This window comes from Anas platyrhynchos, chromosome 28 (assembly GCF_047663525.1).
Source record: "Anas platyrhynchos isolate ZD024472 breed Pekin duck chromosome 28, IASCAAS_PekinDuck_T2T, whole genome shotgun sequence".
In the NCBI taxonomy this organism is placed as follows: Eukaryota; Metazoa; Chordata; class Aves; order Anseriformes; family Anatidae; genus Anas; species Anas platyrhynchos.
Window position 1 is genome coordinate 5,153,063 of NC_092614.1, and position 60,948 is coordinate 5,214,010.

Below are 60,948 nucleotides of genomic sequence, written 5' to 3' on the forward strand. Positions count from 1 at the left end.
ATGCATCTTTTGACATAAGCAGCAGTGTGCATGAGTGCTGTTCCCTCCGCCCGCTTTTGATATCATGAATGATATCGGTATGTGATCATGGGTCACCCTGGGAATTAACAGAAACAGTGATCCGTCAACAGCATCCCTCCAAGGCTGATATGTGGTGACTGTGCATCCAGAGGATCACAGGCTGCACCTCCAGCACGCACGTAGTCCAACCCTGTTTTCAGAGCGGGTCTCATCAGATCAGGTTGCTTAGGATCAAGTCCAGGCAAAGTCTGAACTTTTCAGAGGGTGGAGCTCCAATAGCATCTCTTTGGCAATCTGCTCTAGGACTTGATCGCCTTCAGGGTAAATATTTCTTCCATGTATATTTCATCCATATAACCAAGCCTACCCATTTCTGAAATTGCACGCATTAGCCCCAGACTAAGTATGCTTCATCTCCAAAGTTCAGCTCTGTTTCCTTTGAATCCCCCTGTGAAGTGGGAGTAGACAATACACGTCTGTTTGGCTTTCTGTGTTGCACCCACGGGGTCTTTCCCTCCTCCCACAGCACAGCAACACCAGGACCCATGTTCCTCTGGTTCAGTACCACTTCTGCCCAAGGTTTCAGGCCCTGCATGACTCAGCACCAGGCCCATGAGTCACAGATGTATGTGTGGCATTGGTTTCCCCATGGGGGACCTCTGTCCCACCCCACACACCACTGACACTGCACCGGCAGCAGATCCACGCAGGGCTGGGCCTGCACAAAGATGGCAGGATTTCTCAGCCTTTCTCCTTGTGCATAAAGCTAATGCCATCCTTTTGAACTCTCTAGCCATGGGGAGTGCAGCTGTGTCCTGGCCTGGAGAGGCAGGGAGGGGTGACTGCCACCATGCTCTTACACTCTGAATCCTGTGGTACAGAATTAAAGAAAGGATCCAAACTGTTGTGGGCCCATCCTTGTTTGGGACTGACATTAGCAATGAACTTCTTAGGGTCAGGAGAAAGAGGGCTTCAGATACAGAAGGCTGCATTTCAACATATGTGCTGTGGGCACTTCTGGGCTATTTTGTTCTATGATTGTTCAGCTGTTCTCAGGTTCCTTCTTGCTCTCTTCTTGCCCACTAAACATCCACCACACAGCTCTCTCACACCCCCTGCTGAAAGCAAGATGTTGGGAGAGAATGTGATTTAAGCTAAAGGACTTACAAGTGTAGACAGGGATAATATAATTAAATGAAAAAGGAAGAATAATTATGAAACTAAAGAACGAAGGGTGTTTGGAAACAAATTGAGAGAAAATTATACTCCACTTCCCATCAGCAAGTGATGTTCGTTGAAGTCTTTGGAAGCACTGACTTAGTATGCCCACCCCGTTTTTTCCTTCCCCTTTCACATCTTTCCTGCTGAGTGTGACATCATCCAGTACGGAATATCCCTTTGGTTGGTTTAGGTCAGGTGCCCTGGTGATGTCCCCTCCCAACCTCGTGCTCACGTGCATACCTGCTGGCTTTGTGGGGCTTGGAGAGAGTCTTGATGCTGTGTCAGCACTGCTCCACTATAGCCCCAACGTTGGTGTGATGGCAATGCTGTTCTAGCTCCAAGTGCAGAGCACAGCACTCTAGGGGCTGCTGTGGGGAATGCTGAGTCTGTCCCACATAGCCCCAATACAGGCAAGTGCCCACAAGGGAGGAACATGTGCATGAACGTGACACAGTGTACAGCAAAGATTCTGGACAGCATTTGAGCAAAGCACATGGTTTGACGTGGTAGAGAGGGGAGGTAAACTGGAGCCAGGAGCTCTGGGCGCTGGAGCCAGGGCTCTTGACAAGAGAATGTCAGCTTTCTTGGGCCTTGAACTTAAGGCCTGAGAATCCTATTTGTTAGCCTGAGTAGCAGTGGCAAGGAAAGTGCTGGAGTGCCCCGACTGATCACTGGTGGGTGTCATGACAGAAATAAGCTTGCGTCATGTAAGGAGTTGGTGTATGATTTTATTCATTTATTTTTGAAGCAAAAAATGAAAGGCATCAAGTTATGGGAGTGAAGAAGGAATTCTCTATGGACAGGATCTGCACTGTGTGTCTTGGGAAAATCCACCTGGCTCTGTCCGATGCTGGTAGAAGGCAGGATCACCTGCACATGAAAGCATTCCTTTCTGTGTACATTCATCTTCTTATTCCTTCTAACTAAAACAGCCACTGACCTGTTGGGCCTTTCTTTTGTGATCCAGAAAGGGCCCTGCACAACCTCTCCCCCTTTACAGACACCCCTGGGTCAGAGCAGGAGGAGGCAAAACAGGCCAGCAGGTTTTCCCTGAGGGCAGTGTCAGCAGGGTTAGGGTCACAGGCAGGAGCTGGGTCACCTGTAATCAAAAGGGCCCCAGAGAGTCCCTAGGGAGTCACCCTGACTGAAAACATTTGCCTTTACTGGACTCTTCCAGCACGTGAGCTGAGTCTTCTGCCCACACTGACATGTGTTGCCTGGAAATACTTGGGCCTCCCTACCTGCCACTCAGAAGTTGCCTTCTCTGGGGAAAGGACATAAAGCAGGAAATGAAAAGCAGCATCACAGGAAGGCAACACACATCCCGTATCATTAGGTGGGATGTTTTGCATTCAAGAGCAGCTTGTCAGAAAATAGTCCCTGCTTCAAGGGATGCCTCTGGACATGGGGCAGCTAAGGCCCACTATAAAAGCCAGCCCAGCTCCACGCTCTCTCATCCACTTCTCTGGCCTTCTTCTTGTTGGGAACCAGGTGAGTGTGAAGCCCCTTCTTGTCCCCCTCATTCTCCCACAGGAGGACTCAGTTCCTTGGACCTTTCAGCTACTCTCAGCTGTGTGCCCTGCCAAATCTTGGGACTGCTGATTGTGGGAGAGTCAAGAGGTAGAAGGTTTGTCATGGAGGAAGATTGGGCCTTTGGTGTGATGGCTCCTGTGCTGGAGCCTAGGGTGTATCCTGGCTGTGGTGGCTCTTTTTGGGCCCTGTCAGGATGCAGCCAAGAATGCCTCGCACATCCCTGCACAGCCTCCAGCTCACAGTACTGCCTGTGCCTTGGATCTGTTAGGGTCTGGTAGCAGGCTGCTCCTCATGCATTTCCATGTTAAACTTCCTATCTGCCCTCTCTCCCAGGTGCACCTCCTGCCCCCAGACATGTCCTGCTACGACCAGTGCCGGCCATGCCAGCCCTGTGGCCCGACCCCGCTGGCCAGCAGCTGCAACGAGCCCTGCGTCAGGCAGTGCCAGAACTCCACCATTGTCATCCAGCCCTCTCCCGTGGTGGTGACCCTGCCCGGCCCCATCCTCAGCTCCTTCCCGCAGAACACGGCTGTGGGATCCTCCACCTCTGCTGCCGTTGGCAGCATCCTCAGCTGTGACGGAGTCCCCATCAACTCTGGGTGCTGTGACCTCTCCTGCATTACCAGCCGCTACTGTGGCAGCAGGTGCCGCCCCTGCTAAAGATGCCAGACAGTGCCCCAGACCAGGACCCCAGGAACTCACAACATGCTGCTGGCCAAAATGGATGGAAGAAGAGACCTCATGTTGTTGTTCTAAGAGGACCTGACCATCTCTGGCTTTCCTGTAAAGACAGATAGGAAGGGGCCAGCCCGGAGTCTATGATAACATGACCAATGTCTTCCTATCCTGTTTTCTACACGCTCTTTTTCTTTCTTTGCTTTCTTGCCCTCTCCTTTGTGTGAGGCCCCCAGAAACCAGTCTGGAGAGACCTGGTAGACCCTCTCCCCATGTGGGCCAGGTAGATTGATGCCCTGTTGCAAGTCTGCCATTGGAAAAGCTGAACAGATTTTTGTCTGCTCCTGCTTGCTACGATCTTGGGGCCTCCTCTTGGAGTCACCTCCTTTCCCTCCTGAGCCTTGATAAACATTTGCAGCAACCCTGAGTGTGTCCCTGTGTGGTCTTTTCATCTAGATACTGATGGCCAAGGGAGAAAACCATTCCTTAGTGGGAATAGGCTGGGGGCACTGCCTCATTCCTCTAGGCACTGGAGGGTGGGGCATACTGCAGCAATTCCTCTTTCAGGCAGTGTCTCTTGAAGGTGAGGAAGACATCCCTAGTTCCATCACAGCCAATAGCCACCAGTCCGTGACTTGTGGCATCTCCGCCTAGACAAGCGCTGTTGACATTGTAGGCCCCGGCTCTTGGGGAAGAGTGTTTGTCTTGCTTTGGGTGGAGCTGTGCTGGGGGTGGAGGCTGAGACCAATATGATCCCAAAGGACTGCAGAAACTGGGAATGGGTAATTGTCTTGGTGATGGCCCTCTGTCCCTCATCGACTTTCACATTTCCTCCACCACCTAATCATTGGCATCATGTCTGGGCATGGAGAGCAGGAACAGCTTCCCTGTGCATCCCCATCACACTACAGCACAGCGTCTGGCATGGCCCAGCTGTTGCCAAGATGCATAGGGCTGAGGGGATCCACAGGTTCGTACTGGTACCAGTCCCATCAGGCCACACACTGGAGTCCCCAGGCCCTGTGAACTCAATTCCTTTTTCATGAAGGCAGGCCCAGGGCAGGGACCAATGCCCAAACACTCATGGCTGCTCGGTCTTGCTTTCTTTTCCCCAAGCATGGATCAGCTTTCATCAGGCCCTGGAACTCAGAGACCCCATAGGTGGCACAATTGCACCATGCTCCAGAAAAGACATTCCATGGGGGCAGGGATCCCAGAGTCTCTGCTGAGACATAGCAGTGAGAATGGGACCTGATTGTGCACTCAGCAAGATCTGTGTATGGGCCCTGAATGTCACAGGGTATGCACCAGCCCAACCACAGGGCACACGCTGGGGGATCTTCTCCCAGGCACCAAGCTCCTCTGTCATTCCCAGAGCCATGAGGATGAAGTGGCCCTTGTGCTCCATGTAGCCCCACTGCTCTCCACACCCAGGTGAGGGCCTTCCCACAGTAGCACACCTCGGGGCCCTGTGGTGTGGGGGTAATTTACTTTCACAAAGAGTCTTGCCCCTAGTCCAAAGACTCTGCTCATGCTCAGGCCTAGCATGGCATTGCCCCAGCTCTGCTGCCTGTGTGCCTGTGCCTGGGCTGGCCAAATCTTGTCAGCCTGGCCTAGCCAGCCTCTTAGGTGGTGCAGGGCCATCTCTGGATGGAGCCTTCATCCAGGCCTCTCTGGAGTCTGGCCTATCAGGTATTAGCCCCGGCCCAGCCCTCATGCTGGGACCGAGACTTTCTACGCATAACACATCCATTGCTTGGGTTAGAGCAATAATCAATAGGTGCTTCTGAGCCAGAATTATCTCCTGGCTAACACTGAAGTCTGAGATGGAGGAGCATATTCACAATTTGGAGATTCACAATTGTCTTGGAAATGACAGAATCCTTCTGGAGAACAAGTCCCCTCCACATCCAGAGTTGTTGCACAGCCAGGGCACCTTCCTGCACCAGGGTGTCACTCACAGCACAGAAGTACAAGGCGCTGTCAGAAAGCTCGACTTCCTTCAGCCGCAGAACACTGGATTTCCTCTCAGTGTTCAGCTCCGTGGTGAGACGGTCACTCTGCTTGGTGCCTGCTCCTGCTTGATAGGAAATCCGTTGAGGGGCTTGTCCCTTCTTCTGCTGGTACCAGAGCCAGGCATCAGGTGTGGAGCTCTGGTACGTGCAATGGGTCTGGAAGGTGTTTCCCTGCTCCACAGTGACTTGTCCTTCTTGCTGGATGACGGACAACTGCCCCATGGTTTCTGGAAGAAAGAGAAGTTCAGCAGTTCTGTGGGGAAATCTCCAGACAGCCAAACAGGAGTGAATTCAGACCTGTGGGAGATAAGGCCCCCTGTCCTTTACTGGGCTGAAAGGTCCCCAGGGCTGGGGCACAGCAAGGTGGTTTGGGGGCAGAGCTCAGAGCTCCCTGGCCAGAGCGGACCCTGAGGAGAGCTGTACTGTGTGCCTGCTCTTCCTGCCTCACACATCAGGCAGAAGACAGACTGGACACCCTGGTAATGTCCATGGGAGGAGAGCTTTCATGTCCCTGTATCCACTTGGACACAATCTGTCTGTTTCTATAGGAAAGGGAGAAATGAGGGACGGCAGAGACTGATGAAATCTTCTCTGGTTACAGTAGGCGGACCAGAAGAGAGACGCAGAAAAGGGATGGACTGAAAGGACGAGAGAAGCAGGAGAGGTCTCTTCTCCATCTCCTCATTCCAAATTTTGAAGAATAACAGCAATGTGAGATAACCAGTCCAAGAACCAGAAACAGGAGACAACATTTACCAACATTTTCCCTGTGATTCATAATCTCTTTTTCACATAAATGTGGTAAGGCTGACGAGGGCTTCCTGGGAAAAGAAGATTTATGTCTTGATTAAAAGCCAGCACTTACCCAGCAGTTGCCCCAGGAAGGCAGTGAGGATGAGATACCCACGGTGCATGCTGAGACTGTCCCTCTTGTTTGCTGTGGGAGAGAGAGTCAGAAAAGCACCTCCCAGCCCCAAGTTAACAGAGCTGCCGGAAATGACTCTGCTGGGGGAACAGGAGGAGATTCAGCAAAGATAAATTTTCTGTTCTGACTATGCCCCAAATGCTCCCTGGGGTTTCTCCCTCCTCCAGCAGGAGCAACCTCTGAGGATTGTCACAGTCAGGGATCCTGGGAACTCTGGGAGCCGCATCATGTGCAGGGGCTGCTCTTGTCTCCTCTCCCAGTGGGGTCCTCACTTCCCCAGCTACATCTGCCTTCTCTTCTCTCTTCTGCACAGGCACTGTTTGGCCATGGCTGATGTCAGGACAGTCTTCCCCACTGAGCTTGTTCTTTCTACCTTGGGGTCCTCTGCTCCATAGAAATGTTTCTGTTTCCTGTGTGAGGAGTAGATGCCTTTCACATCCCCAGAAAGAAGGGAGGAACCATGCTACGCAGCAGCCAGGGTTTCTGGCTGTGTCCTGTTCTGGTGGGATAACCTAGCATTTGCAAGAGGAACGGGGCTTCATTGGGGTGTTGGATGGCATGAGCCTAGAGGGGACAAGGACAACCTGTTCCATCGGGCAAGGGGTGAGGAGTCAGCAGGGAAAAGGATGTGGGTTCAGTGGGTCACATGCACTCACAATGATGGGCCACAAGGGGCACTCACCCAGGGCCACGTCCCCAGCAGTTTCTGCTTCCCTGATGCTTGGGCCCCCTCTATCACCACCCCTAACACCTTGTCTGGCTAGGCTGCGCCTGGCTAGTTGCCTTGTCAATGCCTCAGATGTGTACTTTTCAGACATCCAAAGGAATGACACTCCAAGCCCTGCAGCCCCCAACTGCTCCTTTCATAGCCCCCAGGCAGTGTGAACGTTCTCCCTCTCTCCAAAAATATTTACCGCATGAAGCAGTGAATCCTCTTCACTGCCTGTGGTGTCCCGAAACAGAAGGAGATTGTTCATGGAGAAGTTTGGGATCTGCATGGCAGCTGGCCTGAATAGGCACAGAGCTCTGCTGTGCTGTACAGAGCTGTGCTGTCCACATCCTTTGGCACGTGGTAGTGTGCATGTGGCAAGTCTGTAGGAGTGAAGCAACGTGTTGTTGTTCGATGAATAGAGCTCTCCATTTCAAAGAAGAATTACACAAAATCCCAGAAAATCTCCAAAGAAAACAATGCCAGTGAATCTCAACAGGAGCAGGATCTGCAGCATGTGCCTTGCCCTGACAAGTGGTCTGTCTTATGTTCCTTGGTGAGCTCCACCACAACCACTCTCTTACTCCCCCTCATCAGAAGAGGGTGAGAAGAAAAAAAATTAATATAAGGGAAAAGTAAGAGAGAGAAATAAGCAAGGGCTGCACAGAAGCACAGAGAGAAAAGAAAATTATTCTCTACTTCCCCTCAAAAAGTGAGGTTTGGCCATCTCCTGGCAAGCAGGGCCTCAATACTCATAGCGATTGTTTGGGAGGACAGATGTCTTCATAATGAGAGCTCCCCGCTTTCCTTCCCCTTTGCCGCCTTTTATTGCTGAGTGTGACATCACATGGAATGGAATATCCCTTTGGATGATATGGGTCAGCTGCCATGGTGATGTCCCCTCCCTCCTTTTGCCAACCCTCCACTTCCTGGCTTTGGAGGTGTTGGAGAAAGAATCTTGATGTTGTGCCAGCGCTGGTCCATAATTGCCCAAACATTGTTGCGATGGCAGTGGAGTTCTAGCTCTAAGTGCAGAGCACAGCACCCTAGGGGCTACTGTGGGGAATGTTAATTCTGTCCCAGACAGTCCCAGTACAGCTCCATAAATCAGGGACAACTCTTTGGGCCTGACTATTCAGCCAGTTTCTAACCCAATGAAGCATGCGCCAGTCCAAGCCATGAGCAGCCAGTTTCTTGAGGAGAATGCTGTGGGAAACGGTGTCAAAAGCCTTGCTGAAGTCAAGGTAGACCACATCCACAGCCTTTCCCTCATCCACCCAGAGCGTCACTGTGTCATAGAAGGAGATCAGGTTCGTCAAGCAGGACCTGCCTTTCATAAACTCATGCTGACTGGGCCTGATCGCCTTCCAGCCCACTCCTTCTCAATTTTCCACATTGCAGCTAACAGCCAGCTAACTCTCCTTCCTTCCTTTTCTCTTTCCTTACTGTACATGTATCTTTCCATTTATTAAATTCATTCCTAGAAGGATTTGGATTGTGGTGTATTGAGCTTAGCCATTGCTGCTTTGCATCTTGCCTTCCATTTCCAAGAAAACCCTTTCACAGTGGGGCCCATTTCTCAAGGGAACCATTCATTATTCTAACACAAGGCTCCTGCTGACTACACCCAGCTCTGTCTCCCAACACTACAGAGCACTGGCAGGTTCTCTACGGATCCTTGGCGGAATGAGGACCGGCCACTGGTTGTGGTTGTAACTAGAGATTTATTATTATATAATAAATTACTAGAAATACTAAAAATTACTACAAAATCCTAAAGCTTACTACAAATAAATTGCTGGTTTGATTACTAGCTTGATAACACCAATGCCCTTTCTCGCCACAATGGTGGGTATCTCAGCATGCTGGGGCCAGTGAGAGGGAGAGACAAGGAGGCAGGGGTGCACATTAACAGCCCCTTCCACATGATGGATATTTGCCTTGCTGTTGGTTATGCTAACCACACTGCCAGGCATCAGGAGCAGGGGCTGCCACTCACACCTGGCTCACCACAAGCCCCAGGTGTCCTTGCTGGGCAGGCTCAGCTCAGAGCGCTATGCAAACTGTGATGAGACGGAACTGCACCTCACAGCACCCACACCTTCCTGTATAAAGCTGCAAGCTGAGGGCACCAGTGTGGGCTCAGTGCACACAGGTAGACAGCGCTGTCCTGGAGCTTGGCATCTTGCACGTGGAGAAGCACCTGGGAGTTCTCCATGGAGAGCACAGAGGAGATCCTCTCAGAATGCACATGAGGCTTGAACTTGCTCACCTGCAGCAAGAACTGAGGGGACTGGGTCAGGCGCTGCTGGTACCAGAAGATGTAGGGAGCAGAGTAGCTGGTGGAGAAATTGCAGTGCAGAGTAGCGTTGTGTCCCACCTGGATGGCAGTTTCTTGTGCAAACTGCACCACAGAGTCCTTCTGTGCATGACCTGCAAAGCCAGAACAGCATCTCAGCACTGCTTGAAGATGTATCTGTTCTCCCCCTCTCTCTCCTGTGTCTATCAGCTCACCAACTTGTTCACTGTCCCCACTCTCCATCTCCCTTTTCATGGGTTATAAAATGCTGAGCTAGGTACACATGCACTCTTCTTTCTGCAGGTGCTATTCAATTCCCATAACCAAGTCTGTCAGCTTACGTACTTTTTAGGAGTATCTCACCAGGATTTGAGTCCTTATGTACCTGTGAACAATGCATGTATGAATGCTAGGCATCTGCAAAGGAAAAGTGTAGAAGCTTATTCATCCCTGTACACTCGTTGCTCCTGACATCTCCCAGACTGTCTCCCGTACTGGTCTGCAGCCCCTGCTCTCCCTACAGAAAACACTTCTAGTTCTTCCAGGAGGAAGGAGTCCAATTTCCCCCATCCAGAAATGATGGGATGCCATCTTGACCCTAGTTTGCCCTGCCTCAAAGTCACATCTCACCAAAGTCTGACAGTGCCAACAAGGCTGACAGGAAAAGCAGGACCATGTCACGCTCTCGCCTTCACAGGGTGCCCACGTAGTGCCTGGAAAGAGGGAGCTCAAGCTTGCAAGTTCACTTCCCCCTCTGCCAGCTCAAAGCAGCCTCTAAACCTCAGCACAGAGGGTGGAGCAAAGCTCTCCCCCTGCTGCTCCTTGGGGCTCACCTCTGCCCTAGCAAGGCTCAAGAGAGGGATGGACTAGTGGCTAAAGCAGTCAGAAAGGAATCCAATCAGTCTTTGCTGTGCTCCAGGACCCCTTGGCCAGCCAGTATTGTTCCAGCACTGGGGGAGCATCACACTTGTGCAGTTAGCTCACAACTGCAGGCCTGTGAAGCCTAGGACATTTCACTTGGTCAGCTGTAAGGTAAAAGGGCACCAACATGGCTGCTGTGTGCTTCCCTCTTTTTGCCCCTTCCAGCAGGTGGGCAGCCCCAGCAAGGGGCAAGAATCCCCAGTGGCCTCCCCCTCCCATCCAGAACCCAGCCCCAGACACAGAGTTCTTCACCCACCTCTGCTGTCAATGAAGATGGGATTGCTTCCCCCACCCCATCCCCACAACCCCCTTGGAAAAGCCACGTTCTCTCAAGTTGGCAGGGAAGGACGCCCCACCACAGCGCTCTGCTCAGCAGTCAGCAGCTCTGCACACACACACAGGAGTGAATCCTGCACCAAGGGCAGACCTTCAGCAGTGCTGGCTAGTGCAGCAAACTCCTCTACAACTCAGTCCTTTGGCAAGATCCAAGGTTCCAACACGTGTCATTAGAGTGAGTGACCAGCACAGATATTTGTTGTATTGCCAGGACATCATCTCAGCGCCAGAGGTCCTGGATTTGGGCTTAGGAAGAAACCTGTACAACAAGCTCTTGGAAAAAAGACCACTGCAGAAAACGGAGGAAACCCAATGTGGCTGTTCTGATGCTCCCTCGGGCCCATGCTGTTTAACTCCAGGCCCTGCAAGGGGACTTCCAAGCACCGGCAGCGACCCCACGCGGCCCGACTGTGGCTGTGCCCCCGCCTCGCCCACGCCCCACCTGCCCGGCCCCACGCCCTGCGGGGCACCCCCTGATGCCTCCAGCTGCACAGGCCGTTGGCTGCCTTTGCTGCAAGGGAGCGCTGCTGGCTCGTGTGTGGCTGGGTGCCTCCTGCACCCAAAAGCCTTTCCTGAGGGTTTGCTTCCCTGGCAGCCAGCCCCCATCCTGAATTACTCTGGGGGCTCTTCCTGCCCAAGAGGAAAATCCTTTTCTTTGCTCCTTTGCACCAAAATGAGGTTCTGGTCAGCCCCTTTCTCCAGCCAGCCTGTATTCTCCACAGCACATTTGTGACCTATGCAGTCACCACCTGTGTGCCCTGGCTGGGGACCATGCACAAACTGACCGAGGGTGCCCTCCTTCGGACTGCTTGTGGCCCTAATGAAAGCATTCAGCAGGACTGGGTGTCTGGCACTGCCAGCTGCTACTCAGGCAGAAGGTGGCCTCCACGCCAAAGCTGCAGGCTTGGTCCTCATGGAAAGGGCTCTCAGGAGCTATGAACACTGTGACAGACAGTCAGCCATACTGAAGACTTCAAATGCTGAGAATTCATTTGGCACAAGGGGGAGTGGGATGGGGACACACAAATTACACTTGCTATTGTGTGATCCCTTTGCTGTGATATTCTACACATGGAGGAGTGACAGCTGCTCCTTTACCCTCAGGCGAACCAGCCAGTCCAGGCAGAACCAGCCATGGGAATCTGTCCCCTCTACGATGCATTTCTGAGACAATGCTGGCAGGCCTTTCTAGACAAGTGAGAGGAGATGGGCCTGGCACTAGCATTGACTCCCAGATGAACCTGGCAGTGTCCAGGGTTGGAAATCTCTGACTGACAGGCACTCTCAGGAGCCTTACAGCAGTCTGCTTCTCCTGTACATCCCAAGGTCAACGATGGACAGCCACTCAGAGGCACTCCAAACGTTGCTATCCTGAATTAAACCAAGGATCCAAACTGTCCTGATACGGTCCTTGTTTGGGCCTGAAGATGGCAGGAACAGAGGGTGATTGTTGCAGCGGGACGAAAAGGAGGGCTCAGGAGAAAGGAGCTGTATTTTCCAGTGCCTCTTCCCTGCACACACCTCTGAGAGGCTGGTGCCATCTGCGTTCAGCTGCTCTCAGGTTCCTTCTGACAACGGGAACCCGCTCCCCTGCAGGACTCATGCACAGAGCACAGGAGAGTGCTACAACTGTGCACATTCCCTCATGATAAAGGGGAAACAAGGACACAGTCACGTGCTCATCTATACCTGCATGGAGTCCTGGACAAATCTCTGCACCCACGTGCCTTCACACAAAGCTAGCTGCACAGTGGTTGTCACAAGACAAGAGCAGATGTGTGAACAAAAGCAACCGGGCACTCAGGTGAGTGCACAAGGTGAGCCTACAAGGACAGGTGCTATATTATGGACCTCGTTCTCATAGTACCTGGGGTTGGTGGGACTGTGAAGCTCAAGGGCAGCCTTGGCTGCAGTTACTGTGAAATGGTGGAAGTTAGGTTCCTGAGCACAGTGAGGAGGAAGCACAAGAAACTTGCTGCCCTGGACTTCTGGAGAGCAGACTTTGGCCTGCTCAGGCATCTGCTTGGTAGAGTACCATGATACAAAGCCCTGAAGGGGAGATGGGCCCAAGAAGGCTGGTTAATATTCCAGGAATATTCAAGCAATATTCAAGGATTACCTCCTCCAAGCTCAGGAGTGATGCATCCCAAGAGGGAGTCAGGCAAAATGCCAGGAGACCTGCATGGATGAACATGGAGCAACTGGCTGAACTCAAACATGACAGAGAAGGCCATAGAGGGTAGGAGCAAGGACAGGTAGACTGGAAAGAATATAGATACATAGTCTGATGAGGCAAGATAGGAATCAAGTTAGGAGAGCTAAATCGAAGCCAGAATTGAATTTGGCCAAGGAAAGAAGCTTTGTTTCCATGCTTGTCTGCCTTAACAGTAGCATGTCCAGAACATGGAGGGAGGTGATTCACGGCCTGTGCTCCGCTCCATTGAGACCCGACCTGTGATATAGTATAAACTCACTTTAGGATAGAATAAAACTTGTGGTTAAAAGTTAGCAAGGACAAAGTAAACGACATCTTGTTATCTGTAGACCTTCTGTTATGTTTAAGCATCTTGTTATTTGAAAACATCCCAGTATCTGTTAACCGTTAGTCAGGCTGAGACTTGAGATAACTTGAGTCAACTGTCTTGTCTTGTTAACTGAGACTTCCTGTTATCTGCCGACCCTCAGTTAAACTGAAAGCCAACTCAGCATTTTTACAGCTTAGAAAACAACTGATTAAACAAAGGTGAAAAGTGCATTACGAGGAAGACCTACGGCCTTCCTCCCAAAGACCACTGCCCACATCCTGGAGACCCCGGCCCACAATTCTTGGAAGACTTATGCGCAAGCGCAAGGACTGATAAGCTAATTAGCATATGAAACGAGGGTAGGCGGGGATGGGTAATGAATATGTATGGGTGCTATTTGAATATTCATTGTTTCGCTGTATAAATATGAGATATTTTGTCACTTCGGACGTACACGATAGGCGGAAGGATCCTCCGTGCATCCAGCACTGCAATAAAGAATATACCACTTAAAGAAATTTTGGCTTTGATCTTTAAATCACCTGGAGTGCTGTGTTCAGCTTTGGGGCTCCCAGCACGAGAAAGATATAGACCTGTTCAAGTGGGTTCAGAGCAGAGCCATGAAGATGATCAGAGGGGACCCATCCAGCACATCCAGTGAGTCTTCTGCCCTCCACTGATGCATTCCTGCCCTAGAAATCCTTGGACATTTCATCCTAGCACTCTAAAGAAACCATCACTGCAGAATGGCCATGGCCTAGATCTGCAAATGAAAAGGCAGCAGTGCAGGAAACCAGCACACAGCCCATATCATTTGTTGGGATGGTTTGCATTCAAGAGCAGCTTGTCAGAAAATTGTTACCTCTGCCAAGGGTGCCTCTGGGCCTGCGGCAATGAAGTACCAGTATAAAAGGCAGCCCAGCTCTCTGCTCTCTCATCCAATTCTGTTGCCTCATCCTCCTTGGTAACCAGGTGAGTCTGAAGCCCTCTCTCCTCTTCTTCTCAAGTAGAAGGGATCTTGCATTAATAGACATCTCATCTGGTGGTGGTTCAGAGCTATGCTGGGCCTTGGAGTTCCTTCCCATGGGAGAGGGGTGGAGAGAGACGTTCTGTGTAGAGAGAGGCTGGGATATGGTGCAGAGGTAGACTTTTGGGTTATGTGCAACATGATTGTCTCATTGGATCAGCCTGCGCTTTGAAGGGCCCTGTCAGTACAAAGCGATGAAGACCATGAACCTCCTGGCACAGCCTCCACATCCACCCTCACCAGTTGCCTTAGCTCCTTTGTGGTGGGATAATGGGGCTGCTCCTCACCATATGCTCTGCTTCCTCTCTGCCCTCTCTGAGGGCTGAGGTCAACTGTATGAAGTTCAACAAGGCCAAGTGCCGGGTCCTGCACCTGGGGCGCAATAACCCCAAGCAGAACTACAGGCTGGGAGAGGAATGGTTGGAGAGCTGCCAGGCAGAGAAGGACCTGGGAGTGATGGTGGACAGTCGGCTGAATATGAGCCAGCAGTGTGCTCAGGTGGCCAAGAAGGCTAACGGCATCCTGGCTTGTATCAGAAACACTGTGACCAGCAGGGCTAGGGAAGTGATCGTCCCCCTGTACTCGGCTCTGGTGAGGCCGCACCTCGAGTACTGTGTTCAGTTTTGGGCCCCTCGCTACAAGAAGGACATCGAGGTGCTTGAGCGGGTCCAAAGAAGGGCGACGAAGCTGGTGAGGGGCCTGGAGAGCAAGTCCTATGAGGAGCGGCTGAAGGAGCTGGGCTTGTTCAGCCTGGAGAAGAGGAGGCTCAGGGGTGACCTTATTGCTCTGTATAAGTACATTAAAGGAGGCTGTAGAGAGGTGGGGGTTGGCCTGTTCTCCCATGTGCCTCGTGACAGGACGAGGGGGAATGGGCTAAAGTTACGCCAGGGGAGTTTTAGGTTAGATGTTAGGAAGAATTTCTTTACTGAAAGGGTTGTGAGGCACTGGAACGGGCTGCCCAGGGAGGTGGTGGAGTCACCATCCCTGGAAGTCTTCAAAAGACGTTGAGATGTAGAGCTTAGGGATATGGTTTAGTGGGGACTGTTAGTGTTAGGTTAGAGGTTGGACTCGATGATCTTGAGGTCTCTTCCAACCTAGAAATTCTGTGATTCTGTGATTCTGTGATTCTCTCCCAGGTGCATCTCCAGCCCAAGACATGTCCTGCTACGACCAGTGCCTGCCATGCCGGCCCTGTGGCCCGACCCCGCTGGCCAGCAGCTGCAACGAGCCCTGCGTCAGGCAGTGCCAGAACTCCACCGTCGTCATTGAGCCCTCTCCCGTAGTGGTGACCCTGCCCGGACCCATCCTCAGCTCCTTCCCGCAGAACACTGTTGTAGGATCCTCCACCTCTGCTGCCGTTGGCAGCATCCTCAGCTGTGACGGAGTCCCCATCACCTCCGGGTGCTGTGATCTCTCAGGCATTTCCAGCCGCTACTGTGGCAGAAGATGCCTGCCCTGCTAAAGCCACTGCCCATGGCCCTGGGGTTCCAGCACGACCATGGTGCTGGACAACAGAAGGAGGAGTCTTCAGGCCATTGCTTTCAAAATGACTGACCTTTCTCACCTCCTCTGGCAAACATTGGCAGGAGCCTGACCAGGGGCTAGTCTGAGATCTCTGAAAACACGGTCCATGTCTCTCCTTCCATTCTAACACCTACCCTCCTGTCTCAATTTTCATAGTGTTCTTCTCCTCCCCTGTGCTGTGGGGATCCTCAGATCCAGCCCTGTCACTGTGGTAACAGCAGACTAATGCCCTGCATGAACTCCTCCATGGGCAAAGGATGCTGCCTCTTGGTTGGCCCTGGTGATCCCTGCACTGAAGGGCCTCTGCTCAGAGTGACCTCCTTTTCCTCTGTACACTCATTAAAGTTTCCGGCAACCCAGCCTTGGCTGTAGATGTTTCTTCCCTCTGCGTATGCCCTCCTGGGCCGCCCAGCAAGAATTGTCTTGCCCTTGGTGGGTATAAGATGGGCGTTTAAGGAGCCTTTTCCCCACTCCCAGAACAATGGGAGGTTGCGACATGCTGCAGAGGGTCCTCTCTTGGACAATGCCCCTTGGGGCTGAAGAAGACATTCCTCACTTTCACAGAGCAAGGGGCAATCTACCCTTGCCTTGCAGCATCTCTGCCCACAGCTCCCCCCTGTCCTACAAACAGAGAGCACAACCTCTGCTCTCCTCATGGAAGAAGCTACGAGTCTGTGGGAGGCTGTGGAGGCTTGGCACCCTGTAGGCTCTTAGGAACGGGCTTCTTCTTGCTCAGGACAGTGCTGTGCTGGGGAAGCAGGTGGGGACAGAAGATGGATGGCAGATGTGGGGAATGGGTGGAATAAGTACAGGGATGCCCGACTGCTTCTACTCCACCCTCATCTTCCCTCGTTTCCCTACCTCAGGGCTATGGCAAGCACACATGGGCATGTGTGGCAGGAACACGTGTCCCATGAGGCCCAACCGCCCCCAGCACGGCACTTGGCAGGGCCCAGGTGATGGCACACATGCAGGGCAGATCCCCTTCCACAAGACAGCATTGGTGTTCCCCGTCATGGAACATACACGTAAATCTCTAGTCCCTGAGGACCCTGAACCCATATGGGGTGGGTCAGTGCAGAGACAGCAGGCAGTTTGCATGCCCCCATGCTGCTCTAGGGTGCCCACTTGCCCCCAAGCATGCAACAGCTTTCCTCAGGTGCAGGACATGCACTCACAGGGACTTCCTCATGCTCATTTCCACTTTTCCTGACCATTTGCTTTGCTCCTGCTCAGGCAAGTTGTTTCTCTGTTTCTTCTTTTGGTTATGTAGAGGCTATGTTCAGGATGTGTGCAGCTCTCTGTTGCCCAGTTGCACTTCAAGGATGCCCATTGTTTCCAGGCCCTGCTTGAGTGCTGGCAGACATTTTTCCTGTCAGTGATTTGCAGCCCTTTGATGTTTCTCATCAGTATCTTATTAGAGCCTGGTTACATCTATGACAGGTCCCATCAGAAGGGCACCTTGTCCTTCCCTGCTTGATTACAGAGCTGTTTTCTTATGGATCCACTTATGGCCCTGCTTGGTACAGCCTTGCCATGTCCAGAAGGAATCAGCCATGCAGGCAAGAGAGATGAGCCAAAGATGCGCTGGGGTAAACCCTTTGTCTTTCCTGGTGCCAGAGGAATGGAGTCAGCCACAGCTGCAAGACAATGCAACCAATTTAGCCCAGGTGAAGGTATGGCACTGCCAGGGCTAAGGTGTGGGGTAGACCACAGGAAAGAGACCCAGGCAGAGCTCTGACAAACATTTCTGCTTTGTTGGGATGGCCCATTGCCCTGGAAGGGCTTGGCCCATGTTGCAACCCAAAATATGACTAGTAGTTCCTGGAGACATAGGTTTCTTAATTGCTCTGCTGTTTATTGCCTACCTTAAATGCCCCAGGACACTGTTAGCAGTATATAATGCTTGGGTGAAGTTCTGGGTGCATGTCATTGGCAAATGGACAAAACTGTGGTTGGGATACGCTTCTACGTTTGCACAAGGCAGCTTAGCTTGGTTGAAAAACATGCTACCATGAGCAAACACCTTTGCTCTAAAATAAGACGTTAGGCTGCCCCTTTGCCTTCAGGAGAACCAGCCAGACATGGGCTGGATGGGAATCTGTCCCCTCTGCGATGCATTTCTGAGACAATGCTGGCCGGCCTTTATAGACAGGTGTGAGGAGATAGGCCTGGCTTCAGCACTGACTCCCAGGAGGACCTGGCAGTGTCCAGGGGCGGAAATCCCTGACTGACAGGCACTCTCAGGAATCTCACAGCAGTCTGCTTCTCCTATACATCCCAAGGTCATCGATGGACAGCCACACTGAGGCACTCCAAACATTGTTACCCTGAATTAAACCAAGGATCCAAACTGTCCTGATTCTGTCCTTGTTGGGGCCTGAATTCTGCAGGAACAAAGGGTGATTGTTGCATTGTGAGGAAAAGGAGGGCTCAGGAGAAAGGGGCTGTGTTTCAGTGCCTCTTCCCTGCACACACCTCTGGCAGGCTGCTGCCATCTCCGTTCAGCTGCACCCAGACTCCAGACCCTTTCAGCAGAACCGAAGTGCCTTGGAGGGGCCGGGCTGGCGGGGGAACCCCCGCGGCTGCGGGACGAGGTGGTCCTGGCGGGCGGAGCGGCAGCGCCCCCTGGGGGCTGTGCCCCTGCCTCGCCCCCGCCACACACGCCCGGCCCCGCCCGCCACGGTTCCTGCACGGCCGCAGCCCCGGCTCCTCTCCCCGTGGCTCTCAGGGCGCAGTAATACACCGCCGCGTCCCGAAGACGGGGCTCAGTGAGCCACAGGGCGCTGGACCGGCGGTCTGCTGCCACCACGAGCCAGCCCGACAGGTCCGTCAGTGCTCTGGAGCCTCCAGTACCGAACACTAGGAATGCGGGTCCTTGGCCCGGGAGATGACGGTACCAGTAGATGTAGTCACCAGTCTGCATGTTGGGGTGTGAGCAGGTGATGTTGATGCTGGTGCCCTCGGTGGTCTGTGCCTGTGGCTCCTGCTGCACCTGGGCTCTGCACACAGCCACTGCCGAGAAAGAAAGCAGGAGAAAACTCAGAAAATGTCTTTCCTGCACCGAAAATATCACGCAGGGGGAGAGGGGAGAAGAAAACAGTTGATAGCCGATGCGAGCTTTTTCTCAGAAGAAAGCACACAAAGGAATTTCACTGGGAATGGTTATTAGGGGACCAAGTCGGAGCAGGGCTGTTTGGGAGGAGAGTCCGAGCCAGGAGGAGAAGGGAAGCAGGCAGCAATGAGTGGGGGTGTGCCGAAAGGAGAGGAGGAAGGCAGGGAGCAAGGCAAGGTGGGAGGCAACGGCCGGCTGAGCTCGCTGGAGGCAGGCGGGATGGCTGCAGAGGGAGGCCAGAGGGGAGCGAGGTCCGTAAGAAGCCGGCGGGCCAGAAGCGAGGGCAGCCCCGTCCCGTCCCGTCCCGTCCCGTCCCGTCCCGTCCCGTCCCCGGCGCCGGCAGCCCCGCGCACCCAGGAGCACCGCGGCCAGCGCCGCCAGCCCTGCGGCCCGGCCCTGCCGCATCCCGCCGCTCCGCCGCCCGCGCCGCGCTGCCCCCGCCAGCCCCGGCTCTGCTCCGCCCGCGGCGCCTCCTCCCCGCCGCCGCCGCCCGGCGCCGCCAGCTCCGCCCCGGGGCCGCTCGGGGGCTGGCCCGGGCTGCGAGTGCTGGGCGCCTGTGGGCGGGCAGGGCTTCGGCTGCTGCCCGCGGGGCTCTGCCCGTCCTGCAGCCCAGCCCGGGATAGGAGAGGCAGAGCGAGAGGGAGTGGGAGATGGAGCCGGAGCGAAAGGGCGAGGGAGCGGAGACAGCGGCTGCCCGTCTGCTACGGCATCTCCTTTGGGAGTGGGAAGGGGAGAGGAGGGCAGTGAACGGGGTAGGAGATGAGTAGGGAGAGAGGAGAGAAGCGGGAGAGGAGAAAGCAGCTGCCTGCCTGAAGCGTCCCCAGTGGAGGGCAACGGGTCAGGCTGGGCTGGGCCTGGGAGCTTGGTGCTGTGGTGCGCTGGTATCACAGCTGTGGCCGGCACTGCTGCAGATGTGGAAAGCCAGCAGCAGGAACGGGTCCGGGGACACAGTGCCCCGACCGCACCCCAAACCGTACGGGGCCCTGCTGTCTGGCACTGCCCATTGAGCTGTCATCGTCGGTCGAGCGTCTCTGCCCAGATTGAGGGGCACAGTTGCCACTTTCCCATTTACAGGCTTCACGGCAATAGTAGCTGAGCACGTACCCAGGAGACACACAGGCAGGGACAAGCATGCCCATTTGGGGAAGATAGACGCAGGCCAGTACCCCCAGTAGCTGCTTTTGGAGACCCCAAATGGACTTGCCACATTTTCCTGGAGGCTGAGACCCCCTTTCCCTGCTCCAGGAGCTGCACGGGGACCCCTGGCTCCAGCAGCTGACAGCACAGGGCAGGGATGTCCTCGCGCTGAGTCTGACTCCAGCGGCTAGCATCAAATCCACTTCTGCCACTCCATGAGGAATTGCTACGTTCTCCTTGCAGCACATGTGTGCATGGGACAGAGCGAGATTATGGAGATGTAAGGAAATATTCCAGAAGAGGACAGGATAGACAGCGGTGCTCATGTGCAGGGCCCAGCCATGCAAGTACAGGCTGCAGCCCCTTTTACACCCTGCTCTGTCTGCCCTAGTGTGCTCCTCCCGGCTCCCATTTCCCTGCACGTCCCCTCATGGGGTTGTATAGGTCTGTCCTGCACCCACCCCAGCGTGTGTCCTAGCCCACAGCTGTAGGAGGTGCAAGGCCCAAGCTGATCTCCCTGTGGCTTCTTGATAGGCCACCAACTGGTGTTGTGACTGCCCACATTTGATCTCCTCTCTTCCTCCCTCATCATCTATCAGTCAGGTTTGTATCCGTGTGTGTTGTTTCCAGCTTCCTGCAGTTCTTTCTCTCGGCCCCCCTCCCAAGTGCTGAAGGGCTGCTTCTAGGGTAGGAAACAAGGAGGGAGGAGCTGAAAGGTAAGAAAGAAAATAAGGGCTGCTGTGGAAGCAGTGATGGCAGCTTCCCCAAGACCTCCATGTCAGAAGAGAGTAGAGAAAACAGCATGGCCCTGAAAGCAGAGACAGCGAATACAGCAGAGGAAACAAAGAAACAACCTCCCTCTGTTTCTCAGGTTTCGCATGGCTTCCTTCACCTTCTCGGTCTTTACGCTGTAGGTTGGTGCATGGAGCAGAGGGAATCACAGCCCTGGAGAAGATGGACACCACTTTGTTGTGGGACAAGTTGGCAATGGGGTGGGTATAGAGGAGGGAACGTAGCCCCCGGCATGATACAAGTGCAGCCAAGTGAGAGTGAGCAGACAGTGTCTTGTGTCTCCTCACATGCCTACATTCAGAGGGAGACCAGGAGCACCCTGCAGGAGCTCAAGGAGCACAGGAAAACTGGTGGTGCTGTTGTATTTAAGGAGCACAGCAGTCCAGAAGCTCTCTGCAGAAGGCAGCTGCATGACTGACAGCGAGTCCCAGAAGGAGCTGCGATTGTGTAGGGCCAGAGCAGGGCAAACAAAGGGTGAGCACCGCTTGTGCCAAGGAGGGGAGCAGGAGCTCAGCCCACAGGCCTCCCACCAGACTGCAGTTCTGCAGTGGGTGGCAGATGCACGCAGCTTGGTCATAGGCCATGAGTGTGAAGAGGACATCCCAGTTTAGGCCCACTAGTGGAGGAAGAGGAGCCAGACCACACAGCTGGAAAAGTAAATTGTCCATAAAGAGGCGTCCTGACCAAGACATGGCACATGTCAGTGAATGAGAGGTTTCCAAAGACAAACTACACAGAAGGATGCATGGGCTATTTGGGCACCACACATGAGTGTATTCCCAACCTGGATCAAGAGGTAGATATCTGAGTCCAGAATAAAGAGCAGCAGCTCTCAGCTCTCAGACAAACCCAGCAGCAACAAAAGAAACCTCTCTCTAGGCCTTCCCCTCACTCCTGTGGGAAGGAGATAGAGTTGCTGCTCAGGATTCCTTGCCTTCCACCACTCGATATCTTCTGGAGGTAAAACACAGCAGGGCCTCAGCAATCCAGGATGTTCCTTGACAGACAGTTGAAAGTAAAATCCAAACTCTGGAGTTCAGGAGAGCAGTATTTGTTTTCTTCACTGTGTGCACAACTATCTCTGTGCGTTCCCAAATATACTTCAGTATGCATCCAGGAGTGTCTGTGAGTGCACCCATGAAATCATGCATCTTTTGACATAAGCAGCAGTGTGCATGAGTGCTGTTCCCTCCGCCCGCTTTTGATATCATGAATGATATCGGTACGTGATCATGGGTCACCCTGGGAATTAACAGAAACAGTGATCTGTCAACAGCATCCCTCCAAGGCTGGTATGTGGTGACTGTGCATGATCCTCCTCCAGAGGATCACAGGCTGCACCTCCAGCACGCACGTAGTCCAACCCTGTTTTCAGAGCGGGTCTCATCAGATCAGGTTGCTTAGGATCAAGTCCAGGCAAAGTCTGAACTTTTCAGAGGATGGAGCTCCAATAGCATCTCTTTGGCAATCTGCTCTAGGACTTGATCGCCTTCAGGGTAAATATTTCTTCCATGTATATTTCATCCATATAACAAAGCCTACCCATTTCTGAAATTGCACGCATTAGCCCCAGACTAAGTATGCTTCATCTCCAAAGTTCAGCTCTGTTTCCTTTGAATCCCCCTGTGAGGTGGGAGTAGACAATACACGTCTGTTTGGCTTTCTGTGTTGGACCCACAGGGTCTTTCCCTCCTCCCACAGCACAGCAACACCAGGACCCATGTTCCTCTGGTTCAGTACCACTTCTGCCCAAGGTTTCAGGCCCTGCATGACTCAGCACCAGGCCCATGAGTCACAGATGTATGTGTGGCATTGGTTTCCCCATGGGGGACCTCTGTCCCACCCCACACACCACTGACACTGCACCGGCAGCAGATCCACGCAGGGCTGGGCCTGCACAAAGATGGCAGGATTTCTCAGCCTTTCTCCTTGTGCATAAAGCTAATGCCATCCTTTTGAACTCTCTAGCCATGGGGAGTGCAGCTGTGTCCTGGCCTGGAGAGGCAGGGAGGGGTGACTGCCACCATGCTCTTACACTCTGAATCCTGTGGTACAGAATTAAAGAAAGGATCCAAACTGTTGTGGGCCCATCCTTGTTGGGGACTGACATTAGCAATGAACTTCTTAGGGTCAGGAGAAAGAGGGCTTCAGATACAGAAGGCTGCATTTCAACATATGTGCTGTGGGCACTTCTGGGCTATTTTGTTCTGTGATTGTTCAGCTGTTCTCAGGTTCCCTCTTCCTCTCGTCTTGCCTACTAAACTCCAAAACACAGCTCTCTCACACCCCCTGCTGAAAGCAAGATGTTGGGAGAGAATGTGATTTAAGCTAAAGGGCTTACAAGTTGAGATAGGTATAATATAATTAAATGAAAAAGGAAGCATAATTATAAAACAAAAGAGTGAAGGGTGTTTGGAAACAAATTGAGAGAAAATTATGCTCCACTTCCCATCAGCAAGTGATGTTCGTTGAAGTCTTTGGAAGCACTGACTTAGTATGCCCACCCCTGGTTTTCATTCCCCTTTCACATCTTCACTGCTGAGCGTGATATCATTCAGTACGGAATATCCCTTTGCTTGGTTTAGGTCAGCTGCCCTGGTGATGTCCCCTCCCAACCTCGTGCTCACGTGCATACCTGCTGGCTTTGTGGGGCTTGGAGAGAGTCTTGATGCTGTGTCAGCACTGCTCCACTATAGCCCCAACGTTGGTGTGATGGCAATGCTGTTCTAGCTTCAAGTGCAGAGCACAGCACTCTAGGGGCTGCTGTGGGGAATGCTGAGTCTGTCCCACATAGCCCCAATACAGGCAAGTGCCCACAAGGGAGGAACATGTGCATGAACGTGACACAGTGTACAGCAAAGATTCTGGACAGCATTTGAGCAAAGCACATGGTTTGACGTGGTAGAGAGGGGAGGTGGACTGGGAGCCTTGCAGAAGGCGCTGGAGCCAGGGCTCTTGACAAGAGAATGTCAGCTTTCTTGGGCCTTGAACTTAAGGCCTGAGAATCCTATTTGTTAGCCTGAGTAGCAGTGGCAAGGAAAGTGCTGGAGTGCCCCGACTGATCACTGGTGGGTGTCATGACAGAAATAAGCTTGCGTCATGTAAGGAGTTGGTGTATGATTTTATTCATTTTTTTTTTTGAAGCAAAAAATGAAAGGCATCAAGTTATGGGAGTGAAGAAGGAATTCTCTATGGACAGGATCTGCACTGTGTGTCTTGGGAAAATCCACCTGGCTCTGTCCGATGCTGGTAGAAGGCAGGATCACCTGCACATGAAAGCATTCCTTTCTGTGTACATTCATCTTGTTATTCCTTCTAACTAAAACAGCCACTGACCTGTTGGGCCTTTCTTTTGTGATCCAGAAAGGGCCCTGCACAACCTCTCCCCCTTTACAGACACCCCTGGGTCAGAGCAGGAGGAGGCAAAACAGGCCAGCAGGTTTTCCCTGAGGGCAGTGTCAGCAGGGTTAGGGTCACAGGCAGGAGCTGGGTCACCTGTAATCAAAAGGGCCCCAGAGAGTCCCTAGGGAGTCACCCAGACTGACAACATTTGCCTTTACTGGACTCTTCCAGCACGTGAGCTGAGTCTTCTGCCCACACTGACATGTGTTGCCTGGAAATACTTGGGCCTCCCTACCTGCCACTCAGGAGTTGCCTTCTTTGGGGAAAGGGCATAAAGCAGGAAATGAAAAGCAGCATCACAGGAAGGCAACACACATCCCGTATCATTAGGTGGGATGTTTTGCATTCAAGAGCAGCTTGTCAGAAAATAGTCCCTGCTTCAAGGGATGCCTCTGGACATGGGGCAGCTAAGGCCCACTATAAAAGCCAGCCCAGCTCCATGCTCTCTCATCCACTTCTCTGGCCTTCTTCTTGTTGGGAACCAGGTGAGTGTGAAGCCCCTTCTTGTCCCCCTCATTCTCCCACAGGAGGACTCAGTTCCTTGGACCTTTCAGCCGCTATCAGCTGTGTGCCCTGCCAAATCTTGGGACTGCTGATTGTGGGAGAGTCAAGGGGTAGAAGGTTTGTCATGGAGGAAGATTGGGCCTTTGGTGTGATGGCTCCTGTGCTGGAGCCTAGGGTGTATCCCGGCTGCAGTGGCTCTTTTTGGGCCCTGTCAGGATGCAGCCAAGAATGCCTCGCACATCCCTGCACAGCCTCCAGCTCACAGTACTGCCTGTGCCTTGGATCTGTTAGGGTGGGGTGACTGGCTGCTCCTCATGCATGCCCATGTTAAACTTCCTATCTGCCCTCTCTCCCAGGTGAACCTCCTGCCCCCAGACATGTCCTGCTACGACCAGTGCCGGCCATGCCAGCCCTGCGGCCCGACCCCACTGGCCAGCAGCTGCAACGAGCCCTGCGTTAGGCAGTGCCAGAACTCCACCATTGTCATCCAGCCCTCTCCCGTGGTGGTGACCCTGCCCGGCCCCATCCTCAGCTCCTTCCCGCAGAACACGGCTGTGGGATCCTCCACCTCTGCTGCCGTTGGCAGCATCCTCAGCTGTGACGGTGTCCCCATCAACTCTGGGTGCTGTGACCTCTCCTGCATTACCAGCCGCTACTGTGGCAGCAGGTGCCGCCCCTGCTAAAGATGCCAGACAGTGCCCCAGACCAGGACCCCAGGAACTCACAACATGCTGCTGGCCAAAATGGATGGAAGAAGAGACCTCATGTTGTTGTTCTAAGAGGACCTGACCATCTCTGGCTTTCCTGTAAAGACAGATAGGAAGGGGCCAGCCTGGAGTCTATGATAACATGACCAATGTCTTCCTATCCTGTTTTCTACACGCTCTTTTTCTTTCTTTGCTTTCTTGCCCTCTCCTTTGTGTGAGGCCCCCAGAAACCAGCCTGGAGAGACCTGGTAGACCCTCTCCCCATGTGGGCCAGGTAGATTGATGCCCTGTTGCAAGTCTGCCATTGGAAAAGCTGAACAGATTTTTGTCTGCTCCTGCTTGCTACGATCTTGGGGCCTCCTCTTGGAGTGTCCTCCTTTCCCTCCTGAGCCTTGATAAACATTTGCAGCAACCCTGAGTGTGTCCCTGTGTGGTCTTTTCATCTGGATACTGATGGCCAAGGGAGAAAACCATTCCTTAGTGGGAATAGGCTGGGGGCACTGCCTCATTCCTCTAGGCACTGGAGGGTGGGGCATACTGCAGCAATTCCTCTTTCAGGCAGTGTCTCTTGAAGGTGAGGAAGACATCCCTAGTTCCATCACAGCCAATAGCCACCAGTCCGTGACTTGTGGCATCTCCGCCTAGACAAGCGCTGTTGACATTGTAGGCCCCGGCTCTTGGGGAAGAGTGTTCGTCTTGCTTTGGGTGGAGCTGTGCTGGGGGTGGAGGCTGAGACCAATATGATCCCAAAGGACTGCAGAAACTGGGAATGGGTAATTGTCTTGGTGATGGCCCTCTGTCCCTCATCGACTTTCACATTTCCTTCACCACCTAATCATTGGCATCATGTCTGGGCATGAAGAGCAGGAACAGCTTCCCTGTGCATCCCCATCACACTACAGCACAGCGTCTGGCATGGCCCAGCTGTTGCCAAGATGCATAGGGCTGAGGGGATCCACAGGTTCGTACTGGTACCAGTCCCATCAGGCCACACACTGGAGTCCCCAGGCCCTGTGAACTCAATTCCTTTTTCATGAAGGCAGGCCCAGGGCAGGGACCAATGCCCAAACACTCATGGCTGCTCGGTCTTGCTTTCTTTTCCCCAAGCATGGATCAGCTTTCATCAGGCCCTGGAACTCAGAGACCCCATAGGTGGCACAATTGCACCATGCTCCAGAAAAGACATTCCATGGGGGCAGGGATCCCAGAGTCTCTGCTGAGACATAGCAGTGAGAATGGGACCTGATTGTGCACTCAGCAAGATCTGTGTATGGGCCCTGAATGTCACAAGGCATGCACCAGCCCAACCACAGGGCACACGCTGGGGGATCTTCTCCCAGGCACCAAGCTCCTCTGTCATTCCCAGAGCCATGAGGATGAAGTGGCCCTTGTGCTCCATGTAGCCCCACTGCTCTCCACACCCAGGTGAGGGCCTTCCCACAGTAGCACACCTCGGGGCCCTGTGGTGTGGGGGTAATTTACTTTCACAAAGAGTCTTGCCCCTAGTCCAAAGACTCTGCTCATGCTCAGGCCTAGCATGGCATTGCCCCAGCTCTGCTGCCTGTGTGCCTGTGCCTGGGCTGGCCAAATCTTGTCAGCCTGGCCTAGCCAGCCTCTTAGGTGGTGCAGGGCCATCTCTGGATGGAGCCTTCATCCAGGCCTCTCTGGAGTCTGGCCTATCAGGTATTAGCCCCGGCCCAGCTCTCACGCTGGGACCGAGACTTTCTACGCATAACACATCCATTGCTTGGGTTAGAGCAATAATCAATAGGTGCTTCTGAGCCAGAATTATCTCCTGGCTAACACTGAAGTCTGAGATGGAGGAGCATATTCACAATTTGGAGATTCACAATTGTCTTGGAAATGACAGAATCCTTCTGGAGAACAAGTCCCCTCCACATCCAGAGTTGTTGCACAGCCAGGGCACCTTCCTGCACCAGGGTGTCACTCACAGCACAGAAGTACAAGGCGCTGTCAGAAAGCTCGACTTCCTTCAGCCGCAGAACACTGGATTTCCTCTCAGTGTTCAGCTCCGTGGTGAGACGGTCACTCTGCTTGGTGCCTGCTCCTGCTTGATAGGAAATCCGTTGAGGGGCTTGTCCCTTCTTCTGCTGGTACCAGAGCAAGCCATTAAATCTGGAGGTTTCATATGTGCAATTGGTCTGGAAGGTGTTTCCCTGCTCCACAGTGACTTGTCCTTCATGCTGGGTGATGGACACCTGCCCCGTGGTTTCTGGAAGAAAGAGAAGTTCAGCAGTTCTGTGGGGAAATCTCCAGACTGCCAAACAGGAGTGAATTCAGACCTGTGGGAGATAAGGCCCCCTGTCCTTTACTGGGCTGAAAGGTCCCCAGGGCTGGGGCACAGCAAGGTGGTTTGGGGGCAGAGCTCAGAGCTCCCTGGCCAGAGCGGACCCTGAGGAGAGCTGTACTGTGTGCCTGCTCCTCCTGCCTCACACATCAGGCATAAGACAGACTGGACACCCTGGTAATGTCCATGGGAGGAGAGCTTTCATGTCCCTGTATCCACTTGGACACAATCTGTCTGTTTCTATAGGAAAGGGAGAAATGAGGGATGGCAGAGACTGATGAAATCTTCTCTGGTTACAGTAGGTGGACCAGAAGAGAGACGCAGAAAAGGGATGGACTGAAAGGACGAGAGAAGCAGGAGAGGTCTCTTCTCCATCTCCTCATTCCAAATTTTGAAGAATAACAGCAATGTGAGATAACCAGTCCAAGAACCAGAAACAGGAGACAACATTTACCAACATTTTCCCTGTGATTCATAATCTCTTTTTCACATAAATGTGGTAAGGCTGACGAGGGCTTCCTGGGAAAAGAAGATTTATGTCTTGATTAAAAGCCAGCACTTACCCAGCAGTTGCCCCAGGAAGGCAGTGAGGATGAGATACCCACGGTGCATGCTGAGACCGACCCTCTTGTTTGCTGTGGGAGAGAGAGTCAGAAAAGCACCTCCCAGCCCCAAGAGAACAGAGCTCAGGAAATGACTCTGCTGGGGGAACAGGAGGAGATTCAGCAAAGATAAATTTTCTGTTCTGACTGTGCCCCAAATGCTCCCTGGGGTTTCTCCCTCCTCCAGCTGCAGCAACCTTTGAGGATTGTCACAGTCAGGGATCCTGGGAACTCTGGGAGCCGCATCATGTGCAGGGGCTGCTCTCGTCTCCTCTCCCAGTGGGGTCCTCACTTCCCCAGCTACATCTGCCTTCTCTTCTCTCTTCTGCACAGGCACTGTTTGGCCATGGCTGATGTCAGGACAGTCTTCCCCACTGAGCTTGTTCTTTCTACCTTGGGGTCCTCTGCTCCATAGAAATGTTTCTGTTTCCTGTGTGAGGAGTAGATGCCTTTCACATCCCCAGAAAGAAGGGAGGAACCATGCTACGCAGCAGCCCAGGGTTTCTGGCTGTGTCCTGTTCTGGTGGGATAACCTAGCATTTGCAAGAGGAACGGGGCTCCACTGGGGTGTTGGATGGCATGAGCCTAGAGGGGACAAGGACAACCTGTTCCATTGGGCAAGGGGTGAGGAGTCAGCAGGGAAAAGGATGTGGGTTCAGTGGGTCACATGCACTCACAATGATGGGCCACAGGGGGCACTCACCCAGGGCCACATCCCCAGCAGTTTCTGCTTCCCTGATGCTTGGGCCCCCTCTATCACCACCCCTAACACCTTGTCTGGCTAGGCTGCGCCTGGCTAGTTGCCTTGTCAATGCCTCAGATGTGTACTTCTCAGACATCCAAAGGAATGACACTCCAAGCCCTGCAGCCCCCAACTGCTCCTTTCATAGCCCCCAGGCAGTGTGAACATTCTCCCTCTCTCCAAAAATATTTACCGCATGAAGCAGTGAATCCTCTTCACTGCCTGTGGTGTCCCGAAACAGAAGGAGATTGTTCATGGAGAAGTTTGGGATCTGCATGGCAGCTGGCCTGAATAGGCACAGAGCTCTGCTGTGCTGTACAGAGCTGTGCTGTCCACATCCTTTGGCACGTGGTAGTGTGCATGTGGCAAGTCTGTAGGAGTGAAGCAACGTGTTGTTTTTTGATGAATAGAGCTCTCCATTTCAAAGAAGAATTACACAAAATCCCAGAAAATCTCCAAAGATAACAATGCCAGTGAATCTCAACAGGAGCAGGATCTGCAGCATGTGCCTTGCCCTGACAAGTGGTCTGTCTTATGTTCCTTGGTGAGCTCCACCACAACCACTCTCTTACTCCCCCTCATCAGAAGAGGGTGAGAAGAAAAAAAATTAATATAAGGGAAAAGTAAGAGAGAGAAATAAGCAAGGGCTGCACAGAAGCACAGAGAGAAAAGAAAATTATTCTCTACTTCCCCTCAAAAAATGATGTTTGGCCATCTCCTGGCAAGCAGGGCCTTAATACTCATAGCGATTGTTTGGGAGGACAGATGTCTTCATAATGAGAGCTCCCCGCTTTCCTTCCCCTTTGCCGCCTTTTATTGCTGAGTGTGACATCACATGGTATGGAATATCCCTTTGGATGATATGGGTCAGCTGCCATGGTGATGTCCCCTCCCTCCTTTTGCCAACCCTCCACTTCCTGGCTTTGGAGGTGTTGGAGAAAGAATCTTGATGTTGTGCCAGCGCTGGTCCATAATTGCCCAAACATTGTTGTGATGGCAGTGGAGTTCTAGCTCTAAGTGCAGAGCACAGCACCCTAGGGGCTACTGTGGGGAATGTTAATTCTGTCCCAGACAGTCCCAGTACAGCTCCATAAATCAGGGACAACTCTTTGGGCCTGACTATTCAGCCAGTTTCTAACCCAATGAAGCATGCGCCAGTCCAAGCCATGAGCAGCCAGTTTCTTGAGGAGAATGCTGTGGGAAACGGTGTCAAAAGCCTTGCTGAAGTCAAGGTAGACCACATCCACAGCCTTTCCCTCATCCACCCAGAGCGTCACTGTGTCATAGAAGGAGATCAGGTTCGTCAAGCAGGACCTGCCTTTCATAAACTCATGCTGACTGGGCCTGATCGCCTTCCAGCCCACTCCTTCTCAATTTTCCACATTGCAGCTAACAGCCAGCTAACTCTCCTTCTTTCCTTTTCTCTTTCCTTACTGTACATGTATCTTTCCATTTATTAAATTCATTCCTAGAAGGATTTGGATTGTGGTGTATTGAGCTTAGCCATTGCTGCTTTGCATCTTGCCTTCCATTTCCAAGAAAACCCTTTCACAGTGGGGCCCATTTCTCAAGGGAACCATTCATTATTCTAACACAAGGCTCCTGCTGACTACACCCAGCTCTGTCTCCCAACACTACAGAGCACTGGCAGGTTCTCTACGGATCCTTGGCGGAATGAGGACCGGCCACTGGTTGTGGTTGTAACTAGAGATTTATTATTATATAATAAATTACTAGAAATACTAAAAATTACTACAAAATCCTAAAGCTTACTACAAATAAATTGCTAGTTTGATTACTAGCTTGATAACACCAATGCCCTTTCTCGCCACAATGGTGGGTATCTCGGCATGCTGGGGCCAGTGAGAGGGAGAGACAAGGAGGCAGGGGTGCACATTAACAGCCCCTTCCACATGATGGATATTTGCCTTGCTGTTGGTTATGCTAACCACACTGCCAGGCATCAGGAGCAGGGGCTGCCACTCACACCTGGCTCACCACAAGCCCCAGGTGTCCTTGCTGGGCAGGCTCAGCTCAGAGCGCTATGCAAACTGTGATGAGACGGAACTGCACCTCACAGCACCCGCACCTTCCTGTATAAAGCTGCAAGCTGAGGGCACCAGTGTGGGCTCAGTGCACACAGGTAGACAGCGCTGTCCTGGAGCTTGGCATCTTGCACGTGGAGAAGCACCTGGGAGTTCTCCATGGAGAGCACGGAGGAGATCCTCTCAGAATGCACATGAGGCTTGAACTTGCTCACCTGCAGCAAGAACTGAGGGGACTGGGTCAGGCGCTGCTGGTACCAGAAGATGTAGGGAGCAGAGTAGCTGGTGGAGAAATTGCAGTGCAGAGTAGCGTTGTGTCCCACCTGGATGGCAGTTTCTTGTGCAAACTGCACCACAGAGTCCTTCTGTGCATGACCTGCAAAGCCAGAACAGCATCTCAGCACTGCTTGAAGATGTATCTGTTCTCCCCCTCTCTCTCCTGTGTCTATCAGCTCACCAACTTGTTCACTGTCCCCACTCTCCATCTCCCTTTTCATGGGCTGTAAAATGCTGAGCTAAGTACACATGCACTCTTCTTTCTGCACGTGTTATTCAATTCCCATAACCAAGTCTGTCAGCTTACGTACTTTTTAGGAGTATCTCACCAGGATTTGAGTCCTTATGTACCTGTGAACAATGCATGTATGAATGCTAGGCATCTGCAAAGGAAAAGTGTAGAAGCTTATTCATCCCTGTACACTCGTTGCTCCTGACATCTCCCAGACTGTCTCCCGTACTGGTCTGCAGCCCCTGCTCTCCCTACAGAAAACACTTCTAGTTCTTCCAGGAGGAAGGAGTCCAATTTCCCCCCTCCAGAAATGATGGGATGCCATCTGGCCCCTAGCTTGCCCTGCCTCAAAGTCACATCTCACCAAAGTCTGACAGTGCCAACAAGGCTGACAGGAAAAGCAGGACCATGTCACGCTCTCGCCTTCACAGGGTGCCCACGTAGTGCCTGGAAAGAGGGAGCTCAAGCTTGCAAGTTCACTTCCCCCTCTGCCAGCTCAAAGCAGCCTCTAAACCTCAGCACAGAGGGTGGAGCAAAGCTCTCCCCCTGCTGCTCCTTGGGGCTCACCTCTGCCCTAGCAAGGCTCTCAAGAGAGGGATGGACTAGTGGCTAAAGCAGTCAGAAAGGAATCCAGCCAATCTTTGCCGTGCCCTAGGATCCCCATGGCCAGCCAGAAGTGTTCCAGCACAGGGAGCGTCACACTTGTGCAGTTAGCTCACAGCTGAAAGCCTGTGAAGCCTAGGACATTTCACTTGGTCAGCAGTAAGGCAAAAGGACACCAACATGGCTGCTGTGTGCTTCCCTCTTTTTGCCCCTTCCAGCAGGTGGGCAGCCCCAGCAAGGGGCAAGTGTCCCCAGTGGCCTCCCCCTCCCATCCAGAACCCGGCCAGAGACAGAGACCTGCACCCACCTCTGCTGTCAATGAAGATGGGATTGCTTCCCCCACCCCCCTTCCACCCAATCCCCCGGGAGAGTGATTAAGGAGGTATTGGGGAGGCATTGGGGAGGCAAGGACATTCCCCAGACATGGACTGTATATCTCGAAACAACACACTGGAACTCATGATAAGGAAGCGGCAGACGGACAGAGAAACAAATGTAAGGACTATAAATCTCAAAATTGGACATTGGAATTCATTATAAAGATACAACAAACGGAAGAATTGGCAACAACCAGCTCTCGCAATTAAGAAACGTGCCAATTCAGCAGATTCCTGACCAAAGCTGAAAAGTACACTGTGAGGAAGACTCAGGGTCTTCCTCCCAAAGACCCCTGCCCACAATTCTTGGGAGGCTCTACGCAGGCGCAAGGTGCCAAAAGGCTAATTAGCATGAGAAGCGAGGGAAGGCGGGGATAGGTAATGCATATGTATAGGCACTTGTAGAATATTGATAGATTGATTGTATAAATTCAAGACTGCTTTCCGCTTTGGGTATGCACGATAGGTGGAGAGATCCCCCGTGCATCCAGCGCTGCAATAAAGAATATACCACTTAAAGGAATTTCGGCTTCGATCTTTGAATCAATAGCCACACACTATCTGGCAGGGAAGGACGCCCCACCACAGCCCTCTGCTCAGCAGTCAGCACCTCTGCACACACAGGAGTGAATCCTGCACCAAGGGCAGACCTTCAACAGCGCTGGCTAGTGCAGCAAACCCCTCTACAACTCAGTCCTTTGGCAAGATCCAAGGTTCCAACACGTGTCATTAGAGTGAGTGACCAGCACAGATATTTGTTGTATTGCCAGGATGTCATCTCAGCGCTAGAGGTCCTGGATTTGGGCTTAGGAAGAAACCTGTACAACAAGCTCTTGGAAAAAAGACCACTGCAGAAAACGGAGGAAACCCAGTGTGGCTGTTCTGAGGCTCCCTCGGGCCCGTGCTGTTTAACTCCAGGCCCTGCAAGGGGACTTCCAAGCACCGGCAGCGACCCCACGCGGCCCGACTGTGGCTGTGCCCCCGCCTCGCCCACGCCCCACCTGCCCGGCCCCACGCACTGCGGGGCACCCCCTGATGCCTCCAGCTGCACAGGCCGTTGGCTGCCTTTGCTGCAAGGGCGCGCTGCTGGCTCGTGTGTGGCTGGGTGCCTCCTGCACCCAAAAGCCTTTCCTGAGGGTCTGCTTCCTTGGCAGCCAGCCCCCATCCTGAATTACTCTGGGGGCGCTTCCTACCCAAGAGGAAAATCCTTTTCTTTGCTCCTTTGCACCAAAATGAGGTTCTGGTCAGCCCCTTTCTCCAGCCAGCCTGTGTTCTCCACAACACATTTGTGATCTACGCTGTCACCACCTGTGTGCCCTGTTTGGGGACCATGCACAAACTGACCGAGGGTGCCCTCCTTCAAACTGCTTGTGGCCCTAATGAAAGCATTCAGCAGGACTGGGTGTCTGGCACTGCCAGCTGCTACTCAGGCAGAAGGTGCCCTCCACGCCAAAGCTGCAGGCTTGGGCCTCTGGGAAGGGCTCTCAGGAGCTATGAACACTGTGCCAGACAGTCAGCCATACTGAAGACTCCAAACGCTGAGAATTCATTTGGCACAAGGGGGAGTGGGGGGGGACACAGAAATTACTCTTGCTATTGTGTGATCCCTTTGCTGTGATATTCTACACATGGAGGAGTGACAGCTGCTCCTTTACCCTCAGGCGAACCAGCCAGTCCAGGCAGAACCAGCCATGGGAATCTGTCCCCTCTGCGATGCATTTCTGAGACAATGCTGGCAGGCCTTTATAGACAGGTGTGAGGAGATGGGCCTGGCACTGGCATTGACTCACAGATGAACCTGGCAGTGTCCAGGGGCGGAAATCTCTGACTGACAGGCACTCTCAGGAGCCTTACAGCAGTCTGCTTCTCCTGTACATCCCAAGGTCATCGATGGACAGCCACGCTGAGGCACTCCAAACATTGTTACCCTGAATTAAACCAAGGATCCAAACTGTCCTGATTCGGTCCTTGTTGGGGCCTGAATTCTGCAGGAACAAAGGGTGATTGTTGCATTGTGAGGAAAAGGAGGACTCAGGAGAAAGGGGCTGTGTTTCAGTGCCTCTTCCCTGCACACACCTCTGCCAGGCTGGTGCCATCTCCGTTCAGAATATACCAGAATAGTCGCAGAATATACCAGGATGTGCTGCGTAATCCCAGAATTACCAAGATATAAAAAGGGACCCTGGTGGGCGTGAGGTGCGCGCCATTGATGGAGCTGAGACTCCCCGGCCACCCAGCGCTCTTTTGCTTGCTGTTGCTTACTCAATAAATTCCTTTCTATTATTAATGCAATGCTCTCTGAAAATTAATTAAGGGGGCAACTTATAACAGTATTAGCCCCCGTGCAGCTCTCACGCTGGGACTGAGACATTCTACGCATAACACATCTATTGCCTGGGTTAGAGCAATAATCAATAGGTGCTCCTGAGCCAGAACTATCTCCTGGCTAACACTGAAGTCTGAGATGAAGGAGCATATTCACAATTTGGAGATTCACCTTTGTCTTGGAAACGACAAAATCCGTCTGGAGAACAAGTGAAATTTTTGATTCATCTTTCCTATTCCTGAGCTTTCGTGCTGCAATATGAGCAGCAGAAAACATCAACAAAAAGCGTCTTCCATTTTTTTTCTCATTCGGATTCTCAAACTGGTATTTAACAGCTGTTTGTTCAGCCCCAGGCATGTTCCCAGGCAAGAACCAGAGGGAAAGCATTGTTCCTGCAGAGGTGTTCAATGTCTCCAGAGAATCCTTGGGGCAGTGATCCCGGGGTAGATCAGACCCTTTCTGAGACAAGGCTGAGGCTGGTGCTGCCTTCCCTGAGAGCACAGAGAAAAGAGGGCCCATGGCTGTCCCCTGCTGGGAGCTGCCTAGGCCAAGCTTTTCTTTCTCCAGGTTGCGTTTCTTCTTGCTCTTGCAAACAGACAGAAGAGCTTCCTGAAGCCTGGGGACATCAAAACACCATATTCAACATGGTTTTGAGACAGAGGAAGGTTCATCAGCACAGCCTCGATTCTCCTGTCTGGCCTTGGCATTTGCAGCCTGCAGGATGCCTGGCTTGTCCCAGACATGCACCAGGTTGTCCCAGACACGCAATCCCACACTGCTGCAGGAGCTGGTCACTATGACACTGCTTCCTGTGCAGGGACTGAGGATGATCATACATGCCTCCAGCTCCCCTGAGGAGACATCAATGAACTCAGTGGGTTGTAAGTCTTCATTTATCTCTTGCTCTGATTGCTTACTGTGAAGAACATGGAGAGCATGGCCTTTGGCACTAGGGGCTGCTCTATTTTTCCTGTCCCTCAGGCACAGGCTTTGGACATGGACTGGCTGGAGGTCTGCAGATAACCTGGTGGCTGGGATGCAAATCCATTGCTATTGACTGACTCATTGAAGAGAGGGAAGTACCCTGTAAATCTCTGTCAGAACTACATCTAGGGGTCTCTGGCCTGGGCTAGCCAGGGCTCAAAGCAAACAGCTTTATCATGGGCTTGAAGGAATTTACTCACCCTGGGGATGAGGGGCTGAGGGCAAGCCCCCAGGGGAGTTCTGTTTCCCAGCAGGCTCTGCCCTAGTCTGGCAGCCCAAAAAGGGAGGAAAGTAGAGCACTGTGGCCCATGTCAACCAGTCAAGGTCAGCCCTCTCTGCACAGCCAAAGACATCAGGCTGTTTGGGAAAGAGGATTGGGCTGGTAGATCCTGGAGTGAACAGGGGAAACAGCACAGCCAGGGGAGAGTTGAGTGCCCCATCCCAGAGCTCTGCCTTGCACAGACACATCCCCTCCACATCCAGAGTTGTTGCTCAGCCAGGGCAGCTCTGTGCACCAGGGTGTCACGCACAGCACAGAGGTACAAGGCGCTGTCAGAGAGCTCGACTTCCTTCAGATGCAGAACACTGGATTTCCCCTTAGTGTTCAGCTCCGTGGTGAAACGGTCCTTCTGCTTGGTGCCTGCTACTGCTTGATGTGTAATCAGCTGAGGGGCTTGTCCCTTCTTTTGCTTGTACCAGAACAAGCCATTAAAGGAGGAGGTTTCATATGTGCAATTTGTCTGGAAGGTGTTTCCCTGCTCCACGGAGACTTGTCCTTCTTCCTGGGTGATGGACACCTGCCCCATGGTTTCTGGAAGAAAAAGAAGGTCAGCAGCTCTGTAGAAAAGTCTCCAGGCAGCCAAACAGGAGTGAATTCAGACATGTGGGAGATAAGTTTCCCAGGAGTGAGCCCAGCCTGTGCACACAAGGAAGAGGACTTTGGAGGAACACAGCAGGCAGAAGACAGACTGGACACCCTGGTAATGTCCATGGGAGGAGAGCTTTCATGTCCTGTATTGACTTGGACACAATCTGTTTTTTTCTATAGGAAAGGGAGAAATGAGGGACTGCAGAGACTGATGAAACCTTCTCTGGTGACAGTAGGTGGACCAGAAGAGAGAGGCAGAAAAGACATGGACTGAAAGGACGAGAGAAGCAGGAGAGGTCTCTTCTCCATCTCCATTTCCAAATTTTGAAGAATAACAGTATCATGATAGAAACCAGCCAAGAACCAGAAACAGGAGACAACATTTACCAACATTCTCCCTGTGATTCAGAAGCTGTTCCCCACATAAACGTGGTAAGGCTTCCTGGGGAAAGCAGATTTATACCTTGATTAAAAGCCAGCACTTACCCAGCAGTTGCCCCAGGAAGGCAGTGAGGATGAGATACCCACGGTGCATGCTGAGACCGACCCTCTTGTTTGCTGTGGGAGAGAGAGTCAGAAAAGCACCTCCCAGCCCCAAGAGAACAGAGCTCAGGAAATGACCCTGCTGGGGGAACAGGAGGAGATTCAGCAAAGATAAATTTTCTGTTCTGACTGTGCCCCAAATGCTCCCTGGGGTTTCTCCCTCCTCCAGCTGCAGCAACCTCTGAGGGTTGTCACAGTCAGGGACCTTGGGAACTCTGGGAGCCGCATCATGTGCAGGGGCTGCTCTCGTCTCCTCTCCCAGTGGGGTCCTCACTTCCCCAGCTACATCTGCCTTCTGTTCTGCACAGGCACTGTTTGGCCATGGCTGATGTCAGGGCTGTCTTCTCCACTGAGCTTGTGCACCTTCACCTGGGGTCCTCAGCTCCATGGGGATGTTTCCTGTGGGAGGACAAGACACTTTGATTTCTCTTTCACATCCCCAGAAAGAAGGGAGGAATCATGCTATGCAGCAGCCCAGGGTTTCTGGCTGTGTCCTGTTCTAGTGGGATAACCTAGCATTTGCAAGAGGAAAGGGGCTCCATTGGGGTGTTGGGTGGCACAAGCCCAGAGGGGACAAGGACAACCTGTTCCATAGGGCAAGGGGTGAGGAATCAGCAGGGAAACGGATGTGGGTTCAGTGGGTCACATGCATTTACAATGATGGGCCACAGGGGGCACCCACCCAGGGCCACATCCCCAGCGGTTTCTGCTTCCCTGATGCTTGGGCTCCCTCTATCACCACCCCTAACACCTTGTCTGGCTTGGCTGCACCTGGCTAGTTGCGTTGTCTTCCCCCATACCTCTCTCAGTACACCTCAAATGTAGAATTCTCAGACACACAAAGGAATGACACTCCAAGCCCTGCAGCCCCCAACTGTTCCTTTTATACCCCCCAGGCAGCGTGAACGTTCTCCCCCTCTCCAAAAAAGTTTACTGCACAAAGCAGTGAATCCTCCTCATTGCTTGTGTTTTCCTGAAACAGATGGAGATTTTTCGTGGAGAAGTTTGGGATCTGCATGGCAGCTCACCTGAGTAGGCACAGAGCTCTGCTGTGCTGTACAGAGCTGTGCTGTCCACATCCTGAGCCCAAGATCTTGTCCCCATATCTGTTCTTCATACCTTGTACCCAGATCTGCTCCCCACACCTGCTCCCTAGAGCTGGATCCCACAGAGCTCTTCCCAGTACAGAGTTCCCAGATCGGGTTCCTATGACCCGGGCATGAACACCTGGTCTGCAGATCTGCTCCCCCAGACCTGCTGCCCAGACCTGATCCTTAGATCTGGATCACAGCTCTTGGCCCCATATAGCCCAGTAGATTGCAACAGCTTGCCAGTGAGGGGCACTGTGGTTTCCGGAGGCCAGCCATGGCTGGCTGGTGGGGGTCCACCACCGCACTTGGGAGATTCCAGTAGCTTGCCGGCAAGGGTCCACCGTAGCTCCTGGAGAGCCAGGCATGGCTCTTCGGTGTGAGTCTGCTGTGGCACTTGGGAAACCACTGCTGGTCATTAGCGGGGGTCTGCTGTCACGCCCTCAGTCCGACGCAGGTCATTGGCAGGGTTCCGCTGCCACACCCGGGAGACCACAGCAGCTCGCCAGTGAGGTTGCGCTGAAGCTCCTGGAGGCCTGCTGCAGCTGGCAGACCTGGTCCCAAGACGTGCTCCACCAGGACCTGCTCCCTACACCTTCTCCTCACACCTGTTCCACAGATCTGGTCCCTAGACATGCTCGCTAGAGCTGCTCCCCAGAGCTGGCTCCACAGACCTGCTAATATGACCTGCTCTGCACGCCTGTTCCACCTATCTGGTCTTGAGAACTGCTCCCCAGACTGGTTTCCCAGAGGTGGTCCCCAGACTGGTTTCCCAGAAGTGGTCTGCAGACCTGCTCCCCAGATCTGTTCTTCAGTTCTGCTCTCACAAACCTGGTATCCAGACCTGCTCTTCACACCTGGTCTCCAGTTCTACCCCCAAGATCTGGTCTCCAGAGCTAGTTCACAGACACAGTCCCCACTCCTGGTGCCCAGACATGGTTCCCGAATCTGGTCCCCAGACCTGTACTCCTGAGAGCTGGTCTCCTGACCCGGTCATCAGAGTGGGTGCCCAGGGCTGCTCCTCAGAGTTAGTGCCCAGGACTGATTCCTAGACCAGGTTCCCAGATCAGCTCTCCAGACCTTCTCCCCACACCTCTTCCGCAGATCTGGTCCCCAGAAGTGCTCACTGCACATGGCAGTGAGCATGTGGCAAGTCTGTAGGAGTGAAGAAATGTGTTGTTTGATGAATAGTTTTCCATTTCTAAGAAGAATCACAAAAAATCCCAGAAAATCTCCAAAGATAACAATGCCAGTGAATCTCAGCAGGAACAGGATCTGCAGCAAGTGGTCTGTCTTACGTTCCTTTTGTGAGCTCCACCACAACCACTCCCTCACTCACCCTAAGAAGAAGAAGAAGCGAAAAAGAAAGAAATTTGGTATAAAGCAAAAGTAAGAGAAGAAAATAAGCAAAGGCTGCATGGAAGCACAGAGAGAAAAGAAAATTATCCTCTACTTCCCCTCAAAAAGTGAGGTTTGGCCGTCTCCTGGCAAGCAGGGCCTCAATACTCATAGCGATTGTTTGGGAGGACAGATGTCTTCATAATGAGAGCTCCCCGCTTTCCTTCCCCTTTGCCGCCTTTTATTGCTGAGTGTGACATCACATGGTATGGAATATCCCTTTGGATGGTATGGGTCAGTTGCCCTGGCGATGTCCCCTCCTGCCTCTTTCCCACCCTCCACTTCCTGGCTTTGGAGGTGTTGGAGAAAGAATCTTGATGTTGTGCCAACACTGGAGTTCTAGCTCCAAGTGAAGAGCACAGCACTCTAGAGACTACTGTGGAGAATGTTAATTCTGTCCCAGGCAGTCCCAGTACAGCTCCATAAATCAGGGTTCCCAGCTTCAGGAAAAAAAAAAAAAAAAAGCCTAAGCTATTCCCTTTTTCTTTGAGAGTTTGGCTCCATTTGACTTTTGAATATATCACCTAGCAATGCAATTTGAATAGACAGCTAAATACAAAGATTAGACGTATTCTAATATGAACTCACTGTGTAGTATCCTAAGAGTAAAAATCACTCCCCTGTACAGGGAGACCCTGACCCAACATGGGACCCTTCCTCTCTGAGGATGTGCAGAAGGAAAAGTGCAGATGCTTATTCATCCCTGTACACTCGTTGCTCCTGACATCTGCCAGACTGTCTCCCGTACTGGTCTGCAGCCCCTGCTCTCCCTGCAGAAAACACTTCCAGTTCTTCCAGGGAGGCAGGACTCCAATTTCCCCCCTCCAGAAATGTTGGGATGCCATCTGGCCCCTAGCTTGCCCTCCTCAATGTCACATCTCACCAAAGTCTGACAGTGCCAACAAGGCTGACAGGAAAAGCAGGACCATGTCACGCTCTCGCCTTCACAGGGTGCCCACATAGTGCCTGGAAAGAGGGAGCTCAAGCTTGCAAGTTCACTTCCCCCTCTGCCAGCTCAAAGCAGCCTCTAAACCTCAGCACAGAGGGTGGAGCAAAGCTCTCCCCCTAGTCTCAAGACTAGTGGCTAAAGCAGTCAGAAAGGAATCCAGCCAATCTTTGCCGTGCCCTAGGATCCCCATGGCCAGCCAGAAGTGTTCAAGCACCGTGAGCGTCACACTTGTGCAGTTAGCTCAAAACTGCAGGCCTGTGAAGGCTAGGACATTTCACCTGGTCAGCGGTAAGGCAAAAGGGCAACGACATCGCCCCTGTCTGCTTCCCTCTTCTGGCCCCTTCTGGCAGGTGGGCAACCCCAGCAAGGGGTAAGTGTCCCCAGTGGCCTCCCTCTGCCATCCAACCTGCAAGGGGACTTCCAAGCAACGCCAGGACGCCCACGTGGCTCCGGCTGTGGCTGTGTCTCTGGCAGGCTGGTGCCATCTCCGTTCAGCTGCACCCAGGCTCCAGACCCTTTCAGCAGAACCGAAGTGCCTTGGAGGGGCCGGGCTGGCGGGGGAACCCCCGCGGCTGCGGGACGAGGTGGTCCTGGCGGGCGGAGCGGCAGCGCCCCCTGGGGGCTGTGCCCCTGCCTCGCCCCCGCCACACACGCCCGGCCCCGCCCGCCACGGTTCCTGCACGGCCGCAGCCCCGGCTCCTCTCCCCGTGGCTCTCAGGGCGCAGTAATACACCGCCGCGTCCCGAAGACGGGGCTCGGTGAGCCACAGGGCGCTGGACCGGCGGTCTGCTGCCACCACGAGCCACCCCGGCAGGTCCCTCAGTGCACTGGAGCCTCTAGTACCGAACACTAGGAATGTAGGTCCTTGGCCCGGGAGATGGCGGTACCAGTAGATGTAGTCACCAGTCTGGATGTTGGGGTGTGAGCAGGTGATGTTGATGCCGGTGCCCTCGGTGGTCTCTGCCCATGGTTCCTGCTGCACCTGGGCTCTGCACACAGCCACTGCCGAGAAAGAAAGCAGGAGAAAACTCAGAAAATGTCTTTCCTGCACCGAAAATATCACGCAGGGGGAGAGGGGAGAAGAAAACGGTTGATAGCCGATGCGAGCTTTTTCTCAGAAGAAAGCACACAAAGGCATTTTAGTGGGAATGATTATTAGGGGACCAAGTCGGAGCAGGGCTGTTTGGGAGGAGAGTCCGAGCCAGGAGAAGAAGGGAAGCAGGCAGCAATGAGTGGGGGTGTGCCGAAAGGAGAGGAGGAAGGCAGGGAGCAAGGCAAGGTGGGAGGCAACGGCCGGCTGAGCTCGCTGGAGGCAGGCGGGATGGCTGCAGAGGGAGGCCAGAGGGGAGCGAGGTCCGTAAGAAGCCGGCGGGCCAGAAGCGAGGGCAGCCCCGTCCCGTCCCGTCCCGTCCCGTCCCGTCCCCGGCGCCGGCAGCCCCGCGCACCCAGGAGCACCGCGGCCAGCGCCGCCAGCCCTGCGGCCCGGCCCTGCCGCATCCCGCCGCTCCGCCGCCCGCGCCGCGCTGCCCCCGCCAGCCCCGGCTCTGCTCCGCCCGCGGCGCCTCCTCCCCGCCGCCGCCGCCCGGCGCCGCCAGCTCCGCCCCGGGGCCGCTCGGGGGCTGGCCCGGGCTGCGAGTGCTGGGCGCCTGTGGGCGGGCAGGGCTTCGGCTGCTGCCCGCGGGGCTCTGCCCGTCCTGCAGCCCAGCCCGGGATAGGAGAGGCAGAGCGAGAGGGAGTGGGAGATGGAGCCGGAGCGAAAGGGCGAGGGAGCGGAGACAGCAGCTGCCCTTCTGCTACGGCATCTCCTTTGGGAGTGGGAAGGGGAGAGGAGGGCAGTGAACATGGTAGGAGATGAGGAGGCATAGAGGAGAGCAGAGAAGGAGCCTCAGCCCCGTGTACCCCACGCAAGTGATGTGACTGCCCACATTTGGTCTCCTCACTGCGTCCCTCAGTCAGGTTTGTATCCCTGTGTGTTGTTTCCAGCTTCCTGCTGTTCTTTCTCTCGGCCCCCCCCCCAGGTGCTGAACGGCTGCTTCTAGGGTAGGAAACAAGGAGGGAGGAGCTGAAAGGTAAGAAAGAAAATGAGGGCTGCTGTGGAAGCAGTGATGGCAGCTTCCCCAAGACCTCCATTGCAGAAGAGAGTAGAGAAAAGGGCATGGCCCTGAAAGCAGAGACAGCGAACACAGCAGGGGAAACAAAGAAAAAACCTCCCTCGGTTTTGCATGGCTTCCTTCATTTTCTCGGTCCCTAGGCTGCAGATTGGTGCATGGAGCAGGGGCATCATAGCCCTGGAGAAGATGGACACCACTTTGTTGTGGGACAAGTTGGCAATGGGTTGGGTATAGAGGAGGGAACGTAGCCCCCGGCATGATACAAGTGCAGGGAAGTGAGAGTGAGCAGACAGTGTCTTGTGTCTCCTCACATGTCTACATTCAGAGGGAGGAGCACCCTGCAGGAACTCAAGGAGGACAGGAAAACTGGTGGTGCTGTTGTATTCAAGAAGCACAGCAGTCCAGAAGCTCTCTGCAGAAGGCAGCTGCATGACTGACAGCGAGTCCCAGAAGGAGCTGCGATTGTGTAGGGCCAGAGCAGGGCAAACAAAGGGTGAGCACCGCTTGTGCCAAGGAGGGGAGCAGGAGCTCAGCCCACAGGCCTCCCACCAGACTGCAGTTCTGCAGTGGGTGGCAGATGCACGCAGCTTGGTCATAGGCCATGAGTGTGAAGAGGACATCCCAGTTTAGGCCCGCTAGTGGAGGAAGAGGAGCCAGACCACACAGCTGGAAAAGTAAATTGTCCATAAAGAGGCGTTCTGACCAAGACATGGCACATGTCAATGAATGAGAGGTTTCCAAAGACAAATTACACAGAAGGATGCATGGGCTATTTGGGCACCACACACGAGTGTATTCCCAACCTGGATCAAGAGGTAGATATCTGAGTCCAGAATAAAGAGCAGCAGCTCTCAGCTCTCAGACAAACCCAGCAGCAACAAAAGAAACCTCTCTCTAGACCTTCCCCTCACTCCTGTGGGAAGGAGATAGAGTTGCTGCTCAGGATTCCTTGCCTTCCACCACTCGATATCTTCTGGAGGTAAAACACAGCAGGGCCTCAGCAATCCAGGATGTTCCTTGACAGACAGTTGAAAGTAAAAGCCGAACTCTGGAGTTCAGGAGAGCAGTATTTGTTTTCTTCACTGTGTGCACAACTATCTCTGTGCATTCCCAAATATACTTCAGTATGCATCCAGGAGTGTCTGTGAGTGCACCCATGAAATCATGCATCTTTTGACATCAGCAGCAGTGTGCATGAGTGCTGTTCCCTCCGCCCGCTTTTGATATCATGAATGATATCGGTATGTGATCATGGGTCACCCTGGGAATTAACAGAAACAGTGATCCGTCAACAGCATCCCTCCAAGGCTGATATGTGGTGACTGTGCATCCAGAGGATCACAGGCTGCACCTCCAGCACGCACGTAGTCCAACCCTGTTTTCAGAGCGGGTCTCATCAGATCAGGTTGCTTAGGATCAAGTCCAGGCAAAGTCTGAACTTTTCAGAGGGTGGAGCTCCAATAGCATCTCTTTGGCAATCTGCTCTAGGACTTGATCGCCTTCAGGGTAAATATTTCTTCCATGTATATTTCATCCATATAACCAAGCCTACCCATTTCTGAAATTGCACGCATTAGCCCCAGACTAAGTATGCTTCATCTCCAAAGTTCAGCTCTGTTTCCTTTGAATCCCCCTGTGAAGTGGGAGTAGACAATACACGTCTGTTTGGCTTTCTGTGTTGCACCCACGGGGTCTTTCCCTCCTCCCACAGCACAGCAACACCAGGACCCATGTTCCTCTGGTTCAGTACCACTTCTGCCCAAGGTTTCAGGCCCTGCATGACTCAGCACCAGGCCCATGAGTCACAGATGTATGTGTGGCATTGGTTTCCCCATGGGGGACCTCTGTCCCACCCCACACACCACTGACACTGCACCGGCAGCAGATCCACGCAGGGCTGGGCCTGCACAAAGATGGCAGAATTTCTCAGCCTTTCTCCTTGTGCATAAAGCTAACACCATCCTTTTGAACACTCTAGCCATGGGGAGTGCAGCTGTGTCCTGGCCTGGAGCGGCAGGGAGGGGTGACTGTCACCATGCTCTTTCACTCTGAATCCTGTGGTACAGAATTAAAGAAAGGATCCAAACTGTTGTGGGCCCATCCTTGTTGGGGACTGACATTGGCAATGAACTTCTTAGGGTCAGGAGAAAGAGGGCTTCAGATACAGAAGGCTGCATTTCAACATATGTGCTGTGGGCACTTCTGGGCTGTTTTTGTTCTGTGATTGTTCAGCTGTTCTCAGGTTCCTTCTTCCTCTCTTCTTGCCAACTAAACATCCACCACACAGCTCTCTCACACAATCTGCTGAAAGCAAGATGTGGGGAGACAATGTGATTTAAGCTAAAGGGCTTACAAGTATAGACAGGGATAATATAATTAAATGAAAAAGGAAGAATAATTATGAAACTAAAGAGTGAAGGTTGTTTGGAAACAAATTGAGAGAAAATTATACTCCACTTCCCATCAGCAAGTGATGTTCGTTGAAGTCTTTGGAAGCACTGACTCAGTATGCCCACCCCTGTTTTTCCTTCCCCTTTCACATCTTTCCTGCTGAGTGTGACATCATCCAGTACGGAATATCCCTTTGGTTGGTTTAGGTCAGCTGCCCTGGTGATGTCCCCTCCCAACCTCGTGCTCACGTGCATACCTGCTGGCTTTGTGGGGCTTGGAGAGAGTCTTGATGCTGTGTCAGCACTGCTCCACTATAGCCCCAATGTTGGTGTGATGGCAATGCTGTTCTAGCTCCAAGTGCAGAGCACAGCACTCTAGGGGCTGCTGTGGGGAATGCTGAGTCTGTCCCACATAGCCCCAATACAGGCAAGTGCCCACAAGGGACGAACATGTGCATGAATGTGACAACATGTACAGCATAGACAGAATTTGAGGAAAGCACATGTTTTGAAGAGATAGAGAGGGGAGGCGGACTGTGAGCCTTCCAGAAGGCACGGGAGCCAGGTCTGTTGACAAAACAATGTCAGCTTTCTTGGGCCTTGAACTTAAGGCCTGAGAATTCCATTTGTTAGGCTGAGTAGCAGTGGTAAGGAAAGTGCTGGAGTGCCCCGACTGATCACTGGTGGGTGTCATGACAGAAATAAGCTTGCGTCATGTAAGGAGATGGTGTATGATTTTATTCATTTTTTAAAGCAAAAAGGCATCAAGTTATGGGAGTGAAGAAGGAATTCCCTATGGACAGGATCTGCACTGTGTGTCTTGGGAAAACCCACCCGGCTCTGTCCGATGCTGGTAGAAGGCAGGATCACCTGCAGATGTAAGGTTTCCTTTCTGTGTACATTCATCTTGTTATTCCTTCTAACTAAAACAGCCACTGACCTGTTGGGCCTTTCTTTTGTGATCCAGAAAGGGCCCTGCACAACCTCTCCCCCTTTACAGACACCCCTGGGTCAGAGCAGGAGGAGGCAAAACAGGCCAGCAGGTTTTCCCTGAGGGCAGTGTCAGCAGGGGTAGGGTCACAGGCAGGAGCTGGGTCACCTGTAGCCAAAGGGGCCCCAGAGAGTCCCTAGGGAGTCACCCAGACTGACAACATTTGCCTTTACTGGACTCTTCCAGCACGTGAGCTGAGCCTTCTGCCCACACTGACATGTGTCGCCTGGAAATACTTGGGCCTCCCTACCTGCCACTCAGAAGTTGCCTTCTTTGGGGAAAAGGCATAAAGCAGGAAATGAAAAGCAGCATCACAGGAAGGCAACACACATCCCGTATCATTAGGTGGGATGTTTTGCATTCAAGAGCAGCTTGTCAGAAAATAGTCCCTGCTTCAAGGGATGCCTCTGGACATGGGGCAGCTAAGGCCCACTATAAAAGCCAGCCCAGCTCCGTGCTCTCTCATCCACTTCTCTGGCCTTCTTCTTGTTGGGAACCAGGTGAGTGTGAAGCCTTTTCTTGTTCCCCTCATTGTCCCACAGGAGGACTCAGTTCCTTGGACCTTTCAGCTGCTATCAGCTGTGTGCCCTGCCATATCTTGGGACTGCTGGTTGTGGGAGAGTCAAGTTGTAGAAGGTTTGTCATGGAGGAAGATTGGGCCTTTGGTGTGATGGCTCTTATGCTGAAGCCTAGGGTGTATCCTGGCTGTGGTGGCTCATTTTGGGCCCTGTCAGGATGCAGCCAAGAATGCCTCGCACATCCCTGCACAGCCTCCAGCTCACAGTACTGCCTGTGCCTTGGATCTGTTAGGGTGGGGTGACTGGCTGCTCCTCATGCATGCCCATGTTAAACTTCCTATCTGCCCTCTCTCCCAGGTGAACCTCCTGCCCCCAGACATGTCCTGCTATGACCAGTGCCGGCCATGCCAGCCCTGCGGCCCGACCCCACTGGCCAGCAGCTGCAACGAGCCCTGTGTCAGGCAGTGCCAGAACTCCACCATTGTCATCCAGCCCTCTCCCGTGGTGGTGACCCTGCCCGGCCCCATCCTCAGCTCCTTCCCGCAGAACACGGCTGTGGGATCCTCCACCTCTGCTGCCGTTGGCAGCATCCTCAGCTGTGACGGAGTCCCCATCAACTCTGGGTGCTGTGACCTCTCCTGCATTACCAGCCGCTACTGTGGCAGCAGGTGCCGCCCCTGCTAAAGATGCCAGACAGTGCCCCAGACCAGGACCCCAGGAACCCAGAACATGCTGCTGGCCAAAATGGATGGAAGAAGAGACCTCATGTTGTTGTTCTGAGAGGACCTGACCATCTCTGGCTTGTCCTGTAAAGACAGATAGGAAGGGGCCAGCCCGGAGTCTATGACAACATGACCAATGTCTTCCTATCCTGTTTTCTACACGCTCTTTTTCTTTCTTTTCTTTCTTGCCCTCTCCTTTGTGTGAGGCCCCCAGAAACCAGCCTGGAGAGACCTGGTAGACCCTCTCCCCATGTGGGCCAGGTAGATTGATGCCCTGTTGCAAGTCTGCCATTGGAAAAGCTGAACAGATTTTTGTCTGCTCCTGCTGTGCTACGATCTCGGGGCCTCCTCTTGGAGTCACCTCCTTTCCCTCCTGAGCCTTGATAAACATTTGCAGCAACCCTGAGTGTGTCCCTGTGTGGTCTTTTCATCTGGATACTGATGGCCAAGGGAGAAAACCATTCCTTAGTGGGAATAGGCTGGGGGCACTGCCTCATTCCTCTAGGCACTGGAGGGTGGGGCATACTGCAGCAATTCCTCTTTCAGGCAGTGTCTCTTGAAGGTGAGGAAGACATCTTTAGTTCCTCCACAACCAATGGCCACCAGTCCTTGACTTGTGGCATCTCTGCCTAGACAAGCGCTGTTGACATTGTAGGCCCCACCTCTTGGGGAAGAGTGTTTGTCTTGCTATGGGTGGAGCTGTGCTGGGGATGGAGGTTCAGACAAAGATGATCTCAAAGGATTGCAGAAACTGGGAATGGGTAATTTTCTTGGCGATGGCCCTCTGTCTCACTTCCACATTCACCTTTCTTCCACCACGTGATCATGGGTATCATGTCTGGGCATGGAGAGCAGAAACAGTTTCCCTGTGCATCCCCATCACACTACAGCACAGTGTCTGGCATGGCCCAGCTGTTGCCAGGATGCATAGGGCTGAGGGGATCCACAGGTTTGTACTGGTACTAGTCCCATCAGGCCACACACTGGAGTCCCCAGGCCCTGTGAACTCAACTCCTTTTTTATGAAGGCAGGCCCAGGACAGGCACCGGTGCACAAACACTCATGGCTTCTCTGTCTTGCTTTCTTTTTCCCAAGCATGGATCATCTTTCACCAGGCCCTGGAACTCAGAGGCCCACAGGCAGTACAACCCCATCATGCTCCAGAAAAGAGATCATGTGGGGGCAGATATCCCAGTGTCTCTGATGAGACATGGCAGTGAGAATGCGACCTGGTTGTGCACTCAGCAAGGTCTGTATATGGGCGCTGAATGTCACAGGGTATGCACCAGCCCAACCACAGGGCACACGCTGGGGGATCTTCTCCCAGGCACCAAGCTCCTCTGTCATTCCCAGAGCCATGAGGATGTAGTGGCCCTTTTGCTTCATGCAGCACCACTGCTCTCCACTCCCAGGCAAGGGCCTTCCCACATCTGTAAAACCTTGGGGCCCTGTGGTGTGGGGGTGATTTAGTTTCACACAGGCTGTACATGCTGCCAGTGCCAAGGGACCAGGATGGGGGATGGGGCTATTGCTCCATGGTGTGAGGATGGGGGGACCTCTCCCCAGGCCAGGTTCTCTGGGAGGCAGTGCTAGCTCAGGTGGCAGCGCAAGGGCAACAAGCATCAGAACCAAGCCCACCAAAGTCCAGGATAACCATGGCTCCCAGCTCTGGCCTGAGCCCTAGCCCAGGGTCTCTGCATAAGCTCAGGCCTAGCATAGCCCTGCCCCAGCTCTGCTGCATGTGTGCCTGTGCCTGGCCTTGCCTAATCTTGTCTTGTCTTGGTAAAAAGGCATCGTCCACATAGCATCTCATTGTCTCTGAAAACCATAGAAAAACAGAATGCTAGGATATACTAAGTTAGAACAGACAAACAAGGGTCATCAAGTCCATCTCCTCTAGCTTCACCTGCAAACTACGGGTATGAGACTGTTGTCCGTGTGGTGCAATTTCCTGAAGTAACTAGGAAAATAAAACTAACATTCACATTTCAAAGAAAATGTACAGCATTGAAGAGGCTTTCAGGGTGGGGTGTAGCTGCATTATAAGCTGCACTTTTTGCTACCCTGATCCAAGGACCTGTCATGTTTTGACAAACGCTGTACCCTAGTGTACTGTTGCTCATTATAATATCATTATAATACCAAAACACACCTCCATCCCAAAAGCTACCTGCCTCCAAGGTGTGACCACCCCACACTGAGCATGAGCTCTGAATTTCTTGGAGCCTATTACTTTAAACAGAGACGGGAGAACTTTTCACCAATCATAATGTATTGGATGTAGGAATAGAAGGTATTTTGAGCAAGTTTGCTGATGACACCAAACTTGGAGGAGTTGTGGACTCGAATGAGGGTGGAACGGCCTTGCAGAGGGATCTGGATAGGTTGGAGAGCTGGGCGATCACTAACCGCATGAAGTTCAATAAGAGCAAGTGCCGGGTCCTGCACCTGGGACGGGGAAACCCTGGCTGCACGTACAGACTGGGCGATGAGATGCTGGAGAGCAGCCTAGAAGAGAGGGATCTGGGGGTCGTGGTAGACAGCAAGTTGAATATGAGCCAGCAGTGTGCCCTGGCAGCCAGGAGGGCCAACCGTGTCCTGGGGTGCATCAAGCACGGCATCGCTAGTAGGTCGAGGGAGGTGATTGTCCCGCTCTACTCTGCGCTGGTGCGGCCTCACCTCGAGTACTGTGTGCAGTTCTGGGCACCACAGTATAAAAAGGACATGAAACTGTTGGACAGTGTCCAGAGGAGGGCTACGAAGATGGTGAAAGGCCTGGAGGGGAAGACGTACGAGGAACGGCTGAGGGCACTGGGCCTGTTCAGCCTGGAGAAGAGGAGGCTGAGGGGAGACCTCATCGCAGTCTACAACTTCCTCGTAAGGGGGTGTCGAGAGGCAGGAGACCTTTTCTCCATTAACACCAGCGACAGGACCCGCGGGAACGGGGTTAAGCTGAGGCAGGGGAAGTTTAGGCTTGACATCAGGAGGAAGTTCTTCACAGAGAGAATGGTTGCACACTGGAACAGGCTCCCCAGGGAAGTGGTCACTGCACTGAGCCTGACTGAATTTAAGAAGAGATTGGACTGTGCGCTTAGTCACATGGTCTGAACTTTTGGGTAGACCTGTGCGGTGTCAAGAGTTGGACTTGATGATCCTTAAGGGTCCCTTCCAACTCAGGATATTCTATGATTCTATGATTCTATAACTAAGATATGCGTGACTAGAGTCACTCAAGCTCCACCTAAAAGACAGAAAATAATATAAATTGGCCTAAGAGAGAGGGGATGTTAGGGAAGATACCACCATCAGGGGAGATACCATCCCAAGGGAATACAACATCCTCAGGACCTCCTGACTCCTGGGACCAGTCAATGGGCTGAGCCTCTCTTCCCCCCCATTGGGACACATTTGGGTGAGGTTTGAACACTTGGTTATAAATCTCTCTGGAGTCTTTGATCCTTTTAATGCGTTAATATCTAGGCTGCGCACCTGTCACACCTGTAACATCTGTAACACCTGTAATGCCTGTGTCACCTGTGTATTTCATGCATGCTAGCTTGCTTTTGCAGGCAGTATCGCCGGCAATCCAAAGAACCCGTGTACCTGTTGCTGTAATAAATCGTACTTAATTGCATTGTTATAGCTCTCATTAAGCGCGACTAGTGTAAGGGTGGTTATACGTTATTGGTGAATCTGTGACTGTGATAGTTCAGTGTTCTGAATCCAACCAGACCCCTAACAGTTAATACGCTATTAGTGAATATCCGACTGGACCCCTAATGGTTTATGTGTTATTGGTGAAATTTGTGATTGTGATAGTTCAGTACCCTGAATCTGACTGGGCCCATAATGGTTAATCAGCTACACCCCTTAACATGACAGTCCAAATGCTTCTTGAACCCCAGCAGGCTTGTTGCTGTGACCACTTCCATGGGGAACCTTTTCCAGTGCCCAAACTCACTTGCCATGCACTTCTTAGTAAACTACATATATAGACAGAAAAGTACTCAGAGAATGGGAACCGTGATGGGGTGGGATAAGGTGGGGTGCATAAGCAGGAAATGCCTTGTGGTGAGTGAAAAACAAGGGAACAGGGAAAGTGTGTGGATACAGTCAAGGATCTTGTTCAGCATTATAGCCTCACAGGCCAGGCTCAGAAGAGGCCCAGCACCAGAGCAGAAACAGGCAATGGTGTTCCTGGTACCCCCTCCGCACCCATGCTCTGAAGGAGAGCAGGAAGCAAAGTTTCTTTCTCATGACTGAGGTATAATGCAATGCCTCGTGTGTGGCAATCAGAGAGCAACATTGTGAAAATGAGAAACTCAGTGATACCCTGGAGAAGGGGAAAAAATATATATGCCAGGCAGCTGGAAACACAAATGGTTCACCTGATGACATGGAAAGTCTCCAGTGTTTGGGGAGCAATGGTGGTGGAGTACAAGTTCTCCAAGAAGGTGAGCGTGCTGAGTAAAAAGTGAATTGGGGTATTCAGCGGGTGGTGGTCACTCCCCACAGTGACAAACGGAGGCCATTCCCCATCGCCTTCAGAGATGAGGAGAAGATAATGACAAAGAGGATGATGTGCCAGCCACAATGGTCTGTTAAGCTCAGAAGAAGGTATTCAGTCCCAAAGGTCCTGTTCTTTGGTCCAGGCTTTGGACATGAACTGGCTGAAGGTCTGGAGATAACCTGGTGGCTGGGGTGCAAATGCACTTTACTGACTGACTCATTGAAGAGAGGGAAGAACCCTGCAAATCTCTGTCAGAGTTACTTCTAGGGGTCTCTGGGCTGGGCTGGACAGGGCTTGAAGCAAGCTGCTTTATCATGGGCTGGCAGGAATTTACTCAACCTGGGGCTGAGGGGCTGAGAGCAATCCCCCAGGGGAGTTCTGTTTCCCAGCAGGCTCTGTCCTATTCCGGCAGCCTGCGAAGGGAGGAAAGGACCATGTGGTCCATGTCACCCAGTCAGGATCAGCAATCTCCACACAGCCACATACACCAGCCTGTCTGGGAAAGAGGATCTGGCTGGCAGGTCATGGAGTGAACATGTGAAACAGTGCTGCAAGGGGAGAGCTGAGGGCCCCATCACAGACCTATGCCTTGCACAGGTACATCCTTTCCCTCACCGGTGTTGTTGCACAGCCAGGGCAGCTCTGTGCAGCAGGGTGTCACTCACAGCACAGAGGTACAAGGCGCTGTCAGAAAGCTTGACTTCCTTCAGACGCAGAACACTGGATTTCTCCTCAGTGTTTAGCTCCATGGTGAAACGGTCCCTCTGCTTGGTGCCTGCTCCTGCTTGATAAGAAATCAGTTGAGGGGCTTGTCCCTTCTTCTGCTCGTACCAGAGCAAGCCATAAAATCTGGAGGTTTCATATGTGCAATTGGTCTGGAAGGTGTTTCCCTGCTTCACGGAGACTTGTCCTTCTTCCTGGGTGACGGACACCTGCCCCGTGGTTTCTGGAAGAAAGAGAAGTTCAGCAGCTCTAAAAGGAAGCCTTGAGGCATCCAAACAGGAGTGAATTCAGACCTATGGGAGATAAGTCTCCCTGTCCTTTACTGGGCTGAAATGTCACAAGGCTGGAGCAGTGCAAGGTGGTCTGGGGGCAGAGCTCCCTGGCCAGAGCAGACCCTGAGGAGAGCTGTGCTGTGTGCCTGCTCCTCCTGCCTGCTGTCCTTCTGCCCAGAGGACCAGGGCACGGCCTGTCACGCCTGGCTTTGTGTGCTGGGACCAGTACCCTCCAGCAGGTTGAGGGGCCCACGCAGCTATGGAGAAAAGGTTCAACCTGCTTCCTCGATCCTGTCATCTCAGGGGCCTCCAAGTCCCATCAGTACAAACAAAGCTGAGGTGAGTGGTGGCAGGAGGGAGCCCTGGCTGTGCTGATGAGCAGGGAGGGAATGATTTTGGAGGCCATGGCAGGAACACATCAGGCAGAAGACAGAGTGGACACCCTGGTAATGAGTCCACTTGGACACAGTCTGGCTTATTCTATAGGAAAGGAAAAATGAGGGGCTGCAGAGACATTTCCCTGTGATTCAAGATTTGTTCCCCACATAAATGTGGTAAGGCTGACGAGGGCTTCCTGGGGAAAGAAGATTTATGTCTTGATTAAAAGCCAGCACTTACCCAGCAGTTGCCCCAGAAAGGCAGTGAGGATGAGATACCCACGCTGCATGCTGAGACCGACCCTCCTGTTTGCTGTGGGAGAGAGAGTCAGAAAAGCACCTCCCAGCCCCAAGAGAACAGAGCTGCCGGATGTGACACCTGGGGAGATTCAGTGACAAGATATATTCTGGTCTGACTGTGCCCAGAATGCTCCCTGGGGCTTCTCTCTCCTTCAGCAGGAGCAACCATTGAGGATTGTCACAGTCAGGGGTCCTGGAAGCTGTGGAGGCCACATCATGTGCAGGGGCTGCTCTCATCTCCTCTCCCAGTGGGATCCTCACCTCCTCAGCTCCAACTGCCTTTTCTTCCCCACCAAACTTGTGCACCTTCACCTCAGCTCCGTTGGGATGTTCCTATTTCCTCTGGGAGCAGAAGACACTTTGATTTTTCTCCCACATTCCCAGAAAGAAGGGAATAACCATGCTATGCAGCAGCTAAGGAGCTCTGGCCGTGTGCTGTCTGGTGGGATAACGTAGCATTTGCAAGAGGAACCTGTCTCCAGTGGGGTGTGGGATGCCACAAGCCCAGAGGGGACAAGGACAACCTGTTCCATAGGGTAAAGGGTGGGGAGTCAGCAGAGAAATAGGTGTGGGTTCAGTGGGTCACGTGCACTCACAATGATGGGCCACATGGGGCACCCACCCAGGGCCACATCCCTGGGAGTTTCTGCTTCCCTGATGCTCGGTCCCCCTCTATCACCACCCCTAACACCTTGTCTGGCTTTTCTGTACCTGGCTAGTTGCGTTGTCTTCCCCCATACCTCCCTCAGCACACCTCAAATGTGGAATTCTCAGACACCCAAAGGAATGACTCTCTAAGCCCTGCAGACCCCTACTGTTCCTTTCATACCCACCAGGCAGTGTTAACTTTCTCCTGAGAGAGGGAGTTAGAAGAATCTTTTCAAGTAGAGATACAGCACTGACAGCATTAAACTAGGATGCTACGTAGTGTCTTTACTAACTATGCTGCATTGTGCAAATTAACTAAAGCAAGAAGCCTTGGGCCCCTTACCAAGGTCAGTCTCTTAATAAGAGTGTAAGCGTATCTTAAGAAACTGGCAAAACTGGTCTTGTGGATGGACAAGAGCCAAGGAGCAACCGAGTCTGTGCAAAGACAAGAGGTCAACTAGTGGTGACGAGGACGAGTAATCAACCTTCATCCCCATGACCTCCAATGACCACCACCAGGACACGCTGTGCAAGTGCAGATGGGAGGATTTAATGGAAATGATTCTTTGGATCTAATTTTAATATGAAGCGGGGACAGGTTATGAATATGTATAGGCGTATTGTGAAACTTCATGTATATGTAACTCTTTACTGCATATAACCAAGGCAAGTTGTCACGTCAGGTGCGCATGACTTTGGTGGGACTATCCCCAATACTGCCCAGCACTGAATAAACATACCTACTTTACAATCTTATTGATTCTGGAGTCCGTTTTCCGCAAGTCACTCCCTCTCTCCAATAAATTTACCGTATGAAGCAGTTAATCCACTTCACTGCCTGTGGTGTCCCGAAACAGAAGGAGATTTTTTGTGGAGAAGTTTGGGATCTGCATGGCAGTTCACCTGAGCAGCCACAGAGCTCTTCTGTGCTGTACAGAGCTGTGCTGTCCATATCTTTTGGCATGTGGCAGTGAGCATGTGGTGAGTATGTAGGAGTGAATCAACGTGTTGTTTGATGAATAGAGTTGTCCATTTCTAAGAAAAAGCACAACAAATCCCAGAAAATCTCCAGATAACTTGCCAGTGAATCTCAGCACGAGCAGGACCTGCAGCATGTGCCTTGCCCTGACAAGTGGTCTGTCTTATGTTCTTTGGTGAGCTCCACCACAACCACTCTCAGTCCCCCTCATCAGAAGAGGGTGAGAAGAAAGAAATTTGATATAAGGGAGAAGTAAGAGAGAAAAATAAGCAAGGGCCGCACAGAAGCACAGAGAGAAAAGAAAATTATTCTCTACTTCCCCTCAAAGTGATGCTTGGCCATCTCCTGGCAAGCAGGGCCTTAATACTCAGAGCAGTTGTTTGGGAGGACAGATGTCTTCATAATGAGAGCTCCCCCATTTCCTACCCCTTTCCCACCTTTTATTACTGAGTGTGACATCACATGGTATGGTATATCCCTTTGGTTGGTATGGGTCCGCCACCCTGGTGATGTCGTATCCCTACCTCTTGCCCACCTCCTGCTTCCTGGCCTTGGGGGGCTTTGAGGAAGTCCTGATGCTGTGCCCTCTGCTCAGCAGTCAGCACCTCTGCTCACACAGACAATAGTGATTCCTGCACCAAGGACAGACCTTCAACAGTGCTGGCTAGTGCAGCAAACTCCTCAGTGACTCAGTCCTTTGGCAAGATCCAAGGTTCCACAAGGTGTCACTAGAGTGAGTGTCAAGCACAGATATTTGTTGCATTGCCAGGACTTCATCTCAGCGCCAGAGGTCCTGGATTTGGGCTTGGGACAAAGCTTGTACAACAAGCTCTTGAAACGTTACCGATGCAGAAAATGGACGAAACCCAATGTGGCTGTTCTGAGGCTCCCTCGGGCCTGTGCTGTTTAACTCCAGGCCCTGCAAGGGGACTTCCAAGCACCAGCAACAACCCCACGTGGCTCCGGCTGTGGCTGTGCACCCGCCTCGCCCTCGTCCCACCTGCCTGGCCCCACGCACTGCGGGGCACCCCCTGATGCCCCCAGCTCCGCAGGCCGTTGGCTGCCTTTGCTGCAAGGGCACACTGCTGGCTCGTGTGTGGCTGGGTGCCTCCTGCACCCAAAACCCTTTCCTGCAGGTCTACTTCCTTGGCAGCCAGTCTCCACCCCGTGTTATTCTGGGGGTGGTTCCAGCCCAAGAGGAAAATCCTTTTCTTTGCTCCTTTGCACCATCATGAGATTCTGGTCAGCCCCTTCCTCCAGCCAGCCTGTGTTCTCCACAGCACATTTGTGACCTACGCAGTCACCACCTGTGTGCCCTGGTTGGGGACCATGCACAAACTGACAAAGGGTGCCTTCCTTCCGACTACTTGTGGCCTTAATGAAAGCATTCTGCAGGACTGGATGTCTCTGGCATTGTCAGCTGCTACTCGGGCAGAAGGTGCCCTCCATGTCAAAGGTGCTGGGCAGGGCGTGTGGGAAGGGCTCCCAGGAACTATGAACACTGTGCTTGATGGGCAGCCATAGTGAACCACTCCAAATGCTGAGCATTCATCTGGTGCAAGGAGGGGATCAGTTTACTCTTGGCACTGTGTGATCCCTTTGCTGTGATATCCCACATGCATAGGAGTGACAGCTGCCCCTTTGCCTTCAGGAGAACCAGCCTGACATGGGCTGGATGGGAATCTGTCCCCTCTGCTATGCAGTTCTAGAACAATGCTGGCAGGCCTTTATAGACGGGTGTGAGGAGATGGCCCTGGCGCCAGCACTGACTCCCAGGAGGACCTAGCAATGGCCAGGGGGTGGAAATCCATGACTGATAGGCACCATCAGGAGCCTCACAGCAGTCTGCTTCTCCTATACCAAGGATCCAAACTGATACGGTCCTTGTTGAGGCCTGAATTCTGCAGGAACAGAGGGTGATTTTTGCAGCGTGAGGAAAAGGAGGGCTCAGGAGAAAGGAGCTGTGTTTCAGTGCCTCTTCCCTGCACACATCTCTGCCAGGCTGGTGCTGTCTCCATTCAGCTGCTCTCAGGCTCCTTCTGAGCCCGGGAACCTGCTTCTCTGCAGAACTCATGCACAGAGCAGGGGAGAGTGCTGCCAAGTGCACATACCCTTGTGATAAAGGGGAAACAAGGACACACGCACGTGCTCATCTATACCTGCATGGAGTCCTGCACAAATATGTGCATGCACGTGCATTCACACAATGTCAGCTGCACAGTGGCTGTCACAAGACAAGAGCAGATGTGTGAACACAAGCAACCAGGCACTCAGGTGAGTGCACAAGGTGAGCCTAGAAGGAAAGGTTCTGTATTCTGGGCCTTGATCTCACAGCAACTGGGGCTGGTGGGAATGTGAAGCTCAAAGGCAGCCTTGGCTGCAGTGACTGTGAAATGGTGGAATTGAGGATCCTGAGAACAGCGGGGAGGAAGCACAAGAAACTTGCTGCCCTGGACTTCTGGAGAGCAGACTTTGGTCTGCTGAGGCATCTGCTTGGTAGAGTACCATGATACAAAGCCCTGAAGGGCCCAAGAAAGCTGGTTAGTATTCAAGGATCACCTCCTCCAAAGTCAGGAGCGATGCGTCCCACCAAAGAGGGAGTCAGGCAAAATGCCAGGAGACCTGCATGGATGATCATGGAGCAACTGGCTAAACTCAAACATGACAGAAAAGGCCATAGAGGGTAGGAGCAAGGACAGGTCACCTGGAAAGAATACAGGGAAATTGTCTGAAGAGCAAATTAGGAGAGCTGAATCAAAGAGAATATTTAGCCAAGGAAAGACGCTTTGTTTCCATGCTTGTCTGCCTTGACAGAAGCATGACCAGAAGGTGGAGGGAGGTGATTCACAGTCTCTGCTCCGTTTCAGTGAGACCCTGCCTGGAGTGCTGTGCTCAGCCTTGGTCCCTTGGCACAGGAAAGATATAGACCTGTTAGGATGGGTCCAGAAGACAGCCATGAAGATAATCAGAGGACTGGAATATGTCAGAGGATAATGGTTTAAAACTAAAAGCAAGACAATTTAGATGAGATATTAAAAGAAATTCCTTACTAACATAGATGAGGTCAAAAGCCAGTAGAACAAATCACACACCTGGGGAGGCAACAAGGGACCATCAGAGTGAGTTGACGAGGAAAGGAAGGGAAGGATATGGCATGTCCTCATTCACAGACACGGTTTGGAATCCAACTGAAGCTCATGGGAGTTTCTTCCTCAGAATGGAACTTCAAACAACCCCAATAGAGTGACCAAGACAGACATCACCTGACTGCCTGAGACCTGTCCAGCACTTCTGGTGAGTCTGCCCTCACTGATGCATTCCTGTCCTAGAAATCATCCTCCATGGGGAGGTTTCTAACGCCTCCATGGGGAGTGCAGCTGTGTCCTGTAGAGGCAGGGAGAGGTGACTGCCACCATGCTCTTACACTCTGAATCCTGTGGTACAGAATTAAAGAAAGGATACAAACTGTTGCGGACCCAACTTTGTTGGGAACTGAAATTGGCAATGAACTTCTTAGGGTCAGGAGAAAGAGGGCTTCAGATACAGAAGGCTGCATTTCAGCATGTGTGCAGTGGGCACTTCTGGGCTGTTTTTGTTTTGTGATTGTTCAGCTGTTCTCAGGTTCCTTCTTGCTCTCTTCTTGCCAACTAAACTCTACCACACAGCTCTCTCACACCCCCTGCTGAAAGCAAGATGTGCGCAGAGAATGTGATTTAAGCTAAAGGACATACAAGTGTAGATAGGTATAATATAATTAAGTGAAAAAGAAAAAAAATTATAAAACTAAAGAGCGAAGGTTGTTTGGAAACAAACAGAGAAAATTATACTCCACTTCCCATCAGCAAGTAATGTTCGTCGATGTCTTTGGAAGCACTGACTCAGTATGCCCACGCCTGGTTTTCCTTCCCCTTTCATAACTTTACTACTGAGTGTGACATCATCCAGTACGGAATATCCCTTTGGTTGGTTTAGGTCAGCTGCCCTGGTGATGTCCCCTCCCAACCTCGCGTCCACCTGCATATCTGCTGGCTTTGTGGGGCTTGGAGAGAGTCTTGATGCTGTGTCAGCACTGCAGGAAAGCGAATAAAGCAGGAAATGAAAAGCAGCATCACAGGAAGGCAACACACATCCTGTATCATTAGGTGGGATGTTTTGCATTCAAGAGCAGCTTGTCAGAAAATAGTCCCTGCTTCAAGGGATGCCTCTGGACATGGGGCAGCTAAGGCCCACTATAAAAGCCAGCCCAGCTCCGTGCTCTCTCATCCACTTCTCTGGCCTTCTTCTTGTTGGGAACCAGGTGAGTGTGAAGCCCCTTCTTGTCCCCCTCATTCTCCCACAGGAGGACTCAGTTCCTTGGACCTTTCAGCTGCTATCAGCTGCGTGTCCTGCCAAATCTTGGGACTGCTGGTTGTGGGAGAGTCAAGGGGTAGAAGGTTTGTCATGGAGGAAGATTGGGCCTTTGGTATGATGGCTCCTGTGCTGGAGCCTAGGGTGTATCCTGGCTGTGGTGGCTCTTTTTGGGCCCTGTCAGGATGCAGCCAAGAATGCCTCGCACATCCCTGCACTGCCTCCAGCTCACAGTACTGCCTGTGCCTTGAATCTGTTAGGATGTGGTGGCAGGCTGCTCCTCATGCATCCCCATGTTGAGCTTTCTATCTGCCCTCTCTCCCAGGTGAACCTCCTGCCCCCAGACATGTCCTGCTACGACCAGTGCCGGCCATGCCAGCCCTGCGGCCCGACCCCGCTGGCCAGCAGCTGCAACGAGCCCTGCGTCAGGCAGTGCCAGAACTCCACCATTGTCATCCAGCCCTCTCCCGTGGTGGTGACCCTGCCCGGCCCCATCCTCAGCTCCTTCCCGCAGAACACGGCTGTGGGATCCTCCACCTCTGCTGCCGTTGGCAGCATCCTCAGCTGTGACGGAGTCCCCATCAACTCTGGGTGCTGTGACCTCTCCTGCATTACCAGCCGCTACTGTGGCAGCAGGTGCCGCCCCTGCTAAAGATGCCAGACAGTGCCCCAGACCAGGACCCCAGGAACCCAGAACATGCTGCTGGCCAAAATGGATGGAAGAAGAGACCTCATGTTGTTGTTCTGAGAGGACCTGACCCTCTCTGGCTTGTCCTGTAAAGACAGATAGGAAGGGGCCAGCCTGGAGTCTATGACAACATGGCCACTGTCTACCTAACCTGTTTTCCACACGCTCTTTTTCTTTCTTTGCTTTCTTGCCCTCTCCTTTGTGTGAGGCCCCCAGAAACCAGCCTGGAGAGACCTGGTAGACCCTCTCCCCATGTGGGCCAGGTAGATTGATGCCCTGTTGCAAGTCTGCCATTGGAAAAGCTGAACAGATTTTTGTCTGCTCCTGCTTGCTACGATCTTGGGGCCTCCTCTTGGAGTCACCTCCTTTCCCTCCTGAGCCTTGATAAACATTTGCAGCAACCCTGAGTGTGTCCCTGTGTGGTCTTTTCATCTGGATACTGATGGCCAAGGGAGAAAACCATTCCTTAGTGGGAATAGGCTGGGGGCACTGCCTCATTCCTCTAGGCACTGGAGGGTGGGGCATACTGCAGCAATTCCTCTTTCAGGCAGTGTCTCTTGAAGGTGAGGAAGACATCCCTAGTTCCTCCACAGCCAATGGCCACCAGTCCTTGACTTGTGATGTCTCTGCCTAGACAAGCGCT

General features: G+C 52.7%; 5 protein-coding genes, 1 long non-coding RNA gene and 1 gene segment (V, D, J or C); 4 read left to right on the top strand and 3 right to left on the bottom strand.

Moving 5' to 3' along the window:
• The first annotated feature begins 2,619 nt into the window (after positions 1–2,619).
• On the top strand, positions 2,620–3,877 carry LOC113840670 (feather keratin Cos2-3-like). Its single transcript, XM_072028926.1, has 2 exons — positions 2,620–2,733; positions 3,109–3,877. The coding sequence occupies exons 1-2, from the start codon at positions 2,635–2,637 to the stop codon at positions 3,433–3,435; spliced, it is 426 nt and encodes a 141-aa protein (XP_071885027.1). The 5' UTR covers positions 2,620–2,634; the 3' UTR covers positions 3,436–3,877.
• A 2,508-nt stretch (positions 3,878–6,385) lies between these two features.
• LOC119713016 (T cell receptor alpha variable 9-1-like) lies at positions 6,386–19,562 on the bottom strand. The segment is given in 3 exon segments: positions 6,386–9,532; positions 18,588–18,746; positions 19,200–19,562. Coding segments are annotated over 3 exon segments (558 nt in total).
• A 4,986-nt stretch (positions 19,563–24,548) lies between these two features.
• LOC119715122 (feather keratin Cos2-3-like) lies at positions 24,549–25,806 on the top strand. The gene is made up of 2 exons (XM_072028932.1): positions 24,549–24,662; positions 25,038–25,806. Exons 1-2 carry the CDS (start codon positions 24,564–24,566, stop codon positions 25,362–25,364), a joined length of 426 nt encoding a protein of 141 aa, XP_071885033.1. The 5' UTR covers positions 24,549–24,563; the 3' UTR covers positions 25,365–25,806.
• LOC139999704 (uncharacterized) lies at positions 25,310–49,472 on the bottom strand. Its single transcript, XR_011805186.1, has 2 exons — positions 47,526–49,472; positions 25,310–25,466 (listed from the first exon to the last, which is right to left on the bottom strand). It is a non-coding gene; the product is annotated as an uncharacterized lncRNA (long non-coding RNA).
• Positions 27,482–42,413, bottom strand: LOC113840601 (uncharacterized). Its single transcript, XM_072028889.1, has 4 exons — positions 42,175–42,413; positions 41,008–41,731; positions 28,260–31,461; positions 27,482–27,621 (listed from the first exon to the last, which is right to left on the bottom strand). The coding sequence occupies exons 1-3, from the start codon at positions 42,224–42,226 to the stop codon at positions 31,269–31,271; spliced, it is 969 nt and encodes a 322-aa protein (XP_071884990.1). The 5' UTR covers positions 42,227–42,413; the 3' UTR covers positions 27,482–27,621; positions 28,260–31,268.
• Positions 46,592–47,867, top strand: LOC119713053 (feather keratin Cos2-3-like). Its single transcript, XM_038168931.2, has 2 exons — positions 46,592–46,721; positions 47,097–47,867. The coding sequence occupies exons 1-2, from the start codon at positions 46,623–46,625 to the stop codon at positions 47,421–47,423; spliced, it is 426 nt and encodes a 141-aa protein (XP_038024859.1). The 5' UTR covers positions 46,592–46,622; the 3' UTR covers positions 47,424–47,867.
• A 9,981-nt stretch (positions 49,473–59,453) lies between the features above and the next one.
• On the top strand, positions 59,454–60,712 carry LOC113840561 (feather keratin Cos2-3-like). The gene is made up of 2 exons (XM_038168925.2): positions 59,454–59,567; positions 59,943–60,712. The coding sequence occupies exons 1-2, from the start codon at positions 59,469–59,471 to the stop codon at positions 60,267–60,269; spliced, it is 426 nt and encodes a 141-aa protein (XP_038024853.1). The 5' UTR covers positions 59,454–59,468; the 3' UTR covers positions 60,270–60,712.
• Positions 60,713–60,948: the final 236 nt, after the last annotated feature.

Excerpts from the sequence above, each read along its gene's own strand:
- LOC113840601 (XM_072028889.1), bottom strand. The coding sequence starts at position 42,226 with ATGCGGCAGGGCCGGGCCGCAGGGCTGGCGGCGCTGGCCGCGGTGCTC. Across the intron at positions 41,732-42,174 it reads GCTGGCCGCGGTGCTCCTGG|TGGCTGTGTGCAGAGCCCAG; the intron begins GTGCGCGGGGCT and ends CTTTCTCGGCAG. Across the intron at positions 31,462-41,007 it reads TTTGCCTTACCGCTGACCAG|GTCATGCACAGAAGGACTCT; the intron begins GTGAAATGTCCT and ends CTGGCTTTGCAG.
- LOC113840561 (XM_038168925.2), top strand. The coding sequence starts at position 59,469 with ATGCCTCTGGACATGGGGCAGCTAAGGCCCACTATAAAAGCCAGCCCA. Across the intron at positions 59,568-59,942 it reads TTCTTCTTGTTGGGAACCAG|GTGAACCTCCTGCCCCCAGA; the intron begins GTGAGTGTGAAG and ends CCTCTCTCCCAG.
- LOC113840670 (XM_072028926.1), top strand. The coding sequence starts at position 2,635 with ATGCCTCTGGACATGGGGCAGCTAAGGCCCACTATAAAAGCCAGCCCA. Across the intron at positions 2,734-3,108 it reads TTCTTCTTGTTGGGAACCAG|GTGCACCTCCTGCCCCCAGA; the intron begins GTGAGTGTGAAG and ends CCTCTCTCCCAG.
- LOC119715122 (XM_072028932.1), top strand. The coding sequence starts at position 24,564 with ATGCCTCTGGACATGGGGCAGCTAAGGCCCACTATAAAAGCCAGCCCA. Across the intron at positions 24,663-25,037 it reads TTCTTCTTGTTGGGAACCAG|GTGAACCTCCTGCCCCCAGA; the intron begins GTGAGTGTGAAG and ends CCTCTCTCCCAG.
- LOC119713053 (XM_038168931.2), top strand. The coding sequence starts at position 46,623 with ATGCCTCTGGACATGGGGCAGCTAAGGCCCACTATAAAAGCCAGCCCA. Across the intron at positions 46,722-47,096 it reads TTCTTCTTGTTGGGAACCAG|GTGAACCTCCTGCCCCCAGA; the intron begins GTGAGTGTGAAG and ends CCTCTCTCCCAG.